This window comes from Euphorbia lathyris, chromosome 2 (genome assembly GCF_963576675.1).
Source record: "Euphorbia lathyris chromosome 2, ddEupLath1.1, whole genome shotgun sequence".
NCBI lineage: Eukaryota > Viridiplantae > Streptophyta > Magnoliopsida > Malpighiales > Euphorbiaceae > Euphorbia > Euphorbia lathyris.
Window position 1 is genome coordinate 99970323 of NC_088911.1, and position 72089 is coordinate 100042411.

At 39.1% G+C, this 72089-nt stretch overlaps 3 protein-coding genes across 3 annotated transcripts; 1 reads left to right on the forward strand and 2 right to left on the reverse strand.

The window, feature by feature from the left end:
• Positions 1-7027: 7027 nt before the first annotated feature.
• LOC136219128 (uncharacterized) lies at positions 7028-9774 on the reverse strand. Its single transcript, XM_066006382.1, has 3 exons — positions 9366-9774; positions 8916-9062; positions 7028-7676 (listed from the first exon to the last, which is right to left on the reverse strand). The coding sequence occupies exons 1-3, from the start codon at positions 9657-9659 to the stop codon at positions 7569-7571; spliced, it is 549 nt and encodes a 182-aa protein (XP_065862454.1). The 5' UTR covers positions 9660-9774; the 3' UTR covers positions 7028-7568.
• A 641-nt stretch (positions 9775-10415) lies between these two features.
• On the forward strand, positions 10416-16013 carry LOC136219129 (trigger factor-like protein TIG, Chloroplastic). The gene is made up of 13 exons (XM_066006383.1): positions 10416-10738; positions 10838-10921; positions 11362-11490; positions 11685-11773; positions 11941-12124; positions 13694-13784; positions 13942-14096; positions 14418-14510; positions 14588-14680; positions 14895-14975; positions 15073-15222; positions 15308-15403; positions 15671-16013. The coding sequence occupies exons 1-13, from the start codon at positions 10454-10456 to the stop codon at positions 15746-15748; spliced, it is 1608 nt and encodes a 535-aa protein (XP_065862455.1). The 5' UTR covers positions 10416-10453; the 3' UTR covers positions 15749-16013.
• Positions 16014-16155: 142 nt separating this feature from the next.
• On the reverse strand, positions 16156-19813 carry LOC136219130 (phosphatidate cytidylyltransferase 1). Its single transcript, XM_066006384.1, has 12 exons — positions 19553-19813; positions 19320-19459; positions 18595-18848; positions 18307-18458; positions 18027-18168; positions 17704-17860; positions 17547-17594; positions 17362-17448; positions 16928-17056; positions 16777-16833; positions 16574-16657; positions 16156-16487 (listed from the first exon to the last, which is right to left on the reverse strand). The coding sequence occupies exons 2-12, from the start codon at positions 19428-19430 to the stop codon at positions 16395-16397; spliced, it is 1314 nt and encodes a 437-aa protein (XP_065862456.1). The 5' UTR covers positions 19431-19459; positions 19553-19813; the 3' UTR covers positions 16156-16394.
• Between the last annotated feature and the right edge of the window lie 52276 nt (positions 19814-72089).

Here is a 72089-nt window from a genome sequence, read left to right on the forward strand (position 1 = left end):
CGCACATTATAGCGCGTTAGCTGCGTACCCCTAAGGGAGCAATAAGCGGTCAAATACGATCCCCAATCGAGAAGGAAATCCGAGTTTACAACTTTTTCATTGAAAATAACAAAACTACATAAAGATTGAGAAGGTTGAAAGGAAATAACTAATACAACGCCAAAACACAGAATAATCCAATCTCCTACACCGATACACCGGAGAAGCATATCGCATCTTTCTGTCCAGATCAGGATCGTCCCTTGGCGGACAATACACATAAGGGTGAGGCATCGCCGAGATAGCTTTCTGCACCTCAAGCACCTTAGCAGAATCCACAACATCCCGAAGCGACATCGCACGAAGACAGGAATAAATAAACGCCTAAGAATACAAACGAAGCAAGAACGCCCCATGAATGAAGAACACAAACAAGAACCAACTCCTATTTATAGAAAGAATAGACAAGACTTGACAAACACATCAAAGAGCCTCAAATCAAATCAACATGCAAAGTGATGTTCAAATTTAGCTGCCAAAAGATCCCCAAAGATTCCAACCGTACAAAACATTATTACATCTTTGAAATCAAAAGAAACAAAAGAGCATGCTATCTCCAATTACAACTATTTCTTCTTAAAACGTCCGCAAAACTCTACGGCTTTTGCCTGGGCCGCTTTATCATACACGTTCGGAGAAAATATGACCTCCGGAGGAACCTCATACCCAGTAGAGTAAGCAGCAGCAATAAGCATCATTCGATCCATCTTAATCAGCTTCTCCTCGCGCTGTCCCGCAAAGGCACGCAACTCGCTACCCTCTTTCCGAGCCACCTCAAGTTCTCGCATGAGTCTCTCGTTCTCATCGGACAACGCAACTGCTTGCCTGTCTCTCTCGTCGAACTTCTCCTTCACTCGGTTGGTCCATAAGGTGGCAAACCTAAGAATATCCTTGTAAGAACGGAGCTCCTCAGCATCATGTGCCAACTTCTTCGATAGCTCCACTCGGCCTCCTGTCTGCACTTTCAGCTGCTCGGTCAGTACTGCGATCTCGCCCTCACGGTGCTCCAACAACTCTCTAGCGGTAGCTAACTTCCCATTCGCCGCGTCCAGCTCCTTCATAGTATTCCGCAAACCTTGCTCCATGTCCCGAAACAAGTTCTCATCATTGACACACATGTCGAATACCGTGTTAGCATTTTGAATGGCCTACATCAGAATACACAAATCAGGACACGATCATTAGAAGCAAACCTGAACGAACATGTCAAGAGAAATTACCACACCAAGCACCGATAAAGTTTCCACACCGAGGTTCATTTTGGACACACCATCCATTCGGTGAACTTTTTCGGGCACCTTAGCAACACGAGCCATCGCCCGCGCAAGGTCCGACGTCGCCATGTCTGAGTGCACCGACAACCCCATCACATATTCCTGAAACTTGGCAATCTTGATATCCATTCTTTTCATCATATCTGGGTGATCACCTACCCGATCCATCATCTCCGCTGAAAGCTCGGCCCCGCCGTCAGTACACGCTCGCTTAGAGCCGTCGCTTGCCCCATCAGTATCGTCGTCCGCACATACTTTCTCGGCTTCAGTTCCGGCAACTGTCTTAGCTTTATCTTTCTTACGCTTCCGGGTAAGCACTCCTTGAATCTGGTTCTCGACCTGTTCAGGTTCAGCAGCTATCACCTCCGCAGCTTCCTTCGGCTCACTGTCTAGCACGGGCATACCTTGCGGTATGTTGTCAGTCACATCAGTATCCTCGTGCATAGCAAGCACCCCGCCCATGCTCTGAACCACCTGATTCGCATCCTCAAGCGAAGAGAAGGAAGCCAAGGAACCTGATGCACCGGCAAATGCTTCCTTCGCAGTCTCCAAGCCAACACCAAACTCATTCGGGTCGAAATCCATACTCATGCGAGGATCACCTGGACCTGCATAAGTAACAACACAATCAACATATTTCAAGCAAACACACGCAACACATGCAAAAACGAAACCCACAACTCGGACCCCTCACCTACGACAGCAACATTTACAGATATCGCCTCCAACTCCGCTAGCTCTCCAGCTGAAAACTTATACCCACGTTTCCACTTCTCGAAATCCGCCGACGACCAGCCTTTCAGCTGAGCCATTCGCCACTGGTTCCAGATGTAATACCCTGCGGCAAGGAAATGACCAACGAGCTCATCCACATCTTTCTTACGCTCCTTATCCATTGGCAGATCCTTTAGGTACTTTACGAGGTGCTCCTCCGATGGCAACATAGGTCACGTTTTTAGCCACCGACTAGAATCCATGGGGTCCCCGTTCCATGACACCTGGAAAGGGAAATCTCCATCCAACTTCCTCACCAGGAAGTAGCAATGCCGATACTTGGGAACCTTATCCTTCAACCCGCCAAGAACCTTGAACTTTTGATGTGAGAAGGTCACATGCTGAGATCGGGGTCCTTTGTTCGGACGAAAGAATTCGCGAAAAACCAGCCTAGTAGCTCGATATCCAGCCGATCGACATAGAGAGTAGAACGCCACCATCATCATCCACCCATTCGGATGGATCTGCCCGGGACACAAGTCATACTCCTTCAGTACCTCCACGAAGAAAGGGAGAAGAGGTAGCCGCATCCCTGACTCCAACTTCTCTTCGTACACAACTAGCTCGTTTGCTCCACCCGTATGATGAGCTCGATCATCTTCTTCAAGCGCAACCAACTCATAGGGCTGCCCCAATCGGTATACTGTAGAGATGGCGGCCAAGTCCGCAGACACTATGATGCTATATGCATCGTCCACCGAGAAGGACTCCGGCCTCTTCGGACGTTGCCTCCCCTCATAACGCTTACCATCAACACTAGTCACACCCGACGACCGCGTCCACACTCTCTCACGCATCTCTTTGTAAATCAAAGCTAAGGGTCGGTTTTCGGTAATCACGCCCTCCGGTACAACCACGGTCACTTCGAGAACGCCGGCGGTAACTCCTCCTAACGGCCGCTCAACACTGGGTGGCGCACGTACCACGACGGATTTTCTCTTCTTTCCAACAGCGACACCGCCCTCCTCCTCCGTCCCTAGTCACCTCTTTCGTTTCGCAGATCGCGTCCGAGAGGCGTCACGAAACGTAAAGTCACCCGGTGTCACTGGTGGCAGTCGTTTTAAGGCTCCCCGTGAAGAACCCTCTGACATACTCTCCCTCCCAAGATAAACTAACGAAATAACAACGAAAGAGAAAAGATGAGAAAGAGGCACGACTGACCTCAAACGGTGTCTCGACAACAAGGGGAAACCACTCTCAGACGACCGCCACGAACAGAGAAACCCGGCGCTCAGCAAATTCTGACAGAGAGCGGAACACAGATCGCAATACCGGCAAAGAAACAAGGAACCCAAGGAAAGAAGTAGACGAAGAATACACACCAAGTGAGACTTTGCAAAAAGAAATACAAGCTCCTTTCCCCTATTTATATCTCAAACGGAGGCGCCGGCAAAGCACGGCATCCAATGGCACTTTACGGCGCATGCAGAAGCATTAATGAGGAGGCAATTAATTTTGCGTTAAAAACTAGAAGCGCATGCGGCAATTGGAAGGGTCTTTTTCTCTTTCGACGCGAGCAGCGTTTTCACAATTTCCTCCTGCTCGCTAAGCAGGCAAAAGGCTACCAGCTCCCCGACTACAGCTCGCATGCAATACTCGATATCCATAACCGGGGGGGGACTACCTGATTCGGAATATCAGCCTTAGGCCCAGCTGGCCCATAGGCCCAACAGGGCCCAGGAGGAAAGGGGCAAGAGACCTCAAAGGCCCAAGGGGACTTGCTATAAATAGGAAGGAGACTGCCAAGACGAAGGGGGATCGGGTAACATATTTCCTAACTCATTTCCAACGAATATATAATTCTCTTGAGCGACTAACTGTCTTGATCGTCGGAGTGTACCCAGGGACCGCTCCCCGCACAGAGACGACCCTCAGACGGCTTCCCGAAGAGACCTCGGATCACTGTTCCGCGTATCCTAATTACAATTTATTTTTACTCAAGACACAAATATTTGAAATGCAATGAGTTGGTTGAAAAGAATTAATTCACTTAATAAAAAAATTAATCTTACTGAATTAACGTTAATGACAATTAAAATCATTGTAACCAAAAAACTATTTTCAAAATTAATAACAGACATTACTTCAATTTAATTCCGTTATGAGATTTAATTCTCTAGTATTAAAACAAATTCTGACGGTTTCATTAAGACCGCACAAGGCCATTATCACCCTTGTAATATTCAAAGCATAAAAAAAAAAGTTTGCAAAATCAAGATATAGCGACTTTAATTATTGAAACACTTGACAAAGGAGCAATTTCTTTGAACTTTAAGAATTGAGTACTGATTTACCTTTAGCATAACAATCAATAGAAATAATAATAATAATAATAATAATAATAATAATAATAATAATAATAATAATAATAAATTCATAATTTCTAACATTTTAAAATAAAAAATGATAAATTATATATTTTTGTAGTCAATGGTTCTCACTTCCAATGCACACAAAAGAGACTGGGAAATGAGGTCGGAAAACTTTTTTCCTAATTGCAAAATAGCTTGACAGTCATACAATACAATTGTGCAATCATATCCGAAAATCGAGCTTAATAAAAAAAAGATCTCATGAATTTAAAAAGAAATAATATAAAAAATTTACACAAATACTAACATTTTCTCTTCTTTTTCTTCTTTTTCATTTTCTTTCTTATTCATCTTCTTCTCTTTATGCCAACAGCACAATTGAGAGGAAGATACAGTCTCGAAGCTACTATCTCCATCGTTTTTTCTGCAAATTAAATAAAATAATGAATCTACTTCTATATAGAGGTGAAGATAGTAATTAAGAGGAGAAACACCAAAAATGATATGAAGAATGCTCCTTTTTGTATTGCTATTTGGTTTACAATCCGCATAATGACTCTGGATAATCATTCAGTAAGATTTACAATCCGCATAATGACTTTGGATAATCATATTGAATTGACAGAAGTTTTTTTCCTACACAATAGTGCTAAAAAAAAGGCGAAAATGGCTAACTCAATTCAATTGCTTCTCTAAAAAAATAAGACGAAAACATTACTCAAAATCTGCACAATAAGCAAAATTCTCAATCCATATATGAAAATTTTAAAACAATAAAACGAAAACCATTGTTGAACTCAACCTTTATCATCTCCAACGATATTATTGTCATTGTAGATATAACCATACTCAATTGATAGAAGTTCTCTTTCAAAAAAAAAAAAAGAAGTAGGCAAGGAAAGATGAGAAGACATATGTTAATGCATTAATTAAAATTAGGGTTAATTACAAATACCTATCCTATAGTTTGATCGATTTGCAGACGATTACCTGTGGTTTTTTTTTTTTTACAAACACAATCTTGTGGTTGTCGTCGTTACCAGAATCAAGGCAAGAATTTTAACTCAGTTAAATCAAAGTGATAATTTCGAAAAATGAGAGAGAGAGAAGAAGAAGAATGAGAGAGAAAGAAAAGTTAACAGATTCCATCCATTTGACTTGATTTTGGTATCGGCAACAACCACAAGATTGTGTTTGTGAAAAAATACCACAAGTACCCATTTGCAAATCGACCAAACCATAATGTATGTATTTGTAATTAACCCTTAAAATTATATACATAGAAGCAAGTATTTATGATATTAATATAGTATTTATGATGAAAGATATAATGTAAACTCATATATTCTCTTTACACTTAGGGTGCCAACTAAGTTGAAAGGTCTTTAAAATATTTTTGTAAATTCTCTCTGCTTCCACTTGATGAGGACATCATTCATAATATCTAAGTCCGAACAGAGAAGTAATAGCTCAACAGGATTAGTTCGGTTCCTTTTCTTCGAAGTTATTTCGGTCAGCCTGGGGGGAGTCTATTCGGTATCCTTGTTTCGACCCCTGAATATTAAGGTTGTCTACCCATCCTTCATGCATCACTTCGGCTGCCGATGTTTAATTGTTTCGGTCTTACCTAGTACTAAGATCCTTCGGTTACTTGCTTATTAAGGAGACCAGAATGACTCACTCCGTACAATGACGTGGTTTACTTGCTATCCAATGGGACAATTCTGACACGCCGCCTGCATGGTACTGTTCATTGTCTGCCGTGAACAATACTTCGATTAGACCCCATTTTATCCCTTCAAGTTTCTATCTTTACTTGTATACAATACCAATTGGGTCATGGAATGCTATAAATTCATCTCTCTTTCACTATAATTCCTTAACTTTTATCAAATAAAAAACTATTATCTTCCTCGTGAAGTTTGTTAAGGTTTCATACCTTCAACATTGGGGATTTCAATATTCCCTCAGATTTAGTCCGTGAAGTTTGGGATTAACTCCTACTAGTTTAGATAGAGAAGAAATTCTTTGTGTGGTTTAAGATCAAAACCCTCATTTTCGATATTAATCCGTATCAAAGCAAGTCGTTTTTCATTTAGAGACTTCTTCTCGATTTTTATTTTTTATTTTGGGATTTGTTTATGATAATTAGATAATAAAAGGGGCTAATTTATAAAATAAATAAATATAAAGACAAAATTAACTCTTTTACCTTTGACTTTTAACACCATTAGTTAAATTGACCTGTTATTGCTAACGGAATGAACCTCAAAGTACCAGTTTGTAAATTTTTAAACCACAAAGGTACTGATCGAAAAGAGGTGTAACCACATGATTTATTTTGTATTTTTCCATATTTCTTTAAACCAACAATTGATCAGAACTGAAATTGGATATATGCTCTATTTGGTAAAAAGCTTTTTGAAGCAAAATTAGTTTGAACACTTTAGATGTTTTGACTAATCGAACCTCTAATAGTAGTGTTTGATGAAGAAAATTTTGAAAAAACTAATTTTGAAAAAAACTCATTTTAAGAGATTTTTCAATTACCTTATTGATCAATCTCTTTTGAATGACATTTTTACCCTTATTTACTACCCTCTTACCCCAAATAAAGACTTTACCATATCCTTATTTATCATTTTTCACAAACATATATTAACAATCAACTAAGTTTTACCAAACAAGTTTACACAAGCAGCTAATCAAATCAGTTAACCGCTAATGTAATCAGCTATCAGCTAATTGCCAAACAGAACCATAATATAGCTAAAATCGACATGAGACGCCAACAAATGCGCCTACTGGCTGGCTGGAATACAACAGAGGGGTAAGGTTTTGATCCAGCCTCCAGTGTTAAGTTGCGCACAATTGCATGGGGTTGCAGGAAACAGAGTTGTTAGCCTTGAAGGCGGCTGATTGTTTTCTGCGGAACTGTAGAAGTAATGTTTAAAACTTAACAACCACCAACCTATAACTAATTTAACTGACGCATTCTTCCAGTTATCCAAGTTACAAAACTACTGTGTATTGCACCATTCACAAAGACAAACTGCATACATATAGCACCTAGGCTACAATTAATTACAATAGAGACTGTGTTGCAGGGAACAGATACTGTGCTTAGGCTTCATACAAGTGCATAAACCACCAGCTACTCTGCTGCGTCTTAGCCAGTTGTCCAAAATCCGCCTGAGGTTGCTTTCTTCGCTTGATCCACCTTGCTATTGTGGCCTTTCAAGCACAAACCTAAATCCAAGCTACTAGTGTTTGAATCCTGCACGGGTTACACTCATGCTTAGTTCCACTCTTGTTTTGATATAATAAACTGGATGATGTGATTCACATTCTCAAGTGCCTATTTTGACTGCAAGCATCATAATTGACAACTTGCTTGCTATGAAATGATTCACCACACCTACTTGCTAGCATGATCGGCACCATAAAAGAACGGGCAAATCCTAACAACAGACATACATAGATGACGTGAGACATTCTTTTACAATGCCTATTGCCTAGTAAGAGAAGCCATATTTGGACATCAAACATTTTTCATCAAGCAATGTCAAAACTGTCAAGACTTCCCCAGTCCTTTGAATTTTATACTTATCATCGTGAAAAATAAGGTTCATCTTTCTCTAGCATGAAAAACCCTTCGCATTAGCTTCAACAAAATTCATTTGAAAATACATAAATTTAAGCACGACAGAGGCGCTAGGGGTCCTGGAGCCTTGGCGCACGGCGATGGCGCGCGCCATAGCAAGACAAGGCGCACTTAAGAAAACAAAAATTATAAAACTATAAAACTAACATAAAAATGCAATTAATACTAAATCATGACAATGTTAAGCATAAATAAGTTTTAAAATGAAAAATAAACCTCACGTTAGAAAGCTAAAGTTGAATACTAAATCCTAAGTTCTATTCCTCATCAACACTCTCCAAATTAATCACTCATGTTGAATTAGAATTCCCTTGGCTGCTCTGCTTCGGTGTGAATTCGTTTTCTGTGTTTTGTTCCACTAAACTTCTTCCTCTTATAATAAGATTTTGTCGTTGCCTCTTAATGTATAATCTCTCCTCTTACTTTTTAATATTTGTATTTCTTTTTTCTCATTTTGAACCCTTTAGAACACTTGTTCCATATAAGTAATTGTCAAAAAAACCCATAAAACTGCCCCTAACTCACCAAGGCGCGCCTTAGTGCGCCTTTGGCAACTGCCCCTTGGCGCAAAATGGCACACCAGGCGCGCGCCATGGCGGTTGCGCCACGCCATGGCGCTAAGGCCTGCGCCTGGTGCGCCATAGGCACGCCTTTAATAACTATGTCAAGGACTAAGTAAAACTCCAATCTTCTCTCATCCCTCTTTTGCAAAAAAATCTGAGATTGTTTCAGATCCCATGAAACAAGATGGATAATCACAATTCAATTACAAGCAGAATGAAGCAAAACGTCCACATCAAATTGAAAAATAGAAAACCTTAAAGAAGAAGCGCAAATAGTAAGAAATTAAACCTGAGTTTCTGTTTTGGTAATATCATCAAGGTTTAGCTCATCACTCTTGGAAGTTTGCAACCCCGGGAATTGGCGGTTGGTCCCAACTGTAGTAGCTTCATGATCAACCTTTTTAGCTGCCTTTTTCTGTTCTTCTAGCACCACAATCTTCATCCATCAAACCAATCAATACAAGTTTAGAAATTCAACGCCTTTTCACTATGGAATCGGCAATACATCTCTACAAAACTAAACATAATCAACTTCAATTATCTTACTCTAATCGACAACAGTTCAATCAGAATCACAATTTTTTAGGTATTTTAGGAAGCTGAATTCCTAAGCTAAAAATGGAAGCTCAGCTTAAACCCTAATCGAATTCCATCAACATAGCCTATGTCTGTCCATATTCGATAAACCCTAGCAAAAAGTTACTGAAGAAATGTTAAAAAAGAGGAAAGAAAAACAGACCGGAGTATAGCGGAACCTGCGTCTCGGAGGCTCCTCGGAAGGAGTGTCAACAGCGGTGGCAGTAGTAGGAGAAGGGGAGAGAGGAGTCCATCGACAAAGGAGGAGACGGGAGTTGTTACTGTTGGCATGGCCGTTGGACTGCAAGTGAGAGTTTTGGTTACCGGAGGTAGAAGACGGAGAAACATGGACCCACTTCTTCTTCCACTTCCTCACTGGACCATTAAAAACAGCGGGGGTAGCTGATGGGCCGTACCGGGAAGAGGCACGTCCTAGCCGGGAACCAACTCCTTCCATTTCTTGTCCCTTTGAACCCGCCGAAACCGAGATATCGGATTTATCGGAAGATTTTGGTCGGTGGAGGAACTTAGTTGTCCAGCAGAAAGTGGCAACAGAGGAGAGTATGGTAAAAACTGTCCGCAAAAAAAGAGTACTACTTTATATACGGACAAAATATCAATTTAGGTTTCACGTATAAAATACTATTAATATAAATTTAACGTTTAAAACTATTCATCTATAACGTTACATTTCGTTATTAATATCTAAATTGATATTTTTTTTTTAACCCAAAAATCGGAAATCTCAAACAAATAATAGGATTCGCATCCTCAATAATAATGTTTAATAACCATTCCAGAATTTGAGAAGAAACAAAATCGCTAGTATTGGAATAGACCTACCGAGCTACCAAATGAGCAGCCTTATTCGCTAAACGAGGAATAAATGACAATTTAAAATCGGAATTGGATCCTAGAATAAATCAACAATTATGAATAAGAGAGCCAAACTCCGAGATGTCTTTTTTGCCTGACAAAATCGCATCCACGACTACTTTCGCATCAGACTCAAATTCAACAACATACGTGTAATGTTTAAATTAATTACTTCTAAAAAATCATAGGTCTATTTTAGTAACTTTTCTCTTATTAAAATGAAAGAGATAATATACGACGCCGTTTGGACTGTTGGCGCCATTTCTTGTCTATTTCCTCAAACTCACCGTTTTGAGTAATACCGTTGAATGGATGTTTTTGTCTTCCATATCTTTATCTCTATTGTTTCAATTTAAACCAGAGAGAATTGCAGCCATGGAGCTCTGTATCAGATCAAGAGCGCTTCTAAATTGGAACCCTCAATCTCTCCGAGAAAGCTCTCTTTTTGTTACCCATAAATCACAGCTTCTGCAATTCAACTACAAGGATTCTATTAATTTTCATAATCTGTCTTCATTTTCTCGCCAAACCCACCGTCTAACTCTCCCCCCATGTGCTCGCAAATCTGAAGCTTCTTCTTCTTCCGTGGTGGCTGGACCTGAAATTGACCGGCTGCCAGCTGACATTAAAGTCGCGGAGACTGAAGAGCCCAATTCAAGAGTGAGTCAGAATTTTCTTTGAGCGTTGTTATTCTTATTGTCCCTGTCGACAATTGGAGAAGCATATGGCTAATTTTTAAAATTTTCTATGTTTTTGTAGTTGAGATTGACTGTAGAAGTCCCACCAGCTGTTTGTGATGATTGTTACAAAAGGGTCATGTTTGAGTTCATGAAGCAAGCAAAGGTAAGTGAGCACTTGACCCTATTCCTGCGTGATAGTAGGTAACGTGAAACTTGCCAATTCTAGTTTTTTCTTTCTTATCCAATTGGCTGGTTTTGCCAAATGGGAGATTTTTAATCTTCCACATCGAGAACCATCTTGATGATTGTCATCATGAGTTATTTATCAACTGTGTGGGAGCTATAGCTTACTTTTGCATGATAAGAGATTTTTGGTTGTTGCGTTGCGTTGTTTGACAGTATTGATGACCTAATTCTTGTACGACGAACGATTTGTTGCCTTATTTGTTGTGTGCAATATCACCCTTGATATTTGTTTGTGTGTGTGTTTGATCTACATTTCACTGCAAACATGTTTCAGCATTGAGAATATGTGCTTCTAATCATGTTAGTGAGCATGCCAAAAATGAAGAATGACTTATTACAGATTGTGTACTTGTACAGATCCCTGGATTTCGACCTGGAAAGAATGTTCCGGAGGCTATTCTTCTAAGTTACATTGGCAAGGGAAATGTTCTTAAGGCTACTGTAGAATCTATTTTGAAGAGGACTCTTCCACATGCCATGGCTTCTGTAGGTTCAAAGTTTTCTTCGAGACATTGATTTAAAATCACGGGATGAATTGTTTGTGTACAATCTACTTCTCAACAGAAGTGATCAGACATGAAAGTTGCTCTTTACAGAAACCTAGGAACCTGTCTTCTTGCTAGTGCTTCAAGTAGCAGCTTTATTTTGAAAATATGTGTTATTGCTTTTTTGTTTCATAGGTGACTGGAAGGGCTTTGACAGACTCCGTCAGCATAGCAACTAAGTTCTCTGATATGGAGAAGACCTATGCTTCTCTCAATTCTCTCAGGTTTGTCACACACACTCGTTCTATTCTACTCTCATCTCATGCATGTCCTTACTTCCATTAGATTTACAAAATACCATAAGCTTTGAGGCTTGGATTAAATAGCTTATCACAGAGTTACAATTAGTAAAATTAATGAATTCTGCTTTTCGTGGGAATTCTTGATCCAGATATGATGTTCTTGTTGACGTGGCACCTGAAGTCAAATGGAACCCTGAGAATGGATACAAAAATTTGAAAATTGTTGTTGAAATAGATAGTGAGATAGATGCACAGAGAGCTTCTGAAAAGGAATTAAAACGTCGTCAAAAGTCCCTTGGTACTCTGAGAATTGTGACAGACAGAGGACTACAGGTAACACATTTGTTAGTATTTTCTGTTTTCCCCACGTTTCTTTGCAGTTTTAAGGATTGTTAGTTTGTCATATGTGTTTGGCTCTTTCGTGAGAAATGCGGGTGTGTCATAGAATTATAGTATTCTCGAACTATGGAATAAAATTGAGTACGCCTATTAACTTCTAAAATCGAACAACTGTTGAAAATAAAAGAGACCTTAAAATTACCTGAGGTTCTGATGATCAAAACGATACCAGTCTAAGAAATACTTGAAGAACAAAATAAAATAAATTGAAAGGAAATGATGTGCTTGGATTGAAATTAAATTGAACGTCTATACTGAGAAATAAAATTGAAAATGAAAAACTGCACTGGAAATTCTAAAAATGCTGAAGTCTGGGGATAATTTGCTAGAGTTTTGTTTGAGCGTGTTGAGTTGTCTTTTCATCGTGATCTCTGCCTTTTGTAGATGTTGGGAATAACTTCGTGTTGTTTCCACCAATCCACGTTCTCCACCATATTTAGTAACTGCTTCACTTTAATTTCCACGAATCTAACTTTCTTGCTTTTTAATTGGATCATAAAATACACGTTACAAATATTAAATGACATTATGATCTCGTAGGGTTACCTCAAGTATCCCCTGAGGTACACTTTAGGAAGTTGGTTTCCTCCGATGTACACTTAGGAAATTGGTTTTCCTCAAGGTTCACTTTAGGAAGTTGGTTTCCCTCGAGGATCACTCTAGAAAATTCTAAGTGAACGGTGCACCAGGAAAATATAAAAAAGTTCCTAAATGAAAAGTTTCCTAAACTGTTCTAAATAAAAGTTTCCTAAACAGTTTTAAGTAAAAGTTTCCTAAAATGAAAAATTTCTCTCTACACCAGGATATGCATTAGAAAAACTTTATTTTTTGTGTTGGTGCAAACAACATGTAAATTGGATAGGGATTTTCTGAAAGATATTCAACTAGCACTATTTCTTGAAGTCATGCTGTGATTGATAGATACATTGCAGTAATTTCAGTTCTTTTTTGGGGGAGTAGAGAATCTTGTCTAGTCCAAAAACGTGCAATTTTTCACTACTTGGAGAATCATTTTCAATGCATTACCGCTTGCTCGATTAGGCTTGAGAGTGCAAACATTAATAGACTCTATATCACCATTTGGAAAAATCTCACTTTATTTCAGCTGTCATGAAGATATTTCAGAACTTGGTTACAATTTTAGCTAATAGATGAATGCTCCATAATATTGTATGTTTTAAAAGCTCGACAATTCCCCTACTGACAAATATACTATCAAATATTGTGAAATATCATATACCATTTCAATCTGCGAAATTTATTGAATTTCAAATTTCCTAAAGTTCAGAAGTGCTCCAGTCTCATTTGTATGTTTCCTGCAATTTGTTGGCAAATATTTTACTCTGTCTTTATTTTAGTTTCTCTTAACATTTCATTTAGGTCCTTACACTTACTGGAACACCAATCAGAACTAAATTTTCGAGTTCTAGTATCAATATATCAGCTTAGAGATTAGGTGCATTGTATGAGAACTTGCTATCATCTGTACTGAAATTTTGACAGGTTGGCGATGTTGTAGTTCTTGATATTTCAGCAACTAAAACTGACAAGGATGAATCAGATGTTCAAAATATTCCCGCTGCAGAGAGTAAAGGTTTGAGAAAGGGCACTCAATCTCGTGTTTGATATTTCATTGACATATGTGGGCATGTCTGATGCCTGTTTTATCTACCACTAAGGAGTTCTAAACCAATTTATATATTAGGAGTCCCACTTTCTGATGATGCTACTTCAATGTTGCTCGTTTGCAGGTTTTAACTTTGATACGGAGGATGGTGATAAAGTACTTCCTGGTTTCCTCAATGCAATAATTGGAATTCAACCAGGCGAAACAAAGTCCTTTCCACTTGCATTTCCTCAATCATGGAGCCAAGAAAGTCTTCGCGGTGTTAATGCTCAATTTACTGTGAGTTACCTTTTGTTCTGCTGAAGTCTGCTTCCTGACACTAAAATTTAAGGAAGGGTTTGATAAATTTGCAAAAAGATAAATAGCTGGCTTATCAATTATCCTTATGTTTTCTTGTCTATGTTTGTATTTTCTGGAAAATTTTCTTCAATTTTCTCAGTTTTTCCACTTTCTCAGTAGGTACTTCTGGTAGTAGGTTTTTGGTTCTTCTCTTCTTGGTTGCCCAGTTTCCAAATTCATAACCTCCTAAAGTCTAGTTTTTCCTTAACTGCTTTACGATCATATCGGTGATGTATTTTCTATTTTCCTTGCCCTTAATAGGTTGAATGCAAGGAATTGTTTTATAGAGAGTTGCCAGAGTTGGATGATTCCCTTGCAGACAAACTTATTCCTGGATGTACCACCCTACAGCAGGTATAGTCCTTGAATAGAATCTTAAATTAGCTCTTGATATAAACTCTCAAACGGAACTCCTACTGTGCATTCTGCAGGTCAAGGAATCAATGTTTGAGAGATGGCTAGAAGTGGAGCAAAGTGCTAAAGATCAAGCAACAGATAATGCAATTCTTGATCAGCTCTGCAAGGTTAGCTCATGTTCTGAATAATGGCAACTTCCAGATTCTGTTAATTTTTTGGGATCTTTTTGCTCGTGACCGCCATTCTGCAGATCGTTTTTTTTTTTTTTTTTTTTGTCTTTTCTTCTCTCAATTTCAAAATAAGAGCTATGATGAGTATCATTAATAGCTCCTCGGGATCTATCTTATTATTCCGTTTGTCGTCTTGTGTTTGTCATTTCAGATGGTGGAGGTTGATATTCCTAGATCTTTGTTTGAGGAACAAGGTAGGCAGCTTTATGGGTCACAACTCCTCCAAATCCAGGTTGGTTCTGATAAATCGCCTTTATTTACGTCTGAGTACTAAATAAATACACCCCGAGTTCCTGGCTGGCATACATTCTTTCATTTGTATGGTGCAGGCAAACATGAAACTAAGTGAGCAGCAGTTAGCTTCTCTATCTAGTCCAAAGGCAGTTAATGAGTTCCTAGAACACCAAAAAGAGAATATAGCAAAGGTGATAAAACAAAATCTGGCAGTTGGAGATATATTTAAACGCGAAAATTTACAGGTATGCCTGTAAATTCGAGTCACTTGTTTGCAATATTTTCTGATCTGTATGTATGCAACTAAGCATGTGGTGTATTGTTATACAGTTTTCAACTGAGGAGCTTGTCAAAGAAGTGGAGAACTCAATTGCCGAATTCAAACGTCACAAACAAGAATATGACGAGGACAATGTGAAAGAACAGGTTAATAAAATTAAGATTGTTCCAATAGCTTTTACTTTTCCATTGTTTCTGTTGTGGTGGTCTGTCTGTCTTTTTTGTGGGCTCTGTCTTTACTTTATGAGGACAAGACTTACTGCTTTGTTCGAAAAAGCCAGCGAAAATACCTGTTATATGGCTCCCTTTCTCTTTTTTGAGACAGGCCATAGTTTAAAGCTGATTGCAAGACAACATGCTAGCATGTTTTCTGCACATCTGTTAAGAAATGAGTTTGTTTTGATTAACTGATAGGTACAAGAAATACTAGAGGGAGCAAAAGTGCTTGAATGGCTGAAAGAGAATGCAGAGATTCAGTATGTCACCAGATGAAAGAGAGAAACACAGGCAGCATCCAGAGTTTTTGGTAGTGACTATTATAAGTAGAAAATTGCATTATAGAGAAGGTGCTATTCAAGGCAAACAAAAATTGAAAACGAGGGGGCAAAATTTTGTTTCCTTACGAAATAAGGCATGTATTAGTTTCTTTCGTATATAGCACTGCCGTGAATTTCAGTTTGGTGTATTGTTACAATTGGTCTTATTTGATATGAATTATCCAAAAAATAAAAATAAAATAGACGGATCATTTAGATTTTGACATGTGATACTGACATTAAATTGATTACTCTAGCCATCTTAGTGAGCCATCTTAGTTAGCATTCTGGCATGAAATTTCTAAAAAATTGCTAAAATTATTTTATTGAAACAAATATAAAATCAGTTTTATTGACAAAAACTGAAGCCAGTGACCATAATAGAATATTACAAATAGTTGAATAATCATTTGTACATTTAAATCAAGTTATGGGTTTCTCCATTTTGAGAGAGTTGAAAAAGCACTAGTTCCGAGTGCAAGACTTTTGTATTTCAGTGAGGATTAGAAGTATATATATATAAAGAAAAAAAGAATGATCAACTTAAAAGAGAAAAGCAATGTACAAAATCCTCCTTCCTATAGCTATGACCTACTTGAAGTTCAATAATGTAGCCTTAATTGCCTCTCTTGGAATAGCTGCCCTAATTTCACATACAAAGCTTGCTGCTCTTCTAGGGTAAGGCTTCCCAGTATCTGCACCGCATCAAAAATCAACATATACATTTGTTTATTAAGCACACAACTTAAGATGGAAATTTAAGATAAATCAGATATCTTGCCTGGTCCAAAATCATCTCAACTGAGTAATCGCGTGGAATGACAAACGACTGGTGATAGATGTACGCAAAAACAGCCATTATCATCTGCAAAACACGCAAAGAAATTGATGATGCTAAGCTCCCCAAATAGTTGAACTTTTTTGTTAAAAGCTGCGGACAAATATGCACATGTTCAGGTATGCTATCTCCAAAATCAATATTACCTGACAGTCCATTCTATCAGTAAACCCACCATGTCCAGGTATGCTATCTCCAAAATCCTGTAGTAAATGTAAAAAGAAAGCAAAAATACTACTAAATACTGGAAAGTTTCACAGGATCCTCCCTAAATTTTGAGCACCTGAACATATTCACCTTGATGTTAAAAGCTCTTTTGAATCCACTCGCAAAAAACCCTCCAAAAGGTGCTATGATTGATGCGAACAACCCCAACAACAAAGCATGCCATTGCACAGGCAATATTGATATCTCTTTCCAAGGAAACTAAACATGACCAAAGAACACAGAAATTTGATAAAATTAGAAAAGATGAACAGAACAGAACAGAACAGAACAGAACAGGACAAAAATCTAGTACTTAGAAGTGCCAAAAAGTTCAAGAATTAACCTTCTTAATTAGGACAGAAATCTTACATTTTAGCTTCATTGTTTGTGATTGTTACAACGCAAAAATTATTCAAATGAATATCTTTCGGAGTAGTTCATATTGACACTAATCTAAATGTTAACCAAAACATATGCTTAAACTATATCCAAAGCATAATTATAAACATTGGTATAGAACTCACCCAATCAGGCATCCAAGTTGGTAACAAATAGTGTTCTGGCATAAATAATGGGTCAGGCTCACACTCTAGCCACCCTGTTGATAAATCCTGCAGGCTTAATCTTCATATGAGAAACATATGAAATACAGAAATAGCACAGAAAAGTTTCATAAACAAGTTTACTTTTGTTCTGTTGAAGAAGTTACCTTCCTGGGACATGTCAACCATTGGAAACGACCAAAGATGTTTGCTAACTAGAAAAAAGATGGTGTGAACATAGTGAATCCCCATTTTAAAATAAAAATAAATAAATACTGTCAGAACATTTTGTGCTAGATAGTTGAATAAATAATGCTTATATACCAAAAAGGCTGAGATCATAGTTGTTATAGATGCTCCAATAAAACCCTCCCAGGTTTTCTTTGGAGATAACTTGATCAATGGTGTTTTTCCAAAAAAGAAACCGAAGAAATATGCAGCAATATCATTGATAGCAATAAGGGACGCTGGAAAAAGAAACCTGCATCCGAATTTGGACTTCTCAGGATCTCAAGAAATGTAAAATTTAGTAGTAAATATATACATCGAGCCATTGCATTGTTGCAGTAAAAGAACAATGATTAGCAAGGCAATCTAAATTTAACTTGTACTATATCAGATACACTGATGATTCAAAGTTGTATTACCAGAAGATTCCTTCAAAAATATTGGCTACGGTGAAAGCAGACTGTGTAAACACAACAATTAGAATCATATGTGTCCATGCATACTGGCTGAATTGATACTTGTACATCTTCTTTTTCAATGTAAGAATGAACCACACAAAGCCTGAGATATTAGAGATAAACATAAAATTTATGATTTGCAACAAGTAATCAACCACGTAAAACAAAAGTGCAGCATGCTATTGACTGCAAAACAAGAATATGCAATTAAAAGAAACTAAAAAATGGTAAGTTCTCAAACCTGCAATGTACAAGAAGTAGCAAATGGCCATCTGATACTTGACTATGCCACTCACAAGTCTGTACAAGATTTTATCTGAAGTTACTGTGTTCACCAATCTTTGACTGATAATGCGGCCATATACGAAAAGCATAGCTGTGAAGAAAAAGTGCCTGCAAAGTATGTGATACATTACCATCTTGATGATATAATCTCTCTATATCTATTCAATATTATCGTTTATAATGTTTGGTTTTAAGGTTTTAAATTGTCCAACACAATACCAAACTAGAAAAGCTTAATTCTTACCAATTCAACAGCCTAAATCCAGGGAGATGCCTATCTTCATGAGCTCTTCTAAGAAGAGTGAAAAGCTCTCTTGCCATAAATATTTGGATAACAACAATTGCAGCCGAAATGTACAGATGTCCCAAGTAAAGAATCAGCAGAAAGCACCCAAGCATCCATAAAGATGAGTATGCTCTGGTCAACATTGATTTGTATTTATTTCGGTCATGAATGAGCAAATCATTTTCACTCAGTTTACTTAGTTCCTGAAGACTCTGCCACAAAAAGCACAAGTATGAAATTTCCAATTCAAATATTAAATTCTTGCCGTACCTTAATTAAGAGAATAAATATCCAATTTAGTTGTTCATAGTTACTTTCTTGAGAAAAACTATTCAAGACCCATTATCAAATAGATCTTCATACATAAGCTTACTATCATATAAGCTGCAAGGGACCTAAAAATCTTAGGCATATCAAAAGATGTACTTAACTTTTAACTTAACAAGAAATCCCATAAAAATCTGAAATTAGTAAGATAATTTATTTAATGTTACTAAGATTTTCCCTGATAGCACTATAAGAAACCGACAAACAAGAGAAATAAATAAAACACTTGTATTTGCTATTTTTACTTTCACACAAGAATTTAAAATTTTAATGATGGCAATGGGTTCAAAAGGCATTCATATCCAATGTCTTAAGAAAAAACGAAAAAGAGGAAGAAGAAAAAACATTGAAGAAACCTCATTGGAACGCCTGCGATGACGAATTCGAGGTGAGGAAGTAAATCGAGGAGATGCTGGAAATCTAGGCGATGAAGGCGGCGGAGCAGTACAACCAAGGTTCTTCTGCATCTTGGTATTGATTAAGCTATGACTATAATCTGAGACACGATAATGGAATCAATGAAATGAAATTGATATGGAATTCCATTCCAAAAAAAAAATGCGGAACGAGAAAGAATTGTTAAACTTACAGTTGAAAGATTCTGAAATTTTGTCTCTTGAATTTCAGAAAATGAGATTCTACCTGATGCATTGCATGGATTTTGCAATTTGCTTCAACTCTATCATTCACCGATTTTTTGGAAAAAGGAAACATGAAAATCAATCTACAAAGCTGGACACCGTTTGCAGATCAATACTTGTCGACAGAGTTGATTGCCACGTATAGGTCTTTCTCACATCCTTATGGTGTGTTTGGACGGAGGCTTATGGCCGGTTTGATTCACGCATTTAAAAGCAATTGTTAAAAAATTTAACAAACACTTCTTATCTCTCTAATTATTTTCCAAAAATGAAACCAAAAGACCACTTTGCAAAAATTCATAAAGGAAAGAATAATAATTGTTAAGATGATACTTATTTGGAAGAAGCCTAAAATTACTATTAATTAGAGTGTTTTTTCTTTTCTTTTTTATTTTACTTCTAAATATGAAATAAAAAGTGTTTTATAAAATTTCAAAATAATTAGAAAAAAAACAATTAATATTTATTACATATTAACCGTTGCTAATAATTAATAACTAACAGTAACAACAATAATGATCAGCAAATATGAACAGCTGAAACAAATGGACTGAAATAATGATAAAGAATGATTGATGGGAACTGATATGGTTGGATTCCTTTAACTCTTCGAATTTGAAATTTAGGAGTCTAAAGAATTCAAATTATAAAAATAACTTTTATTCAATTTCTCCATGTTACCTCTTATTTTTAACTCAAAATCACACAATGTTATTCTATCATTCATATGATGAATATTTTATTAATTTTATTATTTATTATTCTATTATGTTACGTATACTTCAAATCAAACAAAATAAGGGCATTAATTAATTATGAATTCATAATTTCTCCAAAACAAGGATAAGCTTAATCCTTTTAGTACGGTCTCCTTATCTATACACATACTAACCTATTATATAAATATATAAAGGTTATATATATAAATAAAAGAGATGAATCAAAACAAAAAATGAAAAGCTAATAAATACAAAAATCATGTGGGAATATGTAATATGTTGGCTTGTTGAAAGCAGGAAAAGCAGAGGGATAAATTCATATAATCTCTGTTTGGCCACATGAAGCGTGCCCTACAATCCTGCTCCCCGTTGCCTTCTCTTTCACTTAGAATTTCTTTTTTTTTCCTATTTATTCTTTTAATTATACTCCCAATATTTTAGTCCAAAATTTTGCATGTTTTAGTTTTTTAATCAAATATAAACAAGTCACAAATGCCAAATCAAGCAATGAACTCTAAAATGCTCAACCCTATACATATATTGGGAAACAAGATTTGAGCAAAAAAGAAGGCGGGAGGGATGATTGGACATGGCTCCGGAGTTAGTTAAGAAATTCGTAAGCCATTTCCCTCTCTAAAGACACAAGAAAAACAAACTGTGATCCATAATTTGAAGACAATAAGTCCAATCAAACCAAAGCTTTATATGCACATCAAAAGATCTAGATTTAAGAACTAATATCACATATATGGAATCATTTTCAAGCCATAAAGGGGACTATTGGTATTCCCCATCCATTAAAAGCACGTAAACCATTGCTTTGAGTTTAGCAAAAAAAAAAAAACAAGTGTCATAAGCACCAAAAGGCATAGTGAAAGAAGCTTTGGGAGCATCAGCGGTTTCTAAAAATACCACCCTCACCATCCATGACAAAGTTGCCAAAAAGAAGCCGCATTGTTAGTACATATTTTTCTGATTCCTATGATGTGCATATATTAACCTTTTGTGTAGGTATGATGAGGGGTGAATCTGTCTAAATCCGCAAAATTAAAACTCTTTAAAAAGTGAGTGAAACTAAGTGAAACTTAGCGAAACTAAATGGAAAGTGAGTGAAACTTAGCAAAACTAAATGAAAAGTGAGTGAAACTAAGTGAAAAGAGCGAAACTAAGTGGAACACAAGTGGAACTTAGTGAAACTAGGCGAAATTGAGTGAAACTGGGAAGAAAGCAAGGGAACAGGAAATCGCTTATATACGAAGGTCAGTCGCCTATCCCCCATGGGTGATCATATGTCATTATGAGTGTCTGCGAATGACAGACAAAGTCAGAGATTTTTTACCCTGATTGACCAGGCGATCGGCCCTAAACATTAGCTGATCTATTATGATTCCCATAAATGAGGGGTTTTCCATGACCTTAGCCTCATTTTTCGAAAAGTTAACTTCCTCTTTGATGTTTAAGGAGCTCTATAAAAATGGGTATTAGGGTTACATTTAAGAGGGAGAGCTAGGGTAGCTGACATTTAGCAAGAAAGATCAGAAATTAGAGAGAAAAAGAGTAATATCTCATTAGAAAAGAGGTTTTTAGTGAGATAAAGCTTAAAGCTTGAGTTCTAAAGTGAAATTCCATACTTAAAAGCTTAATACAACTAGCTAGGGAGGTTTAGCAAGTGTTGTAACAAACTTAGATCGACTAGGAAGTTGATTTGTGTTAGATTCAGGAAGAAATACTAAGAAAGCAACTTGGTTTAGGGCTTATGGGTGGTGTTCAATGGGTTTTGACATGTGGTTTGGGTGCATAATCATTTCATTAGATTCGTATACTCTGTAGGCATGTTTTAAAGGTAATAAAATGAGGGGTGTATAAAATCTCGTGTTTTGTTGTGATTTCGTGTTGATTATTGTGCAAGTTTTTCAATTTTATGGCTTTCTGAGAAGAACAGCCTATCGCCTAGCGCTATAGGCAATCCGTTCATCCTAGGAAACCACAACCTATCTCTTATCGGCCACATGCAGTCAGTCATTTTGTTACACTTCAGTTAGTTTTTTTCACTTTTTACCCTCTAAAGCCTTCTAAACAAGCATGATCTATGGACTTCGCTGGAAAAGAATGGATATTAAGGTTTGTATAGGATGGTTTTAGTGAATAAAAGGCATGGTTCTAAGTCATTTACTCTCTGAAATGTCATTTTTATATACTTTCGGCATATTTACGGTTTCAAAGGTATAAAACATCAACCTTTATTGTGTTTCAGTGATTAACAATGGTTTAAATATTGTTCTCAGTAGTGATTGATGTTAAGGTTTGGTTAAGCAGTTATCTTTAAGGTTCCCACAATTTTAAAAGTCATTTTCACACTCATTTATGTCATAAATATGTAACCAGGGCTGAAATAAATGATATAAGTGTGTAAAGGGTCACTAAATGCGTCTTTAGAGTTGCTAGAGTAACGTAAATGGTGCCCCGGTAGGAAACAGCCTCAGATGCGAGGTTATGGATGCTTTGAAGGATAACAATCAATCATCCATGCGCTATAACTACTTAGAAGAAATCTATGTGAAGCTTGCGGGTGCTTAACAAACCGTTATAATTCTTTTTCCGATAAGAATCACATCACTGATCACTTTTAAAGACAAAGTGATTAAACTCCCCCACACACAAGCTAGTGTGTTTACAATCTTATTTTTAAGATTAACTAACTATTATAAGATAATTGAATGAAATTAAATACAAGATGAAGAACGCTCAATATCTAATCTCTTTGACCAACGTTAGAAAGGCTTTAGAATAATCTTAAGGATGCACAAATGTTGTAAGTCTTCCAAGTTGGAATAAAGTAGTCGTTATTTTAGTATTTTAGTGCACTTTACTTTCCATAAAGAAAATTACTTTTCTTTATTTAATTCATGTATTATAGCTTATTCTTTTATTGTAGTCTTGAAATGATTGTGATTGCATGAATCTCCTCTTATAGTATACAAACATTGATGTCTACTGTAGTAAATAATGATAAATAGGTTCTAACTTTCTTTTCTTATTTTTTTTGGATATTACCATCTCGTAGGGTGGGTAAAAAATCCGGTCAAACCGGTAACCGAATCGAAAACCGGTAATCCGAACCAGAAAAAGAGGTTAAACAAACCAGTGGTTTTCTTAATAGTTAAAAAAATAGATAGGTACCGGTTTCGGTTTCGGTTTCGGTTTCAGGTTAGAGTGTTCAAAAACCACGGTTAACGGTTAACTGAACCGTTTAATAAATATATTTTTTTAAAAAATTAATATATTATATAACATAGATTATATAACATAGATTATATTATAAGATTAAAAAAAAATCTTTAACATAGATTATAACATATATTAATATAATATAACATAGATTATACTGCTTTACTTTTAAAAAAATAAATATGCTCTATTTTAAACATAACTACTTTGACGAAATATTATTTATATTTTTTTATGTTTTAAATGTAAACTTGATGGATTGTTTTTAGTTCGGTACTTATGTTTGAATTCTGAACTTTTACATGAATTCGTTTCGTTTGAATTTTTGAAATTATGTGTATTTGATATTATTTAAAAATTTAGGTTTGGGTAAAAATTATGGTTAACTAGTGAGAATTGGTTAAAACCCGTTAACCGAAAAACCTAACCGAAATTAATGGTTAACCGATTAATATGGACCGATTTCGGTTTGGATGGTTAAAAAACCGTTGATAACGGTTCGGTTAATTTTTTTGCCTAATGGACCGGTTAACCGAACCGTGCCCACCCCTACCATCTCGGGTGTAGATTGTTGTACTGCTTCATTCTTCTCTTTTCTTATTGGAGTGTTCTTATAATAATACTTTGTATATTCTAAGTACTATGTATTAGTCTTTTATTTTCATACTAGAAGAATATAAAATATGTTATTTTACAAATATTCTATAATTATCTATCTCATCTTCTTTAATCAGTCTTTTGTACAAAATATCTCCACTGCAGTGAATAATTAAGTTGTAGTGAATAGTGTAATCATCAAAATACCAAGAGTCAAAAAAAGCCATTTTAAAATTTAGAAAAGAAGAAGAATGAATGGAAACAAACTATCTGATTCTAGAGCTCGAAAATAACCGGGTTTCTTGAAACTTTAAAGGAGAATGCGATGGCGAAAACGATTTCCATCCATCTCATTCCTCCTTAGATAGAATCGAGGCGACGTTTCATTTTCCTGAGTGACTGATAGCAACATGTCTCGTTTTCATTCAAGGAAGAACATTCTCGAAACTGTGCATCTCATTGGGAGGTGAAAGCACCAGCTTTAGCCTTAAAAAGTTACAATCGGGTTATGGAGGGCCTTCCGATAACATAATTGAAAATTGAGACTTCGTCTTGAACATGCCTGGATATTCCCTTCACGATGTGTTGGATGTCCTATTCGCATTTCCATAATCTTCCTTTCTTATCCTATCAAGCGAAGAATTCTCTCCTAATTAGGAATCTAAAACAACGTGCCTAGATAGCACCAGCGGTTAAGAAATGTTGACTTTCTCAGTACCCTTTCTTTAATAGAAACAAGTCATCTTTCTTCTATTTGGACTAGTCGTCTCCACTCCTATATAAATGTCACATTTCCATAATCTTCCTTTCTTATCTTGTCAAGCGAGGAATTCTCTCCTAATTAGGAATCTAAAACAACGCGCCTAGATAGCACCAGCGGTTAAAGAGTGTTGACTTTCTCGGTACCCTTTCTTTAATGGACACAAATCATCTTTTTTCTATGTAGTATAGTCGTCTCCACTCCTGTATAAAGGGAAATAAAATCGTTTGCCCCCCTCCCCTAACCAATTAATGAAATGTGTCAAATTTACCCTAATTAGTCTTAACACTTATTAAATCTTTTAACCATAATTAACTTTGTTTAACCATGCTCTCTTAACAACTCTTGTTAAATCTAACAATGTCTCTCTCTTCCGATTCAACTTCCTCACACTTTTCCTTTTGTCTCTCTTCTCACCTTTATACCTTGAACCATTTTCCCCCAATTTCAAAAAGGGAAATTAAAATCCTTTCACCACACAATTAGAATTTTTAGGCTGATATATCCTTAAAAATGAATCAAATAGAGTAAAAAATATGTTCTTTATGTATCATCAATAACTGTAAAAAGGTTACATATCTGCGAAGTGAAATCAACCCATCATAGATATGCTAATAACATATCAAACCCAAAGTTTCATACTTTTAACTCCATTAATGAACAACTTGATTTCATAAAACAAAAGTGTAATATTAGCGAAATACATACTTGAGTAAAATGGGAAAAGTAAGCTTGTCGAAGAGTTCGGGGCCTGAGACTAAATCCTTAATGATATATCTCTAAGTCTGACAAACACCGATGCAAGCCACCATGCTATTTTCAGAGGCCCACTATTTTTTTATTCTTCTATCCTTATTGTAACATTTCTTAATAATTCTTGGGGAATGTTTGCCCAATACGAGGTATTATTTCCTTACCTGGATTCTACCGCGTGCAGCGGAGCTGCTCCGACATACTCTGAATTATAGACATTGATTGTTTTTCTAATAAAAATGAAATAATCTTTTAATTGCAATACTAATTGAAATTCATAGAAAGAAATCAAAATTTTTGTTTGAAGATAGATTTTTTAAAATTGCAAAAAGCAAACTTGAAAGTATGACGTTGAGAATAAAGAGAAAATGAAGAGTGGGGGGAAGTTAAATTGAAAGAGAGAGAGAGAGACGTCGTTAGATTTAAGCAAAGCTGGATGATTAATCAAAGTTAAACATGGTTAACAGATTTAATAAGTGACAAGGCTCACTAGGATAAATTTAACATATGTTAATTGATTGAGGGACCGGAAAGGAGATAAAAATTTGGGGACATAATATTTTTTACCATGTAAAGGAGTTCAATTCCCTCCATTAAGGTATCTTTAATCTCTCTAAATACAGAATTGCTCTCTTTTCTTGTTTTCTCTCTAGATTAAAAGTTAGAACTGACTTGAATGTCAGACTATCTTTCTTCAGTGATCCAATTAATATTTGTTTTCTAGGTTATATACTGGAGGATAGGTCATATGAGATAACTCGTTAGTAACTCTGATACGCACAGGGGCGGAGCCAGGGGGTAGGGAGGGTCTCCCGACCCTCCGACCCTCCGGAACACCCTTGACGAACAGTGGTTCAGTCCCGAGCAGCCCCCAAAATAGTTAAAATTAATATTTATAATGTAGAATGTGATTATATGACATAAAACTAAGTTTGCATAGTTGGTTGTAGTGATTATTAAAATAATCTCTACATTCAATTGGTCTTGTGTTCGAATCTCCCTCTCTTCACTTTTTTTTATCTCATTTTATTTTTTTTCCCCTTAAACCTCATTCTCCTTTAAAAATAGGGAAAATTACAAATCTAGGTCAAATGGGAGGTCCATTTACATATTTAACCCATTTACTCAACTCACTACATATCTAGACTATTTTTATGTGACTTTCCCGTAATACCCCTACCCTTCCCACTTCCCCTCACTCTATCGGTTTCTCTCCCCTGTTCTCCTTGGTGCGCGAAAACGATTTGGCTCCTCCATTAATGATTTGAAGACTTTTGATCTTCCTATTTGCCTTTAAATTGCATGAAATCTGCACCATGTTTCCAAATCACAATGAAGTTCTCTTTTCATCTCTTGATTCTGCAACTTCCTAACCCTAGAAAACGAAGCCATGGTTCTTCATCTTCCTGTTCGTTAATTGGTTTCTTTCTTCTTGTTACCATTCCAGAAATGGTTATTCTACGTTATTTCCGTCGTTCTTCCCAGTTTATCATATTGTTAGGAGCGAAAAATGTAAGTATCTGCTGTTTTTCCTGCGTTTTCCATGAATTCACTTCGCGTAGTCGATGAATTCGTGGAGATCTGCGAAGAGAAAGAGTCTGAAACGTATGGATCTACCTCGCGAATCTATTAGTTCGCGAAGTCTGCGAATAGATCCTTACGTTTCAGACCTCGCAGACTTCGCGAAAGCATCGATATACGACGTAGATAGTCACATTTCAGACCTCGCAGACTTCGCGAAAAAATCGTTATGCGAAGTAAAATCACGTCTTCCCATGCACATTTACATTCGCATGCTTCGCTAATTTTCATTTCGCGAATCCAAAATCGTCCTTTTTCATAACTAACACGGTTAATTTTTTCTGTAGATGGTTGAATACGTAACATCCCTTTCTGGAAGGCGGCGTACTGGGCTGCAGGGAAGATGATTTTCCTTCCTGTATAGGGATGAACTTCCCCAAGATTGACACATTGACTCCTGAAATGATTCGTTAGGAGAGGTTGTGTCAATCTCGGGGTGCACCATGGGACACGTCCATCCCATGGTGCCAATTTTGAAGCGGATGCGTAATCTTGGTACCGGATTAGTTAGTTTCACTTTGAAATGATTAGTTAATAGAGTTCATTGTGGCAATCTTGTTGTAAATTTTGATAATGTTATGATTTGAATGTCGTTATTGTGACAATCTTGTTGTAAATTTTGATAATGTTATGATTTGAATGTTAGAATCCGTTGTTGTTTGCCCTTTTTTGTTATATACCACTTCGCGAATTAGCTTCAAAACACATCCAGGCTTCGCATATGCGAACTAAATTCATCAAGCAAACCCAAACATTTACTTCGTAGACTTCGCATAGTATGGAATATGCGAAGTCAGACGGGATGGGGCGAGCCGCGCGTAAATATTGGGGGTATTTTTGGAAAGTCACACAAAATGAGTCTAGATATGTAATAGGTTGAGTAAATAGGTTAAATATGTAAATGGGCCTCCCATTTGACCTAGTTTTGTAATTTTTCCTTAAAAATATCAATATTAAGTATCATTTTTAATCATTATTAACCTCATTCTCCTTTATTATTTTTAATTGTATTTTTTTAGTTACAAAATTTATGACCGAGAAGACAATTTGATGAATAATTTCTCCAATTGACCAAACTTGCCAACGTTATGGATAAAATTGCTCTTGGTTGCCAACGTTAACGGTAAAATTGCACTATTTTAGACGTTAGGGGTAAAATTGTTTTTAGGTGTAAATATTAGAGTATTTTTGCACCGTATCTTTACTTTATATTGAATCTCAGTTGTTTTGTATCTTAATGTTTCCAATTATGATCAAATTTATCCTTATATTATCAAAAATTTGAAAATTTTGATTTGACTACTATGAATCAAAGCCTTAAGTCGTTATTAAGAAGAAGAAAAATCTTCATGCAATGGAGCCCCTCCGGACTTTGAACTCTAGCTCCGCCACTGGATACGCATGCATGCAGATCTTTGAATAGTAGAATTTTGTGCTAGCTAGTCATCAATTGTTACTAAATTGACATCAAAAACCAAACTTGATGTAGTATTAGTATGATTTAATAATCCAAATTGTGTATTTTGGAGTTGGTCATGGTGAAAGTTTAGGACAACCCAACACATTGGGTCAACATAACTACACATGCAAAACGAATAATATTTAGCTTTGTGATGTACATCATCATTAAATTCTAAATCAATCAAATCTCATTATAGTAATTATTATTTTGTCAATCAAATCTCTACTAATTATATATAACAAAAATTTATTCTTCGGTTGAGATAGAACATCATTCATTTCGTAATCCCATTAATTATTTTTACAAATAAACAAACATCTTTATTATGATCTAATTTAATTAAAGCTTTATGAATCCAATTATACTACTTTCTGGTGGAGCAACGGTAAACGTTGTTGTCGTGACGGGTTCGAGTCTTAGGAGCGGCCTCTTGCCAAATAAATTGGCAGGGTAGTACGCCCTTGTAGTGGGACCCCTCCCCGGACCCTCGCTTAGCGGGGACGCATAGTGCGACCGGGCCGCCCTTTTTTTATACTACTTTTTGGTAGGAATATTTAATCAACAGTTTAATCCCCTTAAAAAAAAATTAGTCAGTCTCCCCGGAGGTGCAATATCCAATTGTTAATGACCCGTTTTGAATTTGTCATATATAGTGCAACATATATATATATATAGAGAAAGAAATAGATGTGCATGCTTCATGACTAATCGGATATTTGATTTTCCCATTAGTGTGTCGACTCTCCTCCAAGAAATAGATGTGCATATCCTACATTATCCGACCCTAATAGAATTATCCGTACCATGTGTAAAAGAGTTTGGAACGGGTGTGAGATCAATAATTACTCGTGACGGGTATGGGAATACCCCAGGATACCCGTTACATGTACCCGTGATCAGGGCCGTTCCTGACCTTTTGTAGGCTTGGGGCGAGAGAATAAAATTGGACCCTTTAATACAAAATTTCTAAAAATAAAATTTCTTTAAAAGTTAAAATAGAGGTTGTCGGATATCCCAACTAGGTTGACACCCCTAACAACCCCTCAAACATCTAGTTGTAATTTTAAACAAAATCTAGCTTAATTTTGAGAAATTGTACGTTAATACTTAAAAATTGGTTCTTGATCACTCAAATTATAACACGTATTTATACAAAAAAAAAAATTGAGCAAGTTCGATTTAGCAAAAAAATTTGAGTGGTCAAGAACCAATTTTATATGTATTCCCCACTGACTACTATATTAGAAAATACATGCATTTTTCCAATTTTATATAAAAAAAATATGGAAAATAATCAATTCATATTAGGCAACAAAACAAGAAATTTTCTATATACATAATTGGGTAATGGGTATGCAACAAAAAAAAATCAAAATCTTATTTTTTGATGCAACAAAACAAGAAGTTTTCTGTATACATAATTGGATAATGGGTATGCAAAAAAAAAAAAAAATCAATTCTTATGTTTTCATCTACAAATTAGGTATATAAAAAGGAACAAAAAAAACATCAATATTCATCTGAATTCGAAACAGTGAAACAGTGTTTAACAAAAGCAGCAAAATTATATCATATAAATAAGGCAGCAAAAAAAAATCAACAGTGCTAATAATTATGAATTCACAACTCACCATAGAGACATAGAGAAACACAGCAAACGGAATGGACGCCCGGAACGCAGCAAGCAAGCAGCGGCAAAACGGAAGACAGACGCAGCAAGCAGGAGCAGCGGCAAAACAGAAGGAAGAAATCGGTAAACTGAAGAAAGAAGCAGAAAACGGCACAACACAACAGCAACGACGTAGTGCAGGTAGGTTATAAGTTTTTTTTTTTAAATATATACTATATTAAAAAGATTTTTTTGGGGCTCCTTAAATCTATGGGCGCTGGGTCTGCGCTTCAAAAATCAAGGCCCAGGGCCGGCCCTGCCCATGATACATTTACTTATTTATTTTTAGTGTATATTAATTTCTTGATAATTGAAGTGATTTAGCATATTTGTGAAATTTATAGATGGTTTATTTGTGGATAGTTTATTAAATTTATTTTTTTTGTTAAATTTGTAATATTTTTTGTTTTATATATTAATTTTTAATAGGCAATGATACTTGCGGATATCCGTAATTTAAATGGGACAAGAATGAAATTCATAAAATATACATAGTAATGAGATGAATTGAAGAAATTAAAATTTTGTAAAGGTAAATAAGCAAGCTTATAGAAGGGAACGCTATAAATATTCCTAAAAAAAGTTATACTGCCTGTGTACGGATAATTATGAAATAGGAGGAAATCTAAAAATCAAAATGGTTTTAAAAAAGTGAAAAAAATTGCATGGTGATGAACGTATTAAAGAAAAAGACTGTAAAATTCGCGAAGGACACCTAACAATAATAACAATGGACTAGATCTGATTTTGCTTTTCATTTATACTAACTCTGCAAGTGCAACCATTCCTTTGGATTTCTCTGGCCTTCTTCTTCATCTTATTTACCAAATTACCAACTTGCCACTTTGTTTTTTTGCTTTCCTGCTAAAGTAACCAATGTAAATGTAATTGAATAATGAACTATATTGTTTATCAAAAAAAAAAAAAAAAACAACTATATATTGAGAAATATTTGAACTCCATTAGGAATAACATATCTAAAAACAATATACTATAATAAGGAATTTTATTTACATAATAATTCATGTTTTATTGTTACTTTATTTACACTCCTCTTAAATTGAATAGAGTATGGACCAACTGTTCCGAATCAGTGGGAGTCACAATATTATTCTCATGATTTAAGATGAGCTTTCAAAACTCGAACAAACAGACAGTAGAAGGACTCCAAATCTGTCGTAATACCATGAATGAAATCTTCTACTTTCATAGACTTTGGAAGGTATCTAACTATTGTATCTTCGATTATTTATGGCACGTGTGTATCTTCATTTATCAAAATGTAGAGGAAGTCGAAAAAGAAATTTAATAGATTTGTAAATAAGTATTAATATGAAGGGTATGTTTGTAATTATTCTTTAAGGAGTTTATTTATATTTGTCTCAAATTGTATATATAGATAACTTTTATACATATTAGAGTTAACTTTTGTATTTTCTCCTTGTATCCGCCTCTTCTTCTTCCTATGTATATTCTTTACAAACCTTTAATATACAACGGGGTTTTTTTCTTCGATCACTTATGTGTTCAATCTTGTTATGGTGTCAGAGCATATGTTTCCTGCGTTTAATCTTCGTCTTCAGGGGTGATTTTCCAGGAAGAACTTCAAGCTTCATTTCTCGTTTCTCTTTACACTACGTCAAATAGCCTTTCAGATGACGGTTAAAAACCGTCGTCCCGTAAGAGAAAAAACTGTCACGGGGCTCGCTGCCGTTTGATGCACCTTTAGATGAAGGTTGGATTCTGTCATATGAAAGCACGTCACATGACATTAGCCTATTTGCGTGTTGTCATATTACTCGTGTTACGATAATAACTTATTTATTATTACCGTCACCTTTAATGTCATCACATGACATACTAATAATTAAAAATGTCAAGTAGATGTATGGAAAATTGGCATATTGGTATTCGCAATGACATTTTTTATAATAATTTCTGTCGTTATAGTTTGTTTCAGATGACATAGGTCTTAATCAATCATGTCAATCGATTTATTTTCAGATGACAGATTCGTTTATTTTAATGTCTTTTTATTGTTGTTTAGATGACATTTTTTTAAACGTAAATGTCACTTTTTGCCTTCTTCGTCGAATGAATTTCTGATTTTTACATGAATAATGAAATATACTCAAATGAACAAGAAATTATGTATATCAATGATTTTAAATTTATTGGAGACTAATGCTCATAATCTGTTTACATTTGTACAGATAAATTTCTAAATGTAATTAATATCAGGTAAAAAAAGCAATACATATCCAATTGGACAATTTGGCGTAGTGTTGGAAACCAAATCGAACTTGATCTGCATATCTTATAAGTCATTATTAGGCCTATAATCCCCAAGTCTTGATATCTGCGAAACCAAATGCATTTCATTAATTACGTATATACAGAAACTCTTGAGACCTAATAACCAATTAACCTTTTCTCCTTCCAAGACCTTCCACTTATCCACCCATAGTATAAATATAAAGCTTTTACCACATCATTCAAAAGGCCATAACCCAACAGTATACGTACCCTAGTTATACCAATCATGTCTAATCTTAGGCGCCTCCATGGTCGTGTTGAGTTGGAGTTTACCAAACTCCGGCATGAGTCACCCAGGTGGCTCCTTAATATTTCAGGTATGTATCTTACTCACCCAGAAGTTGTGCATTGTTCTTCCTTCTTTATTTCTGCTAACACACGTACTCTTGCTGCTATATATGCAGGTTCTGAGAATGGCGACCATCTGCAATGGTCTGTTATGATGAAGGGCCTTCCAAACACCCATTGTGAAGGAGTTGTATACATGGTCGATATCAACTTCCCTGTCGATTTTCCCTCTACACCTCTAGTTATAAGAACACGAACTTATTAATACATTGTAATCAGTTCATATATATGCATATACACTTATGAAATTACTATTATTCTCAGTTCATATTCAGGACTAGGATTTATCATCCTAATATCAGTCATTCGGGGAGTGTATCTCTTCCCCAGCTACTTGATCGCTTTTCCTTTCCTGCTGCCACGGTAAGATGATGCTATAAATCTATGCATGTGTCTATGTTTGGGGTCTAATCTGTCTATGCATGTTTGGGGTTTAATTTATCTATGCATTTTCTAGCTGCTTTTGCATATTTATGGAATGCTAATAGAGCCCTTCATTGAGTGGCTATTTCCTGGCCAAGAACAAATTGATGAGCAATACATCAGGAACATGACATGTTATGTTTCAACTGCAAAGAGATGGACTCAAGAGCAGGCAGGGGGACATGATGATGTGCGAGTAGCGTGTAAGGGGGCATGATGTGCAAATAGTGTGCAAGGAGGTGTGCATGCTAAACAAACATTAGAGTTGGATGGTGTGGAGTACTAGAGAGGCATGAAAGGCAAATCGAAGAACAAATTGATTACCAATCTACTTGGTAATCAAATTGATCTTCAATTTGCCTTTGATGCCTCTCCAGTACTCGACACCATCCAACTCCAATGTTTGTTTAGCATCCAGACCTCCTTGCACGCTATTCGCACATCATGCCCCCTTGCACGATTTCCTTTTTTTTTTTGTAATACAAAGTAGACAACTTGTTACTATACATATGTATATTCAAGTGACACAACATGTTATATATCAAGTAGACAACTTATTCATATATACAAGTATACAGAGGATAAAGAATAGGATACTAATAGGGCAGGCAATAGGAAAGGCAATAGGAAAGCCAAGTAGAGAAGGGAGGTATGGGAGAAAAGAGAAGTTGCAACTGATCGTAGACCAATAAAGAAGTCTATCTATTTTCTTATTTGAAAGAGAAGTCTCAGCTTACAACCGATTAGCCACTATTCTATCCTAACCCCTCTAAGAGAGGAAATCAGGGAATAGAGTGATATCCGACTTTCAGTTCAGTCTCCCCACATGGGAACCCCAATAGAAAGCGAACCTTCGATCAATCGAACCACGGCTAACCATGTCATGAACAGAGTTCCGAGTCGCTAAAAGAGAGTAGCTCCCCTTTTGACTTGAACTACTCTAAATGAAACAATAAAAAAGCAATTTCCAATTTTCCCTTTAATGATTTTTTAGAAGTCCGTGGGACTCAAACAAATGGGAGATAGGCAAATGCGGGATTTGAACCCATGACTTCAAGGTTATGAGCCTTGCGAGCAACCAAACTGCTCTACCCCGCGTGATGGCGCGAAGAACTCGGAACTAATCTAGTGGACAAACAAGGCAACTTTTCTTTTCTAAGTAGAAAGACTAGGTGAATAAGCGATAGAAGGCCTAAGCCTAAGGCCCATAAGCGAGCTAGTGAGTCTTCTAAGGTTACCGGTTCAAAAGCAGATAGCTAAGAATTAATGCTTATAAACCTGACAAATGAAGAGTTTCCGATTAGCCAGAGAAGTCATTTACAGAAGCACGGGTAAATAAGGGCAAAAAAGGCAAACAATTATTTGGCTATGCCATTTTAGGCTTTGCTCTAACTGAGGCTATTGCCCTGTTTACGCTAATAATGGCCTTTTTAATCTTATTCATATTCTAATAGATTTGCTTTTTTGCTGTGGTTTTCTCTAGAGAGGACTCGAAATTAGCACAGTGAATGAGACAAGATTTCGTTCACACGGGGGGGGGGGGGGGGGGGGGGGCTTTTTCATCGTGAGTAAGAAGAAATTCTTTCTTTCGTGAGAAAGGGAGGGGGGAGTGGTGAGGCGGGCCCCTTTCAAAATCGTATTAGGCTTTGTCCAAGTATCGAAAAATGGAAAGATTTTCCTTCAATGAGGCGATGAGGGACGTTTATCTCCAGAAACCCTGGGGTCATATAGTACTCCTCATAAGTTGTTAATTTGAAAAATAATTCATCAAATTGTGTCTTTTCAGTCACGAATTTTGTCTTCTCCACTGTATATGTACATCATTTATTCACTCATCAGTAATAGATCACAAACATATGTATACACATAGAAAAAAATTAAAATTAAAAAATATACTGTATTATATACGAGTTGAACAAAAAAAATTCAAATATTTTATCGAATCTTTAATTCTATTATAAAATTACAAAACGTAAAAAAATAAATTAAGAACCAACTAATATGCTACTTATGCAGAATACGAGAATAAATTATATGTATTTTGTAATGATGTATAAAATGGACAAACTTGTCAAATTTATGGGTAAAGTTGCTTTTGATTATTAATGTTAGGGCTAAAATTATACAATTTGAAACGTTAAATGATAAAATTGCTCTTGATTGTTAATGATAGGGTATTTTTGTAACTTTATATATATATATATATATATTTTTTTTTTTTTTTGATGCTGTTTAGGTAATTCCCAATAAGAAAAGGACAAATTCTGTAATCGGGCTGTGTCAATTTTTTCTATAAAAAAAGCCCATGATTGGTAATAAGTTAAATTCAAATTACAATACTGCCACATGTAGTAAAGTTCAAACAAACACCACCTGATCCTTTGATGCCTATGACGAAAACTGGTCCCACAACCTCACTCTAGTAACCGTCTGATTAGCCAGTGGGACCCACTCGAGTATCCAGTCAAACCATAGACGCAAAAGAGTTTATTATATTTTAGGGTTAATTTTAAAAAAAAACCTTCTAGTTTTATTAATTTGTAGACGAATGTCTGTTTTTTTTTAAGATGATATTGTCAATTTAATTTTTGATCAACTTTAAAATAAAAAATTATAAGAATTGATTAGGGTTAGGCTATGCTTACTTTGTTTTTTTACAAAGTAAACATTATTTTGTTTTTTTCACCATTGGATGACGATGAACTTTAATAAAGTAAACTCATCCAATGGTAGAAAAAACAAAGTAAAGCTTACTTTATAAAACAAAGTAAGCATAGAAGACACTGAATTGATTATATTCTAATCGACTTTAATTCTTTAACCTTTTAATTTAGAAGTTGTTTGGTTAGGAGTGAAAACATTAATATTTTAAAAGAAAAATTAAAAAAAGATGATTTTGAAAATAAAAATCGTAGTTCATATTAAATAAATTTAATTATTAAATTTTCTATTTAGAAATCGTCAGTGATCAAATCAACAATTTCAACATAAAAATCATTAATTTGCAACTTGACGAGAACCTTCTCTTTTATCAGAAAAAAAACTTAGCCAAATCAAAAAGATTTTTTTGAAATTAACCTTATATTTTATTTAGAGAAAAATACAAAATAACACGTGGTTCGATCAATTTATAAAAACAGTTCCTATAGTTTAAAAGTTTACAAATCTAGATTTGTGCTTTAGTTATTTTGTAAAGTTAGACCATATATTTTAAGAGTTCTTATATTAAGCACAGGGTCTTCCATGTCACTCGGAGGACCTCCAATTCACATTTGGATATGTGTATTGTGATCCCACGTAATAATTAAAATAGTGGGACATCTTATAATATATGTGGGTCCATGTTATACGTGTCAAAATATGTATGGGAGGTCCTCCATTTGATATAGAGAACCGGGTGTTTCTAATAATTTGCCGTATTTTGGATAATTTGCAAAATCATTCTTTTTTTTTGGTAGAAAAGGAAAGCAAAGCAAAGCAAAACAATCAACTACACCGGGATTAGCCTAGGAAAGCTAACCCCAATCCTATCCTCTAAAAGAAGAGGAGAAAGAGTGATAGGGGGAACGGTAAGGGTAGAAACACCTAACACCCCCTCATGGCCTGCCGCCGCCAAGTGATCTGCAACACGGTTCTGCTCCCGGAAAATGTGGCTGAACTCAAGGATATCAAATGAGGGGCTAAGCCTCTTAATAGCTTTAATAAGGTTGCGGCTATGAAGACCCATGGCATGACTACCCAAAATCATATTGATGGCCTCCAAGTTATCTGACTCCACAGAAAGCCTCTTAACACCCAGCCTAATCGCCAGCTGGATCCCAGAGAGAATGCCCCAGAGCTCCGCAGAGAAGGAAGAACCCAAACCCAAATTCTGGGTAAACCCAGAAAGCCAGGCGCCTCCTGCATCCCTAAGAACACCTCCAGCAGCAATCTTACCATTACTGAGGCAGGAACCATCAGTATTCAGCTTCACAACCCCCTCTCTCGGCCTGCTCCAGCTCACGAGGTGGACATCACTACTCGGGGAAGATCTGGCAAGGGACTCACCTTTGAAACTATCAATAATAGAGGAGAGTTTCTTCAAGAAGAACTCAGCTAAGTTAGGCAAAAGCACGGCTTTATTATCAAAAATCTCCTCGTTCCTCCATTTCCATACTTGATGACAGATAATGGCAAAGAAAATGTCCCCATGCTCCATATAAGACAATAACTTTCCCCTAATACCATCTGAGAACCAGTCGTTCACAGAATGGGACATGAAGGTAGAGAAAGTATGATGAGGGAGAATTTTCTTCCAAACCTCTTCACTCTTAGGGCAATCCGTAAGAGCGTGGCACAACGATTCAACATGGCATCTACATCTACCGCAAGCTCCAGAGGTCGCCAAATGCCTTCTGTATCTATCTGAGTTAGTAAGTAATCTGTCTTTAACACCCAGCCACAGGAAGCTCCTCATGCGGTAGGGGATTTTAAGGGACCAAATGGTCTTCCAAATATCCGAGGGATTATCAGTCCTGTTAAGGGAAAAAGCTTCAAAGGCAGATTTGCAAGAATAGACTCCATTATTAGTCAGCGCCCAGCAATGCTTATCCATGTCTTCCTCTTGCTTACTCACCTTCACTCCTCTAATTCTAAGGAGAGTCTCAAGGCTAAAGAAAGAATCAAATTTAGGCCAAACCCAGTCCCCTTCAGAGTCCACCACATCGGCTAACCTCCAGTTTTGGATATCACTAGGCGGGGGGGAAGTGCACACATCCACTAAAGGTTTATCCCCAATCCAGGTATCAAACTAGAAGCTTATGGACTTACCATTACCCACATCCAGACCAACCCCCGAGCAAAACTCAGCAAAAACGACGCTAAGCCCTTTCCAGAGGAAGGAACAATTGATAACTCTCTCTTTCGGGCCTCCAAAGATCTTATCTTTTCGATACTTACCACAAAGAAGGCGAACCCAGAGAGAGGAGGGGCATTTCCACATACGCCAAAGGAGTTTCATTAATAAAAATTTATTATTATCCTTAGCTCTCCTAATGCCCAAACCCCCTGAATCTTTGGGCTGACAAACCTCACTCCAAGGCACCAGGTGGATCTTTCTTCCCTCCGCAGCTTCCCCCCACAGGAACCTTCGGTTAATCTTATCAAGATCATTAAGCACAGGATTCGGAAGCTGACAAGCCTGCATGATGTGGTTGGGAGCAGCGGAATTCACAGATTGAATTAAAGTCAGACGGCCAGCGAGGGAGAGAGTCTTGGCTTTCCACGTGGCACACCTCGTATTGGCTTTGTCCAAAGTATCTTTAAAAGAAACTTTAGACACTCTCTCACTATGGAGAGGAATCCCCAGATACTTCCCAAGAGAATTAGTAAGAGGAATACCAGACAAATCACTTAATCTTTTACAAATTCTCGGATTCATATTCTTAGAGCACATCATCCTAGATTTCTGGATATTAAGTCTCTGACCAGAGGCCGAACAAAAACAATCCAGAATATCCATAATGACACTCAACTGCTCCTCATTACCTTCAAGAAAGATAAGGACATCGTCCGCAAAGAATAAGTGGGTCACTTGGGGACAGAAACTGTTGATGGCCACCGGGTGGAAACTCCCAATATCAATGGCATCTTGAATAAGGTGGGACAGCCTCTCCATAGCAATAACGAAAAGGAAGGGACTCATAGGATCACCCTGACGGATGCCCCGACCCGGAGAGAACTCCTCCGACATATCCCCATTCACCATAACCTGAAACACAGGAGAAGTAATACAAACCTTAATAAGATTTCTCCAACTGTCCGGGATCCTAGCTCTCTCCAGACTCTCCATCAGGAAGTTCCAGTTGATGCGATCATAGGCCTTCTCTAAATCCAGCTTAAGAGCCACAATGCCTTTCTTCCCTTTCCTAATCTTCATAGTGTGCACCATTTCTTGGGCAATCACCACATTATCCATCATTTGTCTACCGGGTACAAAACTACCCTGATTCTGACAAATGATCTCCGGAAGAATGCCACGGATTCTATTAGCCACAATTTTTGTAATCGTCTTATAAAGAACATTACAAAGACTGATGGGTCTCATATGCAAAAAGGAAGAAGGCTTATTAATTTTAGGAATAAGGACCAGGAGAGTTCTATTAACCAGCTCAATATCCTTAGACCCATTGAACACACCTATGATAAACTCATAGATACCCTCCTTCACAACACCCCAGTGCTTGTGGTAGAAGCCAGCTGGAAGACCATCAATACCAGGCGCTTTAGACGCCCCAATGCTGAAGATGGCATGGTCAATCTCTTTTTGGGAAATAGGAAGAAAGGCACTCTGACTGATATCCTCACTGATCAAAGGAAAGGTAGCAATAGAGTGAGCCCTCTCCAGCTGAACAGGATCCTCTTTGAAAAGCTCTTTATAGAACTCCAGAGCCAAATTCCGAATCACCTCATCTTCATACACCCACTCCCCATCAGAATCTTTGATAGCCTCAATTATATTCCTCTGCCGCCTGATCATAGTAGACAGATGGAAGTACCTGGTATTACAATCCCCATCCCTAATCCAGGATTTCCTAGACTTCTGGAACCAGAGAAGCTCCTCCTGCCTAAGCACAGCTTCCAGCTCCTTCTGAAGGGTTCTAAGGAGGCCATCTAAACTGTGATCAAACATCACATCCAACCTACGCTGAACACCCTCCATCCTTTTTAACAACTTATTCTTTCTTTTAATAATGTGCCCAAAGACATTCTTATTCCAACCAAGCACCTTCTTCCTGAACCCTTCAGAAGCTTGCAGGACATTCGAATGAGGTTTCCAATTATCTTGGACAAACTCCTTAAACTTAGGATGGGACTCCCACGCCAGCTGGTACCGGAACGGTCTCTTCCCCCTAGGCCGGTTGCCTCTCAAAAGTCTAAACAAAATAGGGCAATGGTCCGAATGACGGAACGGAAGATTTAAAACAGAACACTCAGGGAAAGAAGTCAGGGCAGCCACATTAGCATAGACCTTGTCCAAACGAACAAAGGTACTATTGCGTTTCCAAGTGAATCTATGACCCGAAGCCCCCAAGTCGGAAAGCCCACATAAATCCATATTATTTTTGTGGTGAAGACAGCGATTAACATAATGATTGGAACCTCCTCTCTGGTCACTCATAAGGCCGATATCATTAAAGTCTCCCGCAATAAACCAGGGCTCAGAGATGCTGCCACTCATCGAAAAGAGGATCTCCCACAGCCGTTTGCGATTAACTAAGATCGGATCAGCATACACAAGGGTAGTCAAGAAGGGAGTAATACCAGAAATGCTCACTTTACAGTGAATGAACTGCTTATCGATACTAATAACATCAAAATGAATCCGATCTGGCCTCCAGAAAAGCCAGATCCTACCAGCTCGGCCAGTAGCCTCCGATCTAACACACCTCCAGTTCTTAAACTTATTAACCACCTCATCTGCTTTCTCTCCACTAATCTTAGTTTCCAGTAAAGCAAAACACGAGGGGTTAAACTGTTTAATTAGGTCATTAATATGGATACGGGTAGCCTTGCTAGCCGCACCCCTAACATTCCAGCACAACAAGTCCATAGAAAGGAGGAGACTGACCGCACCAACCTACCTAAGCCAGGTATTTACTAGGGGCTCCTGAGAGCCTCACCGAGGTACCCGCAGGTCCCCTCTTCTCTGAAAAAGCCAAGGAATTCTGGATGCTTTTTTGTTTGCCCTTTGGCTTTTTCAAACCAGGTTTAATAACCCCCATTGGATTCCCAATTCCAGGTCCACCAGTAAGAATAGAAGAACTACCCTCATTAGTTTCCTTCATCTTTCGGGCCGCCTGAACAAGGGGGCCCCCTTGAGCTTCATTCTTGGAAGCAAATAGGGGATTAACAAAATCAACCACTAGCTCAGAAGACACAACAGACTCTAGACCCGGCAAACTGTGTTCCATAAGCTCATCTCCCTGGACAGGCTCATGAACGTCTTCAATAGATAGGGCACCAAACCTAGAGCCAGACCTAAGAGCTAAGCTGGTACCAGCCTCCTCCCTAGCCTTGGGGATAGGCTTCTCCTTCACACTAGGGGCAGCCATAGGCTTAGAAGGAGCGGAAATCCCCTTCTTGATAATATCAGGAGGAAGATTCTGCATAATAGGAGGCTGAGTTCTACGACGAGTAGTCCGTTTAGCTACCATCCAAGGACCGAAGTTTCCTTCATTCCCTTGGTTACCTACAAAAATACTCCCACTCTCCATAACAGTCTCCTTCAAAACACTCTCCCTTTTGGGGCAACCTTCCTGAGAATGACCATAAATGCCACAATCATAACAAATGTTATGTATGCCTTCATATTCGATAAAGAACACCTTGTTCTGAACACAGAACTTAGATAATAAGGGTTTCGCAAGATCCACATCCACACAAACCCTAGCAAACTTGCCCCTAATGGCACCAATAGTAGTCTTATCCACATGGTGGACCTTCCCAACCATGCCTCCTATTTTGCTTAGGAATTTCTCACTGTAATACTCAATGGGAAGGCCCGAAAACCTAACCCAAGTCAAAATCCTGTTAATAGTAGAATCATGGGGATTAAAATTAGGAACCCAAGGCCGTAAAGCAGAACGTGGTTGAAAATAATATTTGGGCCCCCCTTGATCACAGTATTGTAATCCTCAACTCTAGTAAACTTGATGATATAGAAGTCATTTTCAAGGTCAGTAATACTGACTTTCCCTTTCCTAGCCCACTGGGCTTGAATCCTTTGGGCAAAATAATTAAAGCTGATCCTCTTCCCCAACACCTTAACTATCAAAGACACCTTCCACTTCTCTCTGAGTTCCCTCTTCTCTTCCGAAGACAGTCTAATAACCGGACAAAGAGGATCATCCTGGACACCATCCTCCTCGTCCGAATCAGAGAAAAGATCCGCAGAATCCCCTACCATCTCCACTTCCTCAAAGCAGAGCTCCTCCTTAACCACTCCCATAACAGTGTCTTTCCAAGACCCTTTACCTATCCCGTTATTGCCAACTGCAGTCCTGGGGGAGGCCATGTTCCCCTGTCCCTGAATATCATGCCCAGCCTCAAAAGGGCTCTGACTCGAGGCAACCTGCCCCCCAAATGCAGCCTCAGCCTGCCCAGCACTGACCGGAATAGGACAATCAATGTCAGGCACAATGCCGGAAAAACCAGGCCAACGCCCAGCCCCAGCATCGGCAGGCCCCCTGCGGTGCCCGGCGCCATCGGCAGGGAGGACAGGCGCCGCACAGTCCGCAGGCGGCAACTTGCCCACCCGTCCATCCGGGATCGCAGGGAGCAAGGGGCGGGCAACCGCGTCACCCGATCCCATGCGCCCACCCCCCAAACATCCTGCAACCACTGCCCCAGGCACAGGGCACCGCTCGTCCAACCTCCCTGCCAATGAATCCCCCTCCAGCGGCGCCGCATGCGTCCCAACCGAATCCGCAAGTAAGGCAACCGATCCAGGCGCCACGCCCCTATCCCCACGATCCCAGGCCCCTCTAGCCCCCCAATCCCCTAAACCGGCGCCGCAACCTGCCGGATCTAACCCATCGGACCCTTGCCAAGCCCCCCGACCCCGCTCCCGGGAGCGGTCCCTCACCCGCTCGCCATGCCCCCTCTTCTCCCTTGCATCCCCTGCCAAAGCCACAATGCCACCAACCGACACTCCATCCTGCACCAGATCCGACGCCCGCCCTACCCCAGCCGCCCGATCCGCCTCACCAAGATCGGAATTACCGCCATCACCGCCCCCCTCCAAGGTCCGCCTAACCCTAGGTCTCTCTCTCTCTCTGTCTTTCGCCATCAGATCTGCGAGAGAGAAGACAGATCTGAGAGAGATAAGATAGATCTGAGAAAGAGAAAACAGATATGAGATCGAATGAAGACAGATCTGAGAGAGAGAAGACGAATCTGAGAGAGAGAGAAGACAGATCTAAGAAAGAGAAGACAGATCTGAGAGAGAGAAAATAGATCTGAGATCGAATGAAGACAGATCTGAGAGAGAAAACAGATCCGAGATAGAATGAAGACAGATCTGAGAGAGAGAAGACAGTTCTGAGAGAGAGAAAACAAACCTCAAAATAACCAAACCACAAGCCGTAGCTCCCACGAGAAGGAGAAAAGCATAGCTCCCATGAGAAGGAGAAAACTTCTCTAATACAAAATCATTCTTTTTAATTGCTTTAAATTGATCTTTTTGAGGTAAATAATTACGATAATAATTTTTTAAAAGAATGACTGAGTTTGTAAATTGCAAAAGGCACAAACTTCTATTTACAAATAAATCAAACTACAAAATTTATTTTCGTACCTTTTCTTTTTATTTATGGATAAAATACAAAATTTACCTCTAATATTTGTATAAAATTACAAAATGTTATCATCTTTTGTTATTTTTTTGGTCCTTGAGCTCTTGATTTTTTATTTGGACAAATTAAGTTTCTAAACATTTATTTTTTATCGCATTAAACTCTTGCTTATCAAGTTAGTTAGTTGGGATCATGTAATTCACTTAAAAATGTGTTATTCACTTTATATGTGTTAAAAATTATATTTTTTACAAATTTTGAAATAAGGTTTTTACATTTTCCCTATAACCACATTACGCATATTAAAAATTGTTTTTTTTTTGGTAGAAACAGGAAAGGAAAAACAAACAAACAAAGAACACCTAACCTGGGATCAGCCTATGAAAGCTAACCTCAATCCTATCCTCTAAAAGAAGAGAAGAAAGAAAGATAGGAGGATCAGAAAGGGTAGTAACGCCTAACATCCCCTCATGACCAACTGCCGCCAAGCGATCCGCAACCCGGTTTTGCTCTCTGAAAATGTGGCTGAACTTCAAGAACTCAAAGGACGAGCAAAGCCTTTTAATAGCTTTGATAAGGTTGCGGCTATTAAGACAAATAGCATGATTATCGAAAATCATGTTGATGGCCTCCAAGTTATCAGACTCCACAGATAACCTCCTAACACCCAGACTCTTAGCAAGCTTGATACCAGAGAGAATACCCCAAAGCTCTGCAGAAAAGGACGAGCCCAACCCCAGATTCTGGGTGAATCCAGACAGCCAGGTGCCCCCCGCATCTCTAAGAACACCTCCGGCAACAATCTTCCCATTGTTAAGGCAGGAGCCATCCGTATTCAACTTCACCACCCCATCTCTCGGCCTGCTCCAACCAACGAGGTGGACATCTCTTTTCTGGGTAGATCTAGCAAGGGAATCCCCTTTGAAGCTCTTAGTAATAATAGAGAGTTTTTTCGAGAAGAACTCAGATAAGTTAGGAATAAAAACAGTTTTATCACCAAAAATCTCCTCGTTCCTCCACTTCCAAATTTGGTGACAGATGATAGCAAAGAAAATGTCACCATGCTCCATGTTATCCAGTAAAATCCCACTAACCCCATCAGAGAACCAATCATGCTCAGAGTGGGCAAGGAAGGAAGGGAGAATGTGGGGTGGGAGAATTTTCTTCCACACCTCTTTACTCTTAGAGCAGTCCCTAAGAGCATGGCACAAAGTTTCAACATGGCCTCTGCATCTACTACACGCTCCTGAATCCACCAAATGCCGTCTGTGCCTATCCGAATTAGTAAGCAACCTGTCCTTAACTCCCAGCCATAGGAAACTCCTAATACGGTAAGGGACTCTAAGGGCCCAAATGGACTTCCAAGTATCAGAGAGAGGATCGGACCTGTTGAGGGTAAAAGCTTCAAAGGCCAATTTGCAGGAATAAGCTCCATTTTTAGTCAGGGCCCAGCAATGCCTATCCTTGTCTTCCTCTTGATTACTAATCTTCACTCCCCTAATTCTAAGGAGAATATCCAGGCTAAAGAAGGTATCAAATTTTGACCAAATCCAGTCCCCCTCAGAGTCCACCACATCAGCTATCCTCCAATTGCGGATATTATTAGGCGGGGGGGAGCTACACACTTCTAAAAGCGGTTTGTCTCCAATCCAGATATCATTCCAGAAACCGATGGACTTACCATTACCCACCTCTAGGCCAACCCTTGAGCAGAACTCTGCAAACACAACACTAAGCCCTTTCCAGAGGAAAGAACAATTGACGACTCTCTCCTTAGGCCCCCCAAAGATTTTGTCTTTTCGATACTTACCACAGAGAAGACGAACCCAAAGAGAGGAGGGGCACTGCCACATTCTCTAGAGAAGCTTCATTAATAAGACTTTGTTATTGTCCTTAGCTTGTCTAATACCAAGACCCTCCATACTTTTCGGCTGGCAGACCTCCTTCCAAGGGACAAGATGAATCTTTTTCCCTTCTCCAGATTCTCCCCAAAGGAAGCGCCGGTTAATTTTGTCCAGCTCATTGAGAACAGGCTCAGGCAGTCTGCAAGCTTGCATGATATGATTAGGAGCCGCACAATTGACCGACTGTATTAAAGTAAGGCGGCCTGCCATAGAAAGAGAATTAGCTTTCCAACTAGCACACAACCCATTAGCTTTATCTAGAGTCTCTTTAAAAGAGGCTTTAGAAACTCTGTCGCTATGGAGAGGGAATCCAAGATACTTACCCAACGAGTGAGTCAAAGGAATACCAGATACATCACTTAGTCTTTTACAAACGTTTTTATCCATGTTCTTAGAGCAAAGCATCCGAGACTTTTGGACATTGATCTTCTGGCCAGAAGCAGCGCAGAAACAATTAAGGATTTCCATAACCACACCAATTTGCTCCTCATTCCCTTCCACAAAGAACATAATATCGTCAGCGAAGAACAGATGGGTAATAGGAGGGCAAAACTTGTTGATGGCCATAGGATGTAAAATCCCCTTGCTCACAGCCTCTTGGATCAGGTGAGACAACCTCTCCATAGCAATAACAAAAAGGAAGGGGCTCATAGGATCCCCTTGATGGATTCCCCTGGAAGGAGAGAACTCATCAGACATATCTCCATTGATCATAACCTGGAAAACAGGAGAAGAAATGCAATCCTCAATTAATCTCCTCCAGCTATCCGAAATACCAGCTCTCTTTAAACTATCCAGAAGAAAACTCCAGTTTAAACGGTCATAAGCTTTATCCAGATCCAGTTTGAGCGCCACAAACCTTTTCTTACCCTTCTTCATCTTCATGGAATGAACCATCTTCTGGGCAATAACCACATTGTCCATCATTTGCCTGCCAGGGACAAAACTGCCTTGATTCTGGCCTATAATCTCAGGAAGAATACGCCGGATCCTATTAGCCACAATCTTAGTGATAGCTTTATATAACACATTGCAAAGACTAATCGGCCTCATCTGCAAAAAGGAGGAAGGTTTTTCAACTTTTGGGATCAGGACCAGGAGGGTTTTATTCACCAGCCTAATATCGTTGGATTCGTCGAAAACACCTTTAACAAAACTGTAAATGCCTTCCTTCACAGTTTCCCAGTGTTTGTGGTAAAAACTAGCAGGAATACCATCGATCCCTGGAGCCTTAGTAACTCCAATACTAGAGAAAGCCAGATCAATTTCTTTCTGGTCAATAGGATGGAAAGCTTCTTTAATAGCATCCTCCTCCAACCTAGGAAAAGAAATCCCAGCGAGGGCTTTATCCAGATCCACCTCATCCTCTTTAAAAAGGTCTTTATAGAAGTCAAGGGCCAGGCGACGAATCTCTTCATCCTCATAGACCCAATCACCATTGGAGTCTTTAATAGCATCGATCTGATTCCTCTACCTCCTAACAATAGTCGAAAGGTGGAAAAACCTGGTATTCCGGTCTCCGTCCTTAATCCAAGCCTTCCTAGATTTCTGGAACCAAAGAAGCTCTTCCTGTCTAAACACAGCTTCCAACTCTTTCTGGAGAGATCTAAGATGACAATTCAGACTGTGATCAAAATGGATCTCCAAACAGCGTTGAATGCCTTCAATTCTTCTTAAGAGTTTATTTTTCCGTCTGATAATATGGCCAAAGATGTTTTTATTCCATCCCACCACATTCTTTCTAAACCCCTCAGCGGCAAGGAGAACATTAGGATGAGGTTGCCAATTATCTTTAACAAAAATTTTAAACTCAGGATGGGATTCCCAGGCAACAAGGTACCTAAAAGGTCTATTCCCTTTAAGCCGATGACATTTAACCAGATTAACGAGGATAGGACAATGGTCAGAATGATGGAAAGGGAGATTAGCACTTTCACCTCGGGAAATCTATAAATCGCAGCAACATTCGCGTAAACTTTGTCCAACCGAACAAACACGCTATTCCTTTTCCAAGTAAACTTGTGACCAGCGGCTCCCAGGTCAGACAGCCCGCATAAATCCATATTCTGCTTATGGTTAAGGCACCGGTTGACATAATGATTACCCCCCCCCCCTTTCTGATCACTCATAAGGGCAATATCATTAAAGTCCCCAGCCACCATCCAAGCATCCACCATGCTTATACTAATAGAATACAGGATCTCCCACAGCCTTTTTCGGTTAGTCAAAACAGGATCGGCATAGACAAAGGTAACAAAGAAAGGTTTATTACCAGGGTAACAAACCTTACTATGAATGAATTGATTATCCATACTGATAATATCAATATTAACACGACCTGGCTTCCAAAAAAGCCAAATCCCCACTGCCTGACCAGTAGCCTCCGATCTGACACAACTCCAATTCTTAAACTTTCTAACCACCTCATCTGCTTTTGAACCACTAACCTTGGTTTCAAGAAGAGCAAAACAAGAAGGATTAAATTGCTTAATTAGATCTTTAACATGGATGCGGGTAGCCTTGCTAGCCGCACCTCTAACATTCCAAACAAAAAAGTCCATCAGAAGGAAGACTACTGACCACAGGTCCATACCCTAGACCAGGTATTTATTCGGGGCTCCTGAGAGCCTTGAAGAGGTGCCAGCAGGCCCTCTTTTATCCCAAGAATCCAAAGAACTATGGTTCTTTTTATGGTTAGCCTTAGGTTTCTTCATATTCAACTTATTGACTCCCATAGAGTTTCCAATTGGGACATCAACAAGAGTTTTCAAATTACTAACCTCATTAGACTTCACTTTTCCTATTGAGCCAATGATCTGGGAGTTCCCCTTGGTAGCAGCTTTGGAATCGAAAAGAGGATTAATAGAGTCACCTAGGATGGTAGCTGGCTCAGCAGATTCAAGGCCTGGCATGCTTAACTCCATATGCTCATTAGATAAATCCGAATCCTGTCCATCCTCAAGAGACAGGACTCCGAACCTTGACCCTTGATAACTTGGGAAAAATCCTTGATCGGAGCACTTCCCTGTGAGGCGCCGTTGGGATCGGCCGGGGACACTCCGATGCCAAAGTCAGTAATATTTCTGAGAATAAACTGTAAGCACAAAAGTAGAGAATCAGTAAGTGTACCTTTGATCCTAGGAAGCTGGGGTATTTATATAGGTTTCTGTAACCTTCAGCATTAATGGGGAAGCATGTGAAAAGTTGTGTCATTACTCATCTTTAATTGCTATCAATTCTCCATTAATCCCAGCATTTAGCATTGAAACCCTCAGAGTTGAGGTATTCGAACAGTCAAGTCTTTATTCCCCTTTAATGGCTATTAATTGCCATTTAATTGTATTTATTCCCATTCATGGATGGTAATAAAGGCGTCTTTTCGTATTCTTTGATCCGTCAAGGCGTATGTACGCTCTCCTTGAGAGCTATGGCGGGTCTCCGCTACTCGCTCTCATCGGGCGTATCTCGTTATGGCGTATCTCGCCATGGTCCACATGGCGTGACATAATGCTAGAGACTCCTTCCTTTTCCTCATTATTTGCATATTCGCCCCTGCATTAATTATCATTAATTCCACATTAATCATGCATAAATATCTCTTTTAGAAGGAATAATGGTTTGCCATTATTTCTATTAATTTTCCCTTATTCCTTATTCAAGAATAATTTGGGTTGTTATCAACCCTGAACCGGATGCTGAATCAACACCAGCACCAATCTTAATGTCAGGTGGCCTAGCCTTGATCTCAGGAGCAATTTGGAGAGAATTCATCTCCTTACTGATATCTGGAACTTGATTCCGAGCAGCATTTGCTCATGGCTTCCTTCTGACCGACCTTTTGGCCAGCATCCAAGGACCAAAATTCTTCCCTTCACCTTGACTCTCCTCAGCTCTACCTATGTTAGGCACCACCACCTCCTTAACCACTTTCCTTCTTTTAGGACAGTCATCATAAGTATGGCCAAACATACCACACTCATAGCAGATATTGAGTACCTTCGTATTCAATATGAAAGACCTTATTCTGAACGCAGAATTTAGATAGAAGAGGCTTAGCAAGATCAATGTCAATACAAACCCTGGAAAACTTGCCTCTCACTGCCCCAACGGTAGTTTTGTCTACATGGTGAACTTTCCCAACCAGGCCACCAATCTTATTCAGAAATCTTTCATTATAGTATTCAATGGGTAAACCTGGGAATCTAACCCAAGTAAGGATCCTATTCACAGAGCAATCATGAGGATTAAAATTTGGGACCCATGGCCTCAGCGCCAAAACATGGTTGGAAATGATATAAGGTCCACCATTAACAACTGCATTAAAATCTTCTGCCCTTGTAAATTTAATGACATAGTAGTCATTCTCCAGGTCCGTAATGGTAACCTTCCCTTTCTTTGCCCATTGTGCCTGGATTCTCTGAGCAAAGTAATTAAAGCTAATCCTTTTCCCAAGCACAGTGACAATTAAGGCTAATTTCCATTTCGCTCTGAGGATACGTTTATCTTCAGAGGACAGACGGATCACAGGACACAGCGGGTCCTCTTGTTCACCATCCTCAACATCAGAGTCGGAAAAGAATTCCTCAGACTCATCCTCGATACTGTCATCCTTAATCATGGGTTCTTCCTCGACTACCCCCATCACCTTATCTCTTCAGGAAAATTTCCCCAGGCCAATTCTAGGGTTGACAAAATCAACATGATTAGCAATAGAACTAGAGACAACTTGACCCGCAGCCCCCTGGACCAAAGCCCCGCCCAACGGGCCTACCTCAAATTCCCTAATCGCCCTAGTATCAATGGGCACCGTCGGGGCCCTCACCTGGGCAGCCTCCCTAACTGCCAGCTCCCCCGCGGCTCCGCTGCCTGCTGCTACACTAGCGCCAGGCGCCTTGTTGCCGCACTCCCCAGCCGGGGCGAATCCTGCCGCATCGCAGGCCCCCTCCACACTAGGGCCAGGGAGCCTCGCTACAAACGTACCCGAGCCGGAGCCTCGCTCCTGCCCACCCTCATCCGCTGCCGGCATCCCAAATAAACCAGCAGCCAAATTGCCGCCTCCAACCAACCCGTGCACCGCAGATGACAAGATCCGCTCCCGACCATGATCCGTATCACGAATCGCTTCACCATCACCAGCCGCTGCCGGATCCAGCCCCTCACCCTCCATCCGCACAAGCCGATCCCGCTCCCTCGACCTATCACGAACCCGCTCGCTGCTAATCCTCCTATCACGTGGAGAAACCTCTGATTTCCTTTCTCCTTCCGCCATCCTCCCATCCGGCTCTGGATCCACGTCCAGCCCCCTCCCCGCCGTTTGATCCGCCGCCTCCTTCGCCGATCGGCCGCCCGCGCCACCCAAACTCGAGATCGCCCTAGGTCTCGCCTTCTCACGCTCCTTCGCCATTCCTAACAATTATAATTTCATCAAATCTTATGAAATAATATTATGAAATAATTGTGAGTATTAAAAATTGTTTTTAACTGTAAAAAATACAAATTTTTCTGTTAAGTGAGTTTATGTTTAAAACTGATTTTTTTATCGGGAGGTTAATAAGATAAAAAAATAAAAGTTTAGAGATTTAATATATCTAGATAAAATATTAAACGCGTAATAAACTAAAAAATCAAATATCAAATTTGAACTTTTTCCTAGTTACAAATATATGTTAAGGGTTCCCAATATTATTCCGGTCCATTGGCTTAAACCTCCTCCGGGCCGGTTAAAGTCAATGTGGACGACTCTGCTTTTGGCATACCTGGCGAGGCAGGAGCGGGAGGTATTTTTCGCAACTATCGAGGCTTTCCTAAAGGTTGTTTTGCTTTTTCTACTCCTCCTTCTTTTGCTTATATGACTGAATTGAGAGCCGCTATTTTCACAATTGAACTTGCTTGGGAGAAAAATTGGCATCAGCTTTGGGTTGAGTCAGACTCAATGTACGTAGTTAATCTTCTTAGACATCGTTCCATAGATGTTTCTTGGAGTATTCGACAAGAGTGGTTGCATTGTCTCAGCATTTGCTATAGGATGAACATTCTCTTTTCACACATCTTTAGGGAAGGAAATAGAGTTGCTGATGCATTGGCAAAGTTTGGAGTCTCTTTCTTAGTGATCAATTGGTGGCCTTCAACTCATGCTTTTTGCCATAGGTTTATCAATGATGACATTTGTAGTATTTCACACTTGCGTTTTTCTTGACTTTTCCTATCTTTTCTCTCCCCCTTCTGTTTGTTTGTTCTCCTTCCTCCTCTCTTGTTCAAACACTCACTTTTTTTCTTTTATTAATATATTGCGGGTTTGACAGTTCTTGGGCCATGGGTGCTCACCCCGCCCAAGTTCTGTCTCGTTCCAATTTCTATAAAAAAATATATGTTAAATGTAAAATTATATTTTTAACTGTAATTTGGAGTAATTTTGGATTTAGATTATTACTGAGTATGAATTTTGTTATTTAGCGTAATCTATATATAATATAAAATAGTAACGATGGATTGAGGGATCACTATTTCCTTTTTTACTGATAAAAAATATAATCTAATATATAATATATTAATTTTAATTACATTATTATATTTATCTATAAAAATATTATTTTATTCGTATTATATCTAAGAGTTCTACATGATTTAGATTAATCCCTAATTTTTTTTCTAATTCTTTGCATATGTATATCTATATATATATAATATAAAAGAATAACGATGGAGTTGAGATGTCACTTTCTCCTTTTTTTATTGATAAAAAATATAATATATTAATTTTAATTATATTATTATATTTATCTATAAAAAGATTATTTAAAGTAAATAAAAAAATAAAATAAAAAATTTAATTTAGATAACACATTTATATCATTAATTTTAATTATTAAATTACAATGTTTTTTAATATTTATATGCCAAGATGAATTCGTGTATCTCACAGACCAAAATCTAATATTACTTATAATTTGAAACGTTGCAATTAATTATTTTTAAATATACACTTCTTAAAATATTGGAATATTTTTTTTTATTGAATTGGGATACAAAAAAAAAATGAGATTCATTTTTTAATGGGATAAGGTGTAAAAATACCCCTAATGTTTACACTTAGGAGTAATTTTACCCCTAATGTCTAAAATGGTGCAATTTTACCCCCAATGTCTAAAATGGTGCAATTTTACCCCTAACGTTGGCAACCAAGAGAAATTTTTGTTGGTCCCGTATAACGTGACAAGGTTAGTTCCAAGAGGGGGGATAGGAACTATTTAAAATTTTGTCCGTTAAGGCTGACTTCTTTTCTTTGAGAAAAGGTTTACACAGCGGCGCTAAGTAGATTTAAGACACAAGCTTAGTCAACTGGTGACTAAGTCTGCTTCTTTCCTTGAGTCAGGAGATAGCACTTAAGTCTATTCCCGAACTCAGCTTCTTAGTGCACTCAACTCAGCGTGAGTTCGTTACTTAGTCAGTTTTATAGCAAGCAATATACAAAGGAGTTTAAAGGTTAGAAATATGTTACTCAGCAGACTTATCCTGGTTCGGCCTCTCCGCCTACGTCCAGTCCCCGGAACTCGTTTTGAGCTTTTTGAATCCTCTACTGAGCTCTTTAAAGGTAGAGCACAAAACCTTTTACAATAGAAGCTGAGTATACAAGAGTACCTTCCTCTATACCTCTACTCACTCCTATACCTACCGCTGAGTACTATAACCGAGTACTCAGCTTCTCCTTTCTATTCTTCTAGAAATGATAAGTGTTTGTCCTAAACAACAATTGCTAATACACTTTAGATGAATGAATTCACTCTAGACTTTTACACAAAGATTGGAATTGGTGTAAGGTTTGCTTTGCTTTTCTCACAGAACTTCAAGTATGAATTTGGTCAGCGTTTCGACTTGATTGAAGATCTGCATCGAATGAAGCATTTGAAAGGCCTATTTATAGTGACACTTCAAGCACCGGTAATTTCGAATTTCGAAATAACCGTTGGAGTCAAACGGCTTCCTGTCGCTTTCACTCTGGACGTGCTCAGTGTCGTTGGCCAATGAAATTCTTGTATCTTCTGTCTTCGGCAGAGCTCAACAGCTTTTCGCCAGATGAACAAAATGTTTCGCCATTTATAGTAAAGTCCTCCAGACAGCTTACTGCGTCTTCTGAGCTTTACCCAAAGTAGAAATACTTTGTCTACAAGTTGGTTCTGTTCTCTCGCTGACTTGTACTTCTTGTCGTTCAACTCAGCAGCTTCATCTTGAAGCAATTGATAAAAGGCTTCTCGATCCTTCTTCATGCTGAGCTGTCATTTTAATTGATACGACTGCGTTTTGTCTTCCTGGGCCGTGAGGTCTTGATCACTTGGGCTTGACTTCCTCTTATGGGCCTTTAGGCTTTTTATCTTAATGTCTTATAAATGAATTACTCAACATTGAACAAACACATTAGTGTGAATAAATCAAAGCATTTAAATTTAATGTGTTAGAATATTTTTATCATTCACATAAATAATTTTGTCAAATCAAAATCATGTGGAAAGGTGTTTCAACAAACTCCCCCATTTTGATGTTGGCAAAAATATTCAGTGAAGAACTCAGTGTTGAGCTCCCCCATGATAGTTGACCTTATATTACTCAAGATACTCCCCCGTAAGGGTTGAGCTACTGACTTAGTTTTACTTTAAACATTTCAATGTTTAATCAAGTAAGTCTAAGGTCAGTTTTCAGAAATAGGTCAGCTCATAGAACATATTCTTTTTAACTCAGTTTATGCGGAAGATTTAGATATCAGAGAGCGCTGAGTATATCTTTGTTCAATGAGTTTTAGTTAAGAAGACATATAAAAGAGGTCAACTTATAGATCAACACAGCAGACAATCATGAAGCAATGTAAGCACATAACATAGTTGATTCAATGAAGATACGTTAACTATTCAGCACAAAACATAAGTAAGCATCACATAAGATTAGTCAGTTTTGAGAAAAAGGTAGATGCATGCATAGTTTTGTATTAATGGTCAGCGCAACAAAATGCATAAGGAAAAGAACACAAGTTATAAGCAACTAAATCTAGCTATTCTGGTCAATCTATTTTTTCTTGTAGTTGAGTTGGGCAGAATGCTCTGTGGCTTTTCCCTTTTGTTTTTGCTTTTGCTGATTGCCAGAAGCTTCTCCTGTTTGCTGAGTTCTTTGAGTTTGTTCTTTCTCCCCCGTTTTGTCAGCATCAGGTGGAGGAGGAATGAAGGTGTCTTCGATGGCAGCATGAGTTAATCTTACAGAATATGCCTTAAGCTTCTTAGTGCTTTCATTGAGACCGTCAAAGATGGGAATACCATCATCCAGAACAGAACTGGGAACCCTGATAGCCGAGGCACTGAGCATACTCAGGATGTATTCTTGAGACTTCCTAACCCAGTGGATAGTGTTAGTCAGCATGGCATAAGCTTGATGAAACATCTTTAGCAAAGCCGAATCATAATACTGACGTTGAACATTCGACTGGCGCACATGGTTGAAAGTGACTCGAGAGTACCTCAGAATTTCATTCGTCTTGAGTTGGTCAGTTTCCATCTCTTCTTTACTCAAGTTGAGTAGACGGACAGCCTCACTGATTTGCTCAATAGAGCATTGGGAGGAGGAAGAGAGTTGCTCATTGGTTCTGGCTTGCTCAGAGTGAAGCTGGTTGAAGAGTTGATGAACTTCATCAGAAGTTGCATACATGGAGTTCGCAGCTGACAGGTTGTGAAGTTGACCCTTAAGAGAGTTCATGTGATTGACCATTGTCAGCTGGAGTTCGGCCAGCTTTGTTATTGATTCCTGCTTGGGCTGTTGAGACTGGAGTAAAGTCATGACACTCAGAAGATCCTTAAGACATTTGATTTCTGTGAGAAGCTGAGTGACAGACGAAAGTTGAGTTGGCTCAACAGGAACTGACCCAGCGGCATCGGCATTGGTTTGATGGAGGTCCTGGAGTAGAGCTTGAGCTGAGTCAATGATTCTTCGACCAGACTCAGTTGCGTGTAAGTAGTTGTAGGTTCCATCAATGTGTGGCCCAAATGCCGGAATATGAGTTGAACCGGATGGAGGAGGTGTTTGGTTCAGTTCATTATTTGAAGTGCCAATATTATCAGCGGCTGGACTTGAGTTTAGATTGCCAGCAGGAGCTGACTGGTTGATATTCTGCACTTGTGGTTGTGGAAGAGGATGATCGGCAGAATTATCTACTTGCTCAGAGCCAGGCTGAAGCTGACTGGTTTGAGGAGGTTGAGGTGTTTCAGCACTGACCTGAGCAGGTATTTCCTTAGCTAGCTCAATATGTTGAGGAGCAGGAACTTCGATCACTTGCTCGGTATCACCTTGGCTTAGAGGAGCAATTGAGTCGGCATGTTCCTTAGGCTGAGAAACAGAGGCTTGCTTTTCCTGTTGCTCTGGTGGAGACTCAGTGGGATTTGAGAAGAACTTAAACTGCATATCTGAAAGGTCAGTGATCGGATCCCGCAGAGGTGAGTCACCCATAAGATCAATGACAGGGGATTTATGTGCCTTCTTCTTAAGTCTCCTTAATCTCTTAGTCTTTTGAGGAGAGGGGTCAGCAGGAATGGACTCAATTGAGTCAGTAGGTGAAGTTGCCCCTTGATCAGTGTGATCCTTTGCTGTTGGCTCAGCTTCTTTTTCAATCTGCTCAGTGTTGGTTGATTCATATTGCTCAACATCTACTGTCTCATATTGCTCAACATTTGCTGTCTCCTCAGCATCAAACTGACCACCCAGTTCTTCTTCATGTTGGTCAGTGGGGTTTTTCTCAAGAACAATGCCCTGACTTCTCACAAAATAAGAGTCTTTAGAGATGACAACTCCAAGTGGGGGTACGTCGATAGGACTTAACTCAGAAGAGACCTTCTTCTTCTTTCTCAGTGGTTGCTCAAGAGTGTCCCCTTGTTCTTCTTCTTCCTGAGGCTCAGCTTGCCTTTTGAGGTTTTCTGCTGACTTAGGTCCAACCTGACCTTGTGCAACTTGAGGCTTTGTTCCTCTGGATACAAACCGAACCTTCATCGGTGGTACATCATCGTCTTTGGAAGAGCTTTGAATAGCTTTCCTTTTTCTATCCTGCTTGTCAGCTTGAGTTTTCCTCTTTTTCTTTCCTTCTCTGGTCTGCATCCCTTCGGTTTCCTGAACAGCGGCCCCTTTTCCTTTCTTGGGCACAATTGGTTGATCATAGAATAAACCAAACAATGCAGCTGCAGTAATTTCTGTACCCTGGGTGTGGATTTCCTCAACCAAGCTCACCCAGTGATCTTTGAGGATTCTGGTGATAATGGAGCCTAACCTAAGGGTTCCAGTGTAGGTCCCTTGTAAGGTTGCAAATATAGTTCCAAGGGGGGTTAGGAACTATTTTACCTTTTTAACATAATTTGGGCAGATTTCTTTTCTTTAAGAAAAGTTTATCTAACAGCGGCGCCTAGCACACAGCAAGACACTGGCTTAGTCAACTAGTGACTAGGACAGCTTCGTTGCTTAGGTCAGGAGATAGCACTTAGAGTCTATTCCTGAACCTTCTCGTTGGTAGCGCACAATTCAGCTTGACCTCTTTTACTTGGTCAGTTTTAGTTTGTTTTAAGCAAGCAATATGAATAAGGAGTTAAGGTTTAGAAATACTTCACTCAGCAGATTTATCCAGGTTCGGCTTCTTCTAAGCCTACGTCCTGTCCCCGGAACACCTCCGAGATTTCAAATCCTCTACTGAGCTCTTTAAAGGTAGAGCCTCAAACCTTTTACAATATCAGCAATTGAGTATGACAAGAGTACCTTCCTCTATACTTCTACTCAATCCTAATCTCTCCGCTGAGTACTTAAAACTGAGTACTCAGTCTCTCCTTTCTACTTTTAGAAATGATAAAGATTTTGTCCTAAACAACAACTGCTAGAACACCTTAGATGATTGAAAAACAATCACTCTAGACTTTTACACAAATGAATAGGCTTTGTAGTGTAAGAATTTTGCTTTGCTTCTTGCTTGCAGAACTTGTAGGGATTTGGACAGCGTAATGGCTTGATCAAGTTCTGTATGTTGTGAAGCTTGTGATGGCACTATTTATAGAGACGTCTGGCCATTCGGTCATTTCGAATTTCGAAATAACCGTTGGAGGGAAACGGCTATGTGTCGTTGTCATCCTCACTTGCACAGAGCTCTTGGCCAATCACAATCGTGTATCTTCTGTCCTCGGTCAGCACAGCAGATGGTCTCTCCTTTTATGGTAAAGTCAACTGGACAGCATACTGTGTCGTCTGAACTTTGCTAAAAGAGGAAACACTTTGTCTGGAAGTTTTCCTTTGCCGGTCTGCTGTCTTGTACGCTTTGTCGAGACTACTCAGCAGCTTCATTGTGAAGTTGTTCCTAAAGGTCTTCTAGATCCTTCCGTTTGCTGAGTTGCGTTTTTGTCCAAAACGACAACGTCTTGACATACGCGGGCCGAGTGTACTGAGTTGTTTGACTTGGGCCTTGGCTTCCGTATTGGGCTTGGGCCTTCCAATCCTTATGACTTATAACATTTATACTCAACATTGAATAAACACATTAGTAGAATAAATCAACGCATTTAAACTTAGTGTGTTTAGAATATGTATTCTAATTTATACTTAAACAATTTTGTCAAATCAAAATTATGTGGAAAGGTGTTTCAACAAACTCCCCTATTTTGATGTTGGCAAAACTGTTCAGCAAGGAACTCAGTATGAGCTCCCCCATGATAGTTGACCTTATATTTTTTAGCAAACTCCCCCGTAAGGGTTGCACTACTGACTTAATTTTAATTGCAGCATTTAAGAATTTAAATGAGTGATTCTAAGGTCAGTTTTTAGGTGAAGGTCAGCTATATTACATATTCTATTTACTCAGTGTTAAGCGGAAGTTTTAGATAGACAGAGCGCGCTGAGCAAATTATTGTTCAATGAGTTCTTTATCAGAATGTTTCATAAGATCATAGTATGATGTCAAACATGTTATCAGCATATCATTTAGTCAATAAATATTATAAGTGTTAAGCATAGCTGATATAAACGAAGATACATAATAACTCAGTACTTAATAGCATATATCATAACTCAGTATTTGAATAAGAAAAGGAAGTATGATATATAGATAGAAGTCAGCAGTTGCACAGTAAAAGAAATAAATTAGCACATATAGCACATATTACAAAAATTAAGACCTAGCCTAACTATTTCTTTTTCTTGCCCTATGACTGACTTCTCTTGTACTGACGTTGCTCATGCTGAGCTCTAGCAGCTTGCGTTTTCTCCCCCGTTTTGTCAACTTCAGGGAGCTTAAACGCATCGGTTAAGACAGCGCGAGTCAGTTCTTGTGAAAGCTCTTTGAGTTTGTCAGCACTTTCATTGACCCCATCAAAAATGCCAACGCCATCAGCGGATACTTCGACTGGTATATGAAGATCAGCAGCACTAAGCATATTCACACTGAAGGCTTGTGCTTTGGCTTGCCAAATGAGAGCTTCAGTGAAACCAGCAAAGACTTGGTGGAAGGTTTTTAAGAGTGCTGAGTCATAATGATGACGCTGGATATTGTTATGACGGATGTGAGTGAAGGATTGCCGTGCAAGAGATAGCAACTCATTTTGCTTCATCGAGTCAGTATCCATCTCTTGCTTGTTGAGATTAAGGAGTCGGATGGCCTCACTAATTTGCTCGACTGAGCACTGACTATAGGATACCATTTGCTCATTTGTCTTAAGTTGCTCAGTATGAAGCTGAGCAAAGAGCATCTTGAGTTCTGAGGAAGTGGCATAGTCAGTTTTCACAGCAGACAACTTCTGAACTTGCTGATGGAGTGAGTTCAGATGTTGAATTGTTGACAGCTGTATCTCTGCCAACTTAGCAATTGAATCCTGCTTAGCTTGCTGGGCTTGTAATGACAGGATGACATTCAGCAGATCCTTGAGTCCCTTGACTTCGTTGAAAAGTAGAGTGACTTGAGAGAGCTGAGTTGCGTCAGGAATTGAAGAACCAACAGCAGGCGAAGCGGAATGTTGAAGATCGTGGATGAGTGCTTGCACTGAGTCAAGGAGCTTTTTGCCGGACTCAGTGGTATCCCGATGTACATCAGTATGACCAGAAGAAAGTGGGGTGAAAGGAGTACCCTGGTCAGTGACTGGATGACTTGGCTCAATCTGCACTTGAGTTGGAGGTAAGTTTGATTGATCAGCAGAGAGGTTGTTGATGATGGAAGTCATAACCCGAACACTGTCTGTGCTGACGGCAGAGGGATGAGGAGTCAGCATTATGCTTGAGGAAACAGCATGGGCAGTGCTTGGTTCAACATGACTTGTAGAAGTGGTTGAAGTGTTATGCTCGGCATGTTCCTGTTGAGAAGAAACATAGGCTTGTTTTTCCAACGGCGTTGTAATAGAGGAAGTTGAGGGCCGTTTGAAAAATTTTAATTGGACGGTAGAAGGATCCTTTGTTGTCTTGGAGAGGACAAGTTCAGGAATGGATGGTGGTTGCATAGGAGGGTCACTGACTATTACCTCACTGGCCTTAACTAGTTTTCGCCTTCTACGTGGTGGAGTGGTATGATGAGCAGGTTCTATTGAGTGAGTAGGAGAAGGTTCCTTTTGCTCAGTCTGAATCTGGTCAACTTGCTCTTCAACTTGTTCAACTCCCGCAACCAACTCAGTGTCAGTCTGCACAGCTCCACCTGCTAACCCAGGGTCAGCGTCCTCAGCTTCAATTTCGCTGGCATATTCTTCAGACTCCTCAGCGTCATTCTGACCGCTGGTTTCATCATCTTCTTCTTCTTCCTCAGTATTATCTCCATCAAGTTCTTCCTCAACTTGGGAGATGAAGTGGTCATCTAACTGGACCTCAGTTCCCTCAGCATCAGTGCCTTGGCATTGAGTGAAGTGAGAATCACCCGGTACAATAAAATCCGTCGGTATGACGTCGAGAGGGGCCAGTGTTGAAGACTTCTGCTTCTTCTGAGGGAGCTCAGCAGCTGCCTCAGTGTTAGGCTCATCTTGCCTGCTTCTCTTCTCAGCTGACTTTCCAGCTGACCTCTGCCTCTTTGCTGGAGACACAACATTAGGTGTCTCAGCAGATTTTCTCTTGCGAGAATCTGGGGCCTTAGTTCTTCGCCCTTTCTTAGGCTCAGCTATAGTCTCCTCAGTCTGATCAACTTGGCCAGCAGCAGCAGCAGCTTTTCCTTTCTTCAAAGGCTGCCCATATTTCAGTGCCCTCAGCGAGGCAGCTGTGATTTCGGTTCCTCTGAAAGATTCCTCACCTTCAAGGTCAATCTTGTGGTCGATGAGGATCCTGGTAATGATTGATCCCAACCTCATTGTACCCGTGCTGCGTAGGAACCCAGCAACTAGGAAGACCGGCATGTTGATGGGGGTGTACGTCAGCATGTGCCATATGAAGCACTGTTCAAAGTTCGTTGTTGAGGTCGTGCAGTTTATCTTAGGGTAAATGAAGTAGCTCAGCAGGTAGTGAGCCATCTTTTGGTGCTGTCCCATTGAAGATGCTGAGATCTCGCCTAAGTGACCCTCAGGTTTGCAGAAAGTATGGACGTAGTCGGTCTTGTCCTGATCTCCAGACTTCCTCAGCCTCACTCCCTCAGTTTTAAGTTGGAGGAGATTTCCTATGTACAGAGGGTTGATAAAGATCGTGTTTCCTTTTACTTTAGTGCTTAGATAGTCAGGGGAGTCATTGGCAACCATGAGATTGTGGTAAAACTCCCTTACCAGGTCAGGATACGTCTCATCTCTGACGGAGAACAGCCCAGTCCATTCGTTCTTTGCAATCCATTCGGCAAACGGTTGATCATGTTGGACGAAGTGCTCAGAAACCCATCTGGAGGGCTCAACTTTCCATTCCAGAACACTTTCGAAGACTTTGGAGTAGGTTCGTATTTTCACAGCTTTCTCTTTTTCAGAGTTTTGATCAGTTTTACCCTTGCTAGAGGTGGAAGGGTTTCGTGAAGGTTCATCGGAGCTGGACTTATTTTTGCCGGCACCGGAGACGTTGAAGGATAGCTTAGTCATTCTTCTAAGATGGAGAGAATAGAGGTATTTGAGAGAGAGAAATTTGGGTGATTTCGTAGCCTTAAGGATTTGTTGAGCGTAAGGAGTAAAAGATGGGGAAATGCCCATAATTTATAGACGAGTTGAACGGTGTGGATCTTAACCAAATCCATGTGTCAGTTGCCTTGGGATCATGTACCGACAGGGATCCTGGCATTTATGACACATTACGGTGAATACGTCATCCTAGGTTATACGCGTGCTTGGAATTTATGCTAACGGATTAATCACTCAGTATTTAGAATGTCAAGCGTTTTGATATTCTGAGTGGTCAGTGCATTATTTAAGGATGATTTTAAGTTCAAGTTCTGAACTAATTTACTCAGTGTGCAAGTTTACTCAGTATTGTATATTCAGTCAGTTTCAATGAGATACTCAGCAAACAAAAAAAATCATTCAGCATGTAATTCACTCAGTATTCAATATTCATTTAGCACAGGAATTTACTGAAGAGGATTAAACATACCAATTGCTTCTCTCAGTATGCTGAACTGCTCACGAGCCAGTGGCTTCGTGAAGATATCCGCCAGCTGTTCCTCCGTTGGGACAAAGGTCAGCTTGATCTCATCTTTGAGTACATGGTCTCTAATGAAGTGATGTCTGATGCTGACATGCTTCATTCGGCTGTGCTGGATTGGGTTCTTTGAGAGGTCAATTGCACTCTTGTTGTCGCATTTGACTTCAATTGTCTTTGTTTGAACACCATAATCTTCAAGCTGTTGCTTAATCCAAAGGACTTGAGCAACACAGCTTCCAGCAGCAATGTACTCAGCTTCAGTTATGGATAGGGCTACTGACGCCTGCTTCTTGCTGAACCAAGATACAAGACAGCTTCCTAGGAATTGGCATCCTCCAGAGGTTCTTTTTCTTTCCAGCTTGTCTCGTCCATAGTCAGCGTCAGTGTATCCGATGAGTGTAAAGTCATGAGTATTTGGATACCACAAACATGCATTTACTGAGCTTTGCAAATATCTAAGGATCCTTTTTACGGCTATGTAATGGGATTCCTTAGGGTTAGCTTGATATCTAGCACAATAACATACTGAGAACTGAATGTCCGGTCTACTTGCTGTTAAGTAAAGTAAAGAGCCAATCATACCTCGGTATAACTTGCTGTCTACTGACTTACCATTCTCATCAGCACAAAGGACAGTGTCAGTGCCCATAGGAGTGGATATTGGCTTGCAATTTTCCAAGTCATATTTCTTTAAGATCTCCTTGGCATATTTGGCTTGACTGATGAATATGCCATTCTTTCCTTGCTTAATTTGAAGTCCGAGGAAGAAGTTGAGTTCTCCCATCATTGACATTTCGAATTCAGTCTGCATTTGTTTGCTAAATTCCTTGCACATAGATTCATTAGTAGCACCAAATATAATATCATCCACATATATTTGTGCCAGCAGGGTATCTTTACTCTTTCTCTTAATGAATAAGGTTGTATCAGCTTGACCCCTGACGTAACCTCTAGTCAGTAAGAAGTTGGTCAGCCTCTCATACCAAGCACGTGGTGCTTGCTTGAGTCCGTACAGAGCCTTTTTGAGTTTGTAAACATGGTTTGGGAACTTAGGGTCCTCAAAACCTGGAGGTTGATTTACATAAACCTCCTCGTTTATAACTCCATTAAGAAAAGCACTTTTGACATCCATTTGGAATAATTTAAAGTTCATGTAAGATGCATATGCACACAGTATTCTAATTGCCTCTAGCCTTGCCACTGGGGCAAAGGTCTCACCGTAGTCTATACCTTCTTGCTGACTGTAGCCCTGAGCTACAAGCCTTGCTTTGTTCCTGACTACGTTTCCTTGTTCGTCCATCTTGTTCCTGAAGACCCATCTTGTTCCGATGGTCTTTTGACTCTTTGGATGAGGCACTAACTCCCATACATCATTTCTTCGAAATTGATCGAGCTCCTCTTGCATTGCGTTCATCCAGAATTCATCGTACTCAGCTTCAGCGAAATTCTTCGGTTCTTGTACTGAGACGAAAGCAACATTGCTGAGGTACTTCCTGAGTTGATTCCTCATCATCAGGGTATTCCCAGTAGAATCAAGGATTGCACTTTCGGAGTGCCCTCTTGGAATCCTTATTTCTTTGGGTAGATTCATGTCTTGTGCTGTTCGTGTTTAAACATTCTCTGCAGAAGTAGATGGGTCAGTGAAAGTAATTTTAGGTTCACTCTTACTCTTGGTCAGCCGTTTTATGAAGGACTCAGTAGCTGGTTCTTGATCAGCAGGTGCTGAGTTTGGTTCATCTTCTATCAGCGGCTGGTATCTTCCTGCAAGGTCAGTTTCATCGAATTGCACATGTATAGATTCTTCTAATACTTGAGTTCTCTTATTAAAAACTCTGTATGCTTTGCTGTTTGTTGAGTAGCCTAGAAAGATAGCCTCATCAGCTTTTGAATCAAATTTGGCTAAGCTATCTTTGGTGTTTAAAATAAAACATCTACAGCCAAAGGCACGAAAGTATCCAATGTTGGGCTTTCGTCCTTTCCAAAGTTCATATGGGGTTTTCTTAAGTATAGGTCTAACTAAAGCCCTATTCAAAATATAGCATGCTGTGTTGACAGCTTCTCCCCAAAAATACTTTGGAAGCCTATGCTCATCCAGCATTGTCCTCGCTATTTCAACAAGAGTTCTGTTCTTCCTTTCAACAACCCCGTTTTGCTGAGGCGTTCTAGGAGCAGAGAAATTATGGTCAATGCCGCTGGCTTCACAGAATTCAACAAACTTTTGGTTTTTGAATTCTCCACCGTTATGACTACGGATATGAGCTAATTTTAGGTCTTTCTCATTTTCAAATTTTTTAACCAAGTTTGAAAATGTCTCAAAGGTCTCATCCTTACTGGTCAGCAGGATAACCCATGTGTACCGAGAGAAATCATCTACAATAACCAAGGAAAACCTTCTTCCACCCAGACTCAGCGGCTGGACTGGACCAAAGAGATCCAAGTGTAGCATTTCTAACGGACGCTTAGTTGAGACAATGTTTTTACTGTGAAAAGATTGCTTGGTTTGTTTTCCAGCTTGACAAGCGTGGTATAGTTGATCTTTTTGGAATTTAAGTTCAGGCAGTCCCTCAACCAATTGCTTTCTTGCTAATTTGGCCAGGAGGTCCATGCTTACATGACCAAGTCTCCTGTGCCATAGCCAGGAATTTTCTTCCTTTGTTACTAAGCACACAGTTTTTGAAAACTTTTTCTCTAAGTCTAGCATAAAGACATTATCTATCCGAGGGGCAGTTAAGATTAACTCATTAGTTTTACCCTCGTATATTTTACATCTAGTAGCATCAAATATAACTTTTCTCCCATTGTCACATAGCTGAGCTACGCTGAGTAAGTTATATTTGAGTCCGCTGACTAGGGAGACAGATTCAATAGTAAGGTTACCTCCGACGGTTCCTGAGCCTACTATCTTACCCTTCTTATTGTCTCCAAAACTTACACTCCCTCCTCATTTACGTTCAAACGTGATGAACTGAGTTTCATCACCCGTCATATGCCTTGAGCATGCGCTGTCAATATACCACATCTTTGACTTCTCGGCACATCTCAGGCTTACCTCATTAGATTGCTCTTCATTATCTGACTCATCAGATTGGTCAGCATGCTCAGAAATGCATGGCTAAGCAAGTTCGTCAGCCATAAAGCATATCTTCGCTGACTCGGTGGCCTCAGTTTCTGTTGATGAAGATTCATCACTGTCACTCCAAGTAGCCACCATTGCCTTCTTCCCACTTTTCTTGTCTTTCCTCAGCGGGGGCAGTTTGACTTAATATGGCCATCTTGGTGGCACTCAAAGCATGTAATGGGCTTTGAGCTGTCCTTTCTGTATTTGCTGTCGCTTGAGTCAGCCTTATACTTATCAAACTTTTTGTAAGGCTTTTTAGAATATTTGTCGTTCTTCCTGAACAGCCTCTTCATCTTTCTTGTGAACATAGCCATCTCCTCATCATCAGTTGAACTCCCGTCAGTGGAGTCAGCCTTCATGACAAGTGACTTCTGCTTCTTGTCATCAGATTTTTCCTTCACCTCAAAGTTTTTCATGGATATCTCATGGGTCAGCAATGAACCGATGAGTTCGTCATATTTGTAGGTGGTTAAATCCTGAGCTTCCTCAACTGCTGTCTTCTTTGCTTGCCAGTCTTTTGGAAGACTCCTGAGTATCTTTTTGACTTGTTCTTCCTCAGTGAAGATTTTCCCAAGTCTCTTGAGCTCATTAATGATGTTGGTGAACCTTGCGTTCATGTCTGAAATGCCTTCATCATTATTCATCTCGAACAGCTCGTACAGTCTCATCTGCTGATTCACCTTGGATTCTTTTACTTTGTTTGTTCCCTCGTAGGTGACTTCCAGCTTTTTCCAGATCTCTTGTGCCGACTCACAACCTGAGATTTTGTTATATTCTGCAGCATCGAGCGCACATTGAAGCATATTGATAGCCGAAGCATGGTTTTGAAGCTTCTTAAGATCATCCTCTGTCCATTCAACCTCAGCTTTAACAACTAACTGGCCAGCAACAACTTTCACAGGTACAAACGGGCCTTGGACTATAGATAGCCAGGCACTCATGTTTGTAGCTTGAATGAAGTTTTTGATCCTATTCTTCCAAAAGGTATAGTTTGACCCGAAGAATAGGGGAGGCCTGGTAATGGACAGCCCCTCAGGTAATATCTGAGTTGTCTGGTTTCCATGGAGAAACCGAGTGCTGTTTTCGCCCATGGTATGGATCAACTCAAGGCTGTTAGACCTTTAGTAATGAGCTTTTAAGCTCTGATACCACTTGTAGGTCCCTTGTAAGGTTGCAAATATAGTTCCAAGGGGGGGTTAGGAACTATTTTACCTTTTTAACATAATTTGGGCAGATTTCTTTTCTTTAAGAAAATTTTATCTAACAGCGGCGCTTAGCACACAGCAAGACACTGGCTTAGTCAACTAGTGACTAGGACAGCTTCGTTGCTTAGGTCAGGAGATAGCACTTAGAGTCTATTCCTGAACCTTCTCGTTGGTAGCGCACAATTCAGCTTAACCTCTTTTACTTGGTCAGTTTTAGTTTGTTTTAAGCAAGCAATATGAATAAGGAGTTAAGGTTTAGAAATACTTCACTCAGCAGATTTATCCAGGTTCGGCTTCTTCTAAGCCTACGTCTTGTCCCCGGAACACCTCCGAGATTTCAAATCCTCTACTGAGCTCTTTAAAGGTAGAGCCTCAAACCTTTTACAATATCAGCAATTGAGTATGACAAGAGTACCTTCCTCTATACTTCTACTCAATCCTAATCTCTCCGCTGAGTACTTAAAACCGAGTACTCAGCCTCTCCTTTCTACTTCTAGAAATGATAAAGATTTTGTCCTAAACAACAATTGCTAGAACACCTTAGATGATTGAAAAACAATCACTCTAGACTTTTACACAAATGAATAGGCTTTGTAATGTAAGAATTTTGCTTTGCTTCTTGCTTGCAGAACTTGTAGGGATTTGGACAGCGTAATGGCTTGATCAAGTTCTGTATGTTGTGAAGCTTGTGATGGCACTATTTATAGAGACGTCTGGCCATTCGGTCATTTCGAATTTCGAAATAACCGTTGGAGGGAAACGGCTATGTGTCGTTGTCATCCTCACTTGCACAGAGCTCTTGGCCAATCACAATCGTGTATCTTCTGTCCTCGGTCAACACAGCAGATGGTCTCTCCTTTTATGGTAAAGTCAACTGGACAGCATACTGTGTCGTCTGAACTTTGCTAAAAGAGGAAACACTTTGTCTGGAAGTTTTCCTTTGCCGGTCTGCTGTCTTGTACGCTTTGTCGAGACTACTCAGCAGCTTCATTGTGAAGTTGTTCCTGAAGGTCTTCTAGATCCTTCCGTTTGCTGAGTTGCGTTTTTGTCCAAAACGACAACGTCTTGACATACGCGGGCCGAGTGTACTGAGTTGTTTGACTTGGGCCTTGGCTTCCGTATTGGGCTTGGGCCTTCCAATCCTTATGACTTATAACATTTATACTCAACATTGAACAAACACATTAGTAGAATAAATCAACGCATTTAAACTTAGTGTGTTTAGAATATGTATTCTAATTTATACTTAAACAATTTTGTCAAATCAAAATTATGTGGAAAGGTGTTTCAACATCCAGTACTTCTTTGAAACCCACCGATTATGAAGATTGGCATGTTGATCGGCTTATAGGTCAGCATGTGCCAGATGAAGCACTGCTCAAAGTTTGACGCTGAGTTGGTGGAGTTGACCTTTGGAAAGAGGAAATTGGTCAGTATGTAGTGGGCCATCTTTTGATGTTGACCCATGGAGGTACTCGAGATTTCCCCTACATGACCAGGAGGTTTGCAAAACTTAGCGGGATAGGTAATCTTTTCTCGGTCACCTGATTTGCGAAGTATAGCTCCTTCGTTTTTCAGTTTTAGTAGTGAGGCAAGGTAAGAAGGGTTGATGAAGATGTCTTTCCCTTGAACCTTGGTGACCATGTAGTCCCGGTCATCATCAGCGGCTCTTAGGTTAGTGTAGAACTCATTCACTAACTCAGGGTTGGTGGCCTCTCGAGTTGAGAACAGCTCGGTCCAGCCGTTCTTTGAGATCCACTCACAGAAGGGTTGCTCAGCTTCCACAAATCCCTTCGAGAACCAGCGGGAGTAGTCAACTTTGTATCCCCTTACACTGCTATAAACTAGGGAGTAAGTACGTTCCACCAGTTTCTTTGCCTTGTCCTGCTTTTGTTTCCCTTTCGAGAAGGTAGCTTGGTCAGCCTTGGTTTTCTTGCTCGGTGTAGTGACCTTAGAGTGGTCACGCTGACTAGTTTCTTGAGACTTGGTGGGAGTCTCGCTATATTCCTTCTGAGCAGGAGATGGAGGATTTTCATCGGAGCGGTTGTCGTCGTAACCGCCACCGGAGACATTCTGAGAATCACTAGACGTGATCCTTAGAGAAATTTGAGAAGTTTGGGATTTTAGAGAAGAGAGAATTTGAATACTAGAAATTTCTAAGCGTAAAGAGGTAAAAGTGGGAAATCGTCCACTATTTATAGAGGTGTCGAGTTGATCTGAAGCGTTGAGGTGGCCGTTTGACCTCGAGATACTCAATCGACAAAGATTTTGGCATTTATGATACATTCGGCGCATGTATTTTCTAATTATTGTGCTTAAGTAATCCTAGGTGGCTATTTAATTTGCGTGTTTCGCATTAAATTTTGCAACAGATCTTTACTCAGTGTTAAGAATTCTAAACGTTTAATATTCTGAGTAGTCAGTTCTACGCAAAGGAATTATTAGTGTGCTTAGTAACTCAGCTTGAGATAACCACTCAGCGTGTATATCTACTCAGTATGTAATAGACATTGATTTAGCATAAATCACTCAGCATGGTAGTCAACTCAGCATGCATATATCACATATTATACTTGGAATTTATTGAAGAGGATTAAACATACCAATGGCTTCTCTAAGTATGTTGAATTGCTCACGAGCCAGTGGCTTTGTGAAGATATCGGCAAGCTGCTCATCCGTTGGGACATAGGTCAGCTTGATCTCTCCCTTGAGTATATGATCTCTGATGAAGTGATGTCTTATACTGACGTGCTTCATCCTACTGTGCTGGATTGGGTTCTTTGATAGGTCAATGGCACTCTTGTTGTCACATTTGATTTCAATTGTCTTAGTCTGAACGCCATAATGTTCTAGTTGTTGCTTGATCCAGAGGACTTGAGCAACACAGCTTCCAGCAGCAATGTACTCAGCTTCAGTGGTTGACAGGGCTACTGACGCCTGCTTCTTACTGAACCAGGACACAAGACAACTTCCAAGGAAGTGACATCCTCCCGAGGTGCTTTTTCGTTCAAGTTTGTCTCGTCCGTAGTCAGCGTCAGTGTATCCAATGAGTGTGAAATCATGAGTATTGGGATACCATAAACCTGCATTCACTGAGCCTTGCAAATATCTAAGGATTCTTTTTATAGCTATGTAATGAGATTCCTTAGGGTTAGATTGATATGTAGCACAATAACATACTGAGAACTGAATGTCCGGCCTACTAGCAGTTAAGTAGAGAGCCAATCATACCTCGGTACAATCCGCTATCTACTGACTTACCATTTTCATCAGCGCAGAGGACAGTGTCAGTGCCCATAGGGGTAGATATTGACTTGCAATTCTCAAGTTCATATTTCTTCAATATCTCCTTAGCATACTTAGTTTGACTGATGAAGATGCCATTTTTCCCTTGTTTGATTTGAAGTCCAAAGAAGAAGTTAAGTTCTCCCATCATTGACATTTCAAACTCAGTCTGCATCTGCTTGCTAAATTCCTTGCACATGGACTCATTAGTGGCACCAAAAATAATATCATCAACATATATCTGAGCCAGTAGGGTATCTTTACCCTTCCTCTTAATGAATAAGGTTGTATCAGCTTTGCCTCTGACATAATTTCTAGTCAGTAGGAAACTGGTCAGCCTCTCGTACCAAGCACGGGGTGCTTGCTTGAGACTATATAGAGCCTTTTTGAGTTTATAACCGTGGTTTGGGAACTTGGGATCCTCAAACCCTGGAGGCTGATTAACATAGACTTCCTCGTTTATAACTCCATTAAGGAATGCACTCTTAACATCCATTTGAAACAATTTAAAGTTCATATAACTTGCATATGCACATAAAATTCTTATAGCCTCTAGCCTTGCCACTGGGGCGAAGGTCTCACCGTATTCAATACCTTCTTGCTGACTGTAGCCCTGAGCTAAAAGTCTTGCTTTGTTCCTGACCACGTTCCCTTGTTCATCCAGCTTGTTGCGGAAGACCCATCTTGTTCCTATGGTCTTCTGGCTTCTTGGATTTGGCACTAAGTCCCATACTTCATTTCTTCTGAACTGATCAAGTTCTTTTTGCATTGCACTCATCCAGAACTCATCGTGCTCAGCTTCAGCGAAGTTCTTTGGTTCCTGAACTGAGACGAATGCTACGTTGCTGAGGTATCTCCTGAGTTGATTTCTTGTCATCAGGGTGTTTTCAGTAGCATCAAGAATGGCACTCTCTAAGTGTCCTCTTGGTATTTTGATCTCTTTTGGTAGAGTGATGTCTTGAGCTGGTTGTGTTTCAACAATCTCTGCAGGTATAGATTGGTCAGTGAAAACAATTTGAGTTTCGTTTTTACCTTTGGTCAGCCCTTGAGGTAGTGACTCAGCGGCTATTTCTTGGTCAGCGGGTGCTGAGTATGGATCATCCTCAGTCAGCTGCTTGTCTTTTCCTGCAGGGTTAGTTTCATCGAACTCAACGTGTACTAACTCTTCTAAGACCTGAGTTCGTTTATTGAAAACTATGTATGCTTTGTTGTTTGTTGAGTAGCCTAAAAAGATGGCTTCATCAACTTTTGAATCAAACTTAGCTAGGCTGTCTTTAGTATTTAGAATAAAACATTTACAGCCGAAGGCACGAAAGTATCCAATGTTGGGCTTTCGTCCTTTCCAAAGTTTGTAGGGGGTCTTCTTTAATATGGGTCTAACTAGAGCCCTATTAAGTATGTAGCAAGCTGTGTTGACAGCTTCTCCCCAAAAGTATTGGTCCCTTGTAAGGTTGCAAGTATAGTTCCAATGGGGGGTTAGGAACTATTTAAACTTTTTCGCAATTAGGGCAGACTTCTTTTTCTAAGGAAAAAGGTTTTAACATCGGCGCTGAGTAAACAGCAAGATACTGGCTTAGTCAACTGGTGACTAAGTCAGTTTCTTAGCTTGAGTCCGGAGATAGCACTTAGAGTCTATTCCTGAGCTCAGACGTTTAACGCGCACAACTCAACTTGACCTTTTTACTTGGTCAGTTGTTGGTTATTTTAAGCAAGCAATATAAATAAGGAGTTAAAGGTAAGAAATACTTTACTCAACAGATTTATCCAGGTTCGGCTTCTTCTAAGCCTACGTCCTGTCCCCGGAACACGTTCCGAGATTTCGAATCCTCTACTGAGCTCTTTAAAGGTAGAGCCTCAAACCTTTTACAATCTTAGCAACTGAGTATAACAAGAGTACCTTCCTCTATACCTCTACTCAGTCCTAATCTCTCGCTGAGTACTATAACCGAGTACTCAGCCTCTCCTTTCTAATCTCTAGAAATGATAAGTGTTTTGTCCTATACAAAGATTTGCTAAGACACTTTAGACGATTGAAATAATCACTCTAGACTTTTACACAGATATAAGAATTGTAGTGTAAGATTTGCTTTGCTTCTTTGCTTGTAGAACTTGTGTAGAAATTTGGTCAGCGTAATGGCTTGATCAAGTTCTGTATTGAATGAAGCTTCTGATGGTACTATTTATAGAGACGTCTGGGCATCGGTC

Coding starts and splice junctions, on each gene's coding strand:
- LOC136219130 (XM_066006384.1), bottom strand. CDS start 19,430: ATGCAGAAGAACCTTGGTTGTACTGCTCCGCCGCCTTCATCGCCTAGA. Junction 18,849..19,319: donor ATCGCAGGCGTTCCAATGAG/GTTTCTTCAATG, acceptor TTTTTGTGGCAG/AGTCTTCAGGAACTAAGTAA. Junction 18,459..18,594: donor GGATTTAGGCTGTTGAATTG/GTAAGAATTAAG, acceptor CATACTTTGCAG/GCACTTTTTCTTCACAGCTA.
- LOC136219129 (XM_066006383.1), top strand. CDS start 10,454: ATGGAGCTCTGTATCAGATCAAGAGCGCTTCTAAATTGGAACCCTCAA. Junction 10,922..11,361: donor AGTTCATGAAGCAAGCAAAG/GTAAGTGAGCAC, acceptor GTACTTGTACAG/ATCCCTGGATTTCGACCTGG. Junction 11,774..11,940: donor GCTTCTCTCAATTCTCTCAG/GTTTGTCACACA, acceptor TTCTTGATCCAG/ATATGATGTTCTTGTTGACG.
- LOC136219128 (XM_066006382.1), bottom strand. CDS start 9,659: ATGGAAGGAGTTGGTTCCCGGCTAGGACGTGCCTCTTCCCGGTACGGC. Junction 9,063..9,365: donor GCAGGTTCCGCTATACTCCG/GTCTGTTTTTCT, acceptor TGATGGATGAAG/ATTGTGGTGCTAGAAGAACA. Junction 7,677..8,915: donor TTACCAAAACAGAAACTCAG/GTTTAATTTCTT, acceptor TAACCCGTGCAG/GATTCAAACACTAGTAGCTT.